The sequence below is a fragment of the Megascapheus bottae genome, chromosome 13 (genome assembly GCF_031878675.1).
Source record: "Megascapheus bottae isolate mThoBot1 chromosome 13, mThoBot2.hap1, whole genome shotgun sequence".
Taxonomy (NCBI): domain Eukaryota; kingdom Metazoa; phylum Chordata; class Mammalia; order Rodentia; family Geomyidae; genus Megascapheus; species Megascapheus bottae.
In genome coordinates, this window is record NC_143521.1 from 2564126 (window position 1) to 2636214 (window position 72089).

Genomic DNA, 72089 nt, shown 5'->3' on the forward strand with positions numbered 1-72089 from the left:
CTTTATGAGGAATCCAGAAATTGATCAAGTTAAATAAGTTTAATAAAACTTAGTAACAGTTGCTTAGGGACTTTAAAATTACAATAAACTCTGAGAGACGCTATTGTAAGAGGCTTGTGAGATTTGTTTTATTTACTGCTAGATCTCCAGTACCTAGTACTTTACTAAATACTCAAATGGTGATTTTGAAATCAAAATTAAAATCATCTCTCATATTGAATTTACCTGTAACTTTTAAACAGATTGATTTGTGATTTTTCTAAGGATGATTTATCTCAGAAAAATATTACTGACTGAAATTTTAGTTGGTGATACTTCCTGAGACTTCAGTTTTAGAATAATTGAATTATAAAACTTTAGTATGTAGGTGCTAAGAAAGACTGTATTTATGATGTCAGTGATGAGCAATTTATCTAGCAGGCTCCAATGAATATACAGTGCATTACAAAAAGGATAAACATTGCAGCCAAATACATAAAATACAGTACTATTTCTATTATAAGGCAGCATCAATAGGAATGAGCATCACAGGTTCAGTAATAACTTTTTAATTTAAAGAAGATGTATTGTAGAAGTGGCACTGTGGCTCAAAGTGGTAGAGTGCTAGCCTTGAGCAAAAGAGCTCAGAGACAGCACCCAGATCCTGAATTCAAGCCCCACAAACAAGAAAAAAAATGTATTTACTTACTGTAGCATTTAAAAATCCCCAATTTAAAAATCATAAAAATAACTTTATTCATATAGTCATAAAATAACTTTATCCATATATCACAATCAAATTTAGGGTATAAAACTTTTCTGTTTCAAACTGTCAGAAAGAGAAAATGAAATCAGATATCACATTGGATTTTCTTCAATGAATATATTTGGGACCTTTTTATTTCTTGCAATATAGCTGACATCAAAAGCATAGTTTCTTTTCAGATACTAGTCTTAGATATCAGTGACTTGTCTACAAGTTAATTCTGATACTAATTGGGTTAGCTTCTAATTCCACTAAAGAGTTAGTCCCAGAAGACTATGTGGAAAACAATCCAAGAGTTTAAACTTTGTGATAGAGGGCTTTATATGAAGGGCCCATTACAAAGGAATGATTAATCAGGAGCTATTGGTGAGGAACTCCATCTTCAAAAACTGTCCTCTCATTGGAAGTCAGGGATAAAACTGCAAGCCCAACCCTCCAAGCAAGCCTTAGTCTTGCTGAGAGTCTAAAAATAAATATAGGAGTCAGAGAGATAGAGGTATATAAAAGTATTAATCAATCCCTATCAAAATATGGCCTTGTCAAGGCCACAGTGGCTCAGGCTCTTAATGTTAGCCACTCCAAAGGCTGAGTTCTGAGAACTGAGATTTGAAGCTATCAGGAAAATCCATGAGACTCTTATTTCGAATTAAGTATTAAAGTTTCAAGTGGAGCTGTGGCTCAAGTGGTAGAGTGCTAGGGTTGAGGAAAAAGCTCAGGCCCTAAGTTCAAGCCCCAGGAGCAGCATGCATGCGTGTGCATGCACACATACACACACACACACACACACACACACACACACACACACACTAACACTATTCTGGGAAGGGCTCTGAAGAAATTGTAACTGGTGTCATCACAAGCTAGGAGAAAAAAAAAACATGTTTTCTTAGTGGGTGGTCAGTTCTGAAAATACTATTGTTCCTTAGGTCCCCATATACATCAGTGATGAATAATGGGGAGTGATAAATTTCCCCCAACCAGATTCCAAGTGACTCCAAAGCAAGGAGAGATATTGGTATAGAAAAAAAAAAAAGCAACTAGAAAACAGAGGCAGAAATGCCAAGCTTTTCTCCTGTTCGCAGTCAATTCATGGATCCAGCAAAAACAGCTTTTAAGCACCTCTTTCATCAGTGAAAACTGAGAGAATGGAAGAATGGTAATTATTAGTTTCTGTTGGTGGACTTACTCTCTGAGCTGTTAAGAAAATATTAAAATCTGTAGCAATATCTGCTTTCCAGGTTTGTTTCATTCCGGTAATCTCTATATGACAATGCAATGTTTCAAGGTAAAATTCTGCAAAGGCTTACAGTGTATTTATCTACCCATGGCTTCTTTTCATTCTTGCTATAGTAATTACAAAGAATGTGCCTGACTATTGTATAAGTTATATTGTTTCCTCATAAATGGTAGGAGAAAACTCTCAAAACTGTCTGTATTAAAGAAATGCCAACTAGAAGTGTTGGTTTTGATTATTCAATTTTTATCTGAGGTCTTTTTTGGCAACCAGATTCTCTGTCCCTCCCCTCCATATCTTTATCTTGATCTAATTATCACTCCATAGCCATAGCCACAGAAGTACAAGAAAAAGTTTTATTTTTCAGATTTGTATATAATATGTTTTGACAAGAAGGTAAAATAGAACATCATACTTTTGGAATTCACAAGCAGCTCTTGTGATTAATGTATATCAAGTCTCTTGTCCTCATTTCTGACATCGAATTCTAAACTCCTTGGAATCTATGGAATGGTTGAGTGTCTTTTAAGCAATAAACTCATTGGTATTCAGTAGGTGGATGAAGATGAACTGAAGTCCTATCTTCCCATATCATGTTTGTGCATGTGATAAATCTATCTTCCATGTATATTTGAATATGGACAAGTGACAAGATCTGATATGTGGACCTCATACAGTTTTCATGTAGAATCTAAAACTCTAGTTTTATAATCTGAATTGAACCCCTTAAAAAGAAGAAGTAAAGTTCTGCCTCTTTGCAGATGACAAGATCCTACATTTAAAGAACCTTATAGGTCCTAGAGTGTGGCCTAGTGGTAGAGTGTTTATCTAGCATGCATAGAGCACTGGGTTCTATTCCTCAGTACCACGTATACAGCAAAATTTAGAAGTAGTGCTGTGCCTCAAGTGGTAGAGCCCTAGCCTTGAAAAAACTCAAGGACAGTGTCCAAGCCCTGAGTTCAAACCCCAGGACAGGGGAAAAAAAGAACTCTATAGATTTCTCTCCCAAGTAACTTGAGCTGATTCAAAACTTTGGCAAAGGAGCAGGTACAAATTTGACCCACAAAATAATAATGAAAAGAGTGAGGCTGAAATCAGGAAAGGTATTCTTTTAGCCTCAATAAAATAAAAATAAGGATTCTGGGAAGATGGCAGAGGTTCAGGGTGAATCTTTCTGAGCTCTCACCAATTTACTAGTTTGACCATTGTTGCAGAAAGTTTATAGCTAAAGAATGATTCTAAGCAAGCTGTAGTAGCACAGAGATCTCAGACAGAGAGAAAAGTCAGACAGCCTGGAGAAGAAGCCACTTTTGAGCCCACACCAGTGGCAGCAGCAGCAACAGTGGCTGCTGCTCCCCAGAGTAGCTGCACCATGAAAAAGGCACCAAAGCTTGAGCACTCAGTGCCTCATTTACCTGCAGAACATACCAGGTGACTATGAGTGGAAATCTTTATCTTGCCAGCCACAGACTAAGACAACCAAGGGGAAGTGTGAGTACCTCACTAAAGACATTCTCACTCCTGCTCATTGGAAAGGTGACACCTCCCCCACCAGCTAACAGCAATGCCATCTTGGCTACTGGCAAAGATACTGCCAGAGCAGCTAGCAGATAACTGAAGCCTGAGAAGTTGTGTTGGCAGGGCCATTTCTCAAAAGGGCAAAGGGATCTGCCAGTGTCAGCTTAGCTAGTCAATAGGCTCCCTGTCCTGGAGGTAACAATTCCTCCCTAGGCGGAGTAGCATTCCTCTCTGGTAAACAAAGCCAGAGGCGGTTCCACCCTGAGGCTACTCTCTGCTAAACTGGCAAAACAATAGCAGCTCTAGGCTGGTTCAGAGTGAGTTCTGAAGCTTGCCAGGGACTCCATATAGAATACAACTCCATTCACATTCAAGCTAATGAAAACAGCCAACTTTCTCCTGCAGGACACAAAAAGCTCGTCATCCTGCCAGTAAATTAACCTGGGTGGGCAGACACAAAGACATCAAGATATAAGGCGGAACTTTTTCTGCCCAGTCAAGCAAACTGATTGGGAAAATCAACTAAGCCAAAACACAGGAGGTAACAGACTTCATAAAGAGACTGGATCTCGAATTCAATGGAGGCACAAGTTTTCCCCAAAAAACACTGAAGAATATTTTTTTCTAATCATAATTTTTTAAAATTTTACAACTTTTTTGGCCATTTTTCCTCCATCCTTTTGTTTTCTTCTGCCATTGTGGTCATTCCTAGCAACATAGTGACAGCAACTAGTAGTAATTCTCCTTCATTGTGTACAGTCTTGTAAGAAGTTATATTTTTATAGACTAAGTCACCTGCTTTGTAATCTTTTGGTCTTAATCTTAGTATTTCTTGTTTAAGAAGTCATAGTTGTGAGGTGTCTTTTTTTAATCATTGATCCCTTTTATATATTTTTTCTATTTTCTACTATATATTCCTTTTATTATTCCATTTATTTTTTTAAGTTTAATTTTTTATTTTATATTCATTTATTTTTCCTTTCTATAACTTAAGGTTGCACTTATCTTCACTCTATTCCTTTCCTTCATTACTATATTACTCTCACCTTCCCACATTACTCTTCTCTCAGTTTTCCTCTTGTCTTTCATAATATCTTTCTATCTCTAGTCCTTTGTTCTTTTTCTTTACATATATTTTATTATTGTTTTTATTTTCAGTTTAATTTTTTAAATTTTTTATTCATTTATTTCCCCTTTCTATCACTTTATGTCACAGTTATCTTCACTCTATTCCTTTCCTTCATTACTATATTATTCTTAAATTCATACATTACTCTTCTCTTATTTCCTGCTCTCCTTCATAATATCTATCTTTGGTCCTTTGTTCCTTCTTCAATTTCACAGTGCATGGATCTACAGTTGGTTGTTGTTGACCCCAACTGCATATGCATTTGTTCAATTATGCTGCAGGTCCAAAATGGTTTAAATCTCATAGAGATTGGATCGTGGAGATTTTGGGGGGGGGGCCATGAACCTGTGTTTGGTGGTGGTCTAGAAAGTAAAAATACAAGTCTAAAATTGAGAACCTCTATAGTCTATGCAGCTATAGAGCACTACGTTGATAATTACCTTAAAATTGTAATCTTGTGTGGTATTAGTCTTGCTCATGTTTTCAAACGGGAAGAACAAGAAACTCAAGAAAAGGCAAATAAAGGAATTACATCTCTCACTCAAATTAAAAAGGCAAAAAAGCAATCAATGGCAAACCTAAAGGAGAGTCTTCTAAATTCTCTACAAATGTTAATAATATACACGACCAATGAAAAGTTTGAAAACATTTAAAAAGGACATTCATGGCGGGAGTTTGGCCTAGTAGTAGAGTGCTTGCCTAGCATGCATGAATACCTGGGTTCGATTAATCGGTACCACATACATACAAAACCAGAAGTGGTGCCAAGGCTCAAGTGGTAGAGTGTTAGCCTTGAGAAAGTCCAAGCACAGTGCTCAGGCTCTGAGCCCAAGCCCAAGATTGGCAAAAAAAAAGGACATTCATGCCCAAGAAAGCCAATCAAATAATAACAGGGGAGTTCATAGAATCCACAGACCAAAAGCTGAATTAATTCCAACAAAAGTCCAATGAAAGCAAAGCTTCTGAGATAAAGGATTTCAAACAGAGTACTCAAATAGAAATCAAGGGGGTAAAGAAATCCATACAAGATTTAAAACAGGAGATGCAAGGCATCAAAAATGACCAACCTGAAGGGAGGGAGATGAAGAAAAGTAGAAAGTATTGATAGCAGGCTGGATAATGCACAAGAGAGAATCTCTGGAGTTGAAGATAACCTAGAATTTATAAAGAAAGACCAGAAAATGAGTCAAACCACATCTAAGAAATATGACAGATCTCTTCAGGAGCTCCAAGAAACAATTGGGAAGTCTAATTTAAGGAGAATCGGTATTGAGGAGGGCCTGGACATCCCACCGCCTCATTATAATCTGTACAGGATCATTAAAGACCAAGGAAAGGATCTGAAAAGGGGCCAGGGAGAAGAGAACAATCACCTACAGAGGAAAGCCAATCAGAATGACCACAGATTTCTCAGCAGAAACCATGCAAGCAAGAAGAGCTTAAAAGGATATATGTCATGCCTTAAAGACAAAATAACAACCAACCAAGAATACTGTACCCAGATAAGCTCTCATTCATAGCTGAAGGAACAATAAAAACCATCCATAGCAAGTAGAAGTTGAAACAGTATGTAGTGACCAAACATGCTTTACATAAAAATCTCAAAGATGTTATGCAAACTGAAAATCAAAACAAACATGTTATTGACAGAAATGGCACATGAAAAGCATACCAGCTAATTACAACAAGAATTGACAAGTCACAGGCCCTAATGAAATTTTTTTAAATGGCAGGGACTAGTAAATATTTTTCAATGTTAACCCTCAATATGAATGGACTTGACTCTTCAATTAATGGCATAGACTGTCTAGTTCAATCAAAAAGCAAGAGCCATCATTCTGCTGTCTTCAAGAGACATATCTTGCCCCCCCAAAAAAAACAAGCATATTTTGAGAGTGAGAAGCTGGAATGAAGTCTACCAAGTTAAGGACCCATTAAACAGGCTGGTGTTGCCATCTTCATATCAGATAAAATAGACTTCAAACTAAAATTAGTGAGAAGAGACAAAGAAGGTTATTACATACTAATAAAGGATCTCGCCTACAGGGGGATATAACCACTGTAAATATCTACACACCTTTATCCTCAGGCTTGTTAATGTGCTATTACCAAGTTATTTTATGAATGTGGCTTTATAATATAATTTGAAAATTGATACTGATATTCTCCCAGCACTGTACTCCTGCTAATGACTGTATTTGCTATTAGGGGTTTTCTATTATTCCAATGGTTTGGATTGTTTTTTCTATACCATTGAAGAAAGTTTCTGGGATATTGATGGGTACTGCATTAAATTTGTAGATAGGTCTGGGGAATATGTCCCTTTTCATCATGTTATCCTTCCAATCCAGGCACATGAGAGGTTTTTCCACTTCCTTAAATCAGCTTTAATTTCCTTTTTCAGTTTTTTAAAGTTATTATCAAACAAGTCCATCACATTTTTAGTTTAGTTAATTCCTAAGTGTTTTTGTTATTTTATTATTAAATTTTATTTACTTATTTATTTTATTGTTGTGGTCATGTATAGAGAGGTTACAGATAATTTCACCAAAAAGTAGGTGTACTACTTCTCACACATCCATACCTTTCTCATGTTTTTGTCCCCATTTCCCTCCCCCTACCCCCTCCCACTCATCATGTTTTCCCCCCTTCCCTTTCCTATATAAAATAAACAGGTAACAAAGTCAGATACAGTAACCACATGAGATTAACCAAAGGGCAACACTTGAGAAGAAAAAATAGCATAGTAAAAATTAACAATCACACAAGATAAAGCTCTTATTTCCATATCCTAGATATCCTTTCATTTAGACTCATCCTATATGACCTTATGTACCTAGGTTTTAAGCTATTGTAGTTCTCTTCTAGGAGAGTCCAAGATGTGTACTAATGAGGGAAACCATTGACTATGTTCTTTGGGTCTGGCTTACTTCACTTAATAGGAATTTTTCCCAAGTCTTTCCATTTCCTTACAAATAGGACAATGTCATTCTTTCTGATGGCAGCATAGAATTCCATTGTTTATAATTAATACATCTTCTTGATCCAATCATCTTCTGAGGGCATCTGGGTTGGTTCCATATCTTTCCCATGGCAAATACTGCTGCAATGTATGTTGTTGTGCAAGTGGATTTAGTATGTCCTTGTTTCTGGACAAGTGGGTAAATGTCAAGTAGAATTGCTGGGTCATAGGCAAACTCTATGTTTAGTCTTTTGAGGAACTGCCATACTGCTTTCCATAGTGGTTGAACTAGTTGACACTCCCACCAACAGTGTAGTAGTGATCCCTCCTGGCCACATCCCTGCCAGCATCTGTTGTTAGATTTCTTGATCATGGCTATTCTAACTGGAGTGAGATGGAATCTTAGAGTTGTTTTGATTTGCATTTCTGTTATGACCAGAGATGTTGAGCATTTCTTCATGTGTCTATAGGTCATTCTTATTTCTTCTTCAGAGAAGACTTTGGTCCATCTTTTAATAGGATGGTTGTTTCTTTGAAGATTTGTTTTGGAGAGATTTAATTTTTTTAGCTGTTGATATATTTTAGATATGAGGCCTTTGTTACATGGCTAGTGATCTTCTCCCACTCTGTGGACTTTCTATTTAACTTGCTAGCTATGTCCTCTGCCATACAGAAGCTCTGCAGTTTAATGCAGTCACATTTATCCAAACTTTCTTCAGTTTGTTGTGTTTATGGGTCTTTATGAAGAAATTTTTGAACTGTGCCAAGGAGACCTAGTGTATCTCCTATTCCTTCTTGTAAAGTTTTTAGTGTATCTGCTTTTACCTTAAGGTCTTTGATCCATTTGGAATTAATCCTCGTGCAGGGTGACATAGAAGGATTCAACGTTAGTTTTCCACAGGTACTTAACCAGTTCTGCCAGCACCACAAGTGGATGAGGCTGTCTTTCTTCCATTCTATTTTTTTGGCTCCCTTATCAAAGATTAGGGGGCCATAATTCTGTGGGTTGATTTCTGGGTCTTCAGTTCTATTCCATTGGTCTTCATGCCTGTTCTTGTGCCAGTATCAAGCTGCTTTGGTTTCTATAGGTCTGTAATAGAGTCTAAAGTTTTGTATTGACATTCTTCCAGCACTGTTCTTTCTCCTAAGGATTTTTTGTTCTATACAGGGTCTTTTATTATTCCATATGAAATTTTGGATTGCTGTCCCGGGACGTCAACTTGGGCCAAGAACCTACAGGGGGGAATGAAAGGGACAGGAGACACAAAGAAGAAAGCAAGACAAGTATTCTGATCAAGCTGTAAATTTTATTTTTCACACAGGGGTTTATATGCCTCATTCAGGAAAGGCAGGAGGGGAGGTAGGGTAGATAAATAACTTCAGGAACTGCTTGGGTAAGGTCTGCGTAGTAGGATGTTTGCACCAGATAAAACCATCTGTGTAAGCACAGAAATTGCTGCTTCTATCAGATTGTGCTTCCTGGGGTGATGGAACCATGCAGGCACATTGCTGAGCCGATAGTTCAGGGAGGTGGGGAGAGCGCTCCCGACAGATTGCTTCTTCTATTTCCTTAAAGAATGACATTGGGACGTTGATCAGTATTGCATTGATTTGTAAATAGCCCTTGGGAGGATTGCCATTTTCACGATGTTCATTCTTCCACTCAGGAGCATGGGAGATTTTGCCCATTTCCTCAGTTCTGATTTAGTTTCTTTTTTCAGGTTTTTAAAGTTTTCATCATAAATTCCTTTACATTCTTAGTTAAGGTAATTTCTAGGTACTTTATTTCCTTTGAGGCTGCAATTTCATAATTTTAGAAGATTGTCTCTAGTACCTTTACTGATTATATAGCCCTGGCTAGCCTCAAGATCTTCTTATCTAACACTATCGTAAGTTGGTATTACAGACATGCATTGCCATTCCCATCTACATCTTACATTTTCTTGCATGATCTCTCAGCCTTCGCACATGACACAAACCTGTAGAATCAGACACTTTCCCTAAGTGTAATGAAGCAGGCCTTACTGCCAACAATTTGAGCCTCTAATTGTATGCATCACCTGTCATTAGAAGGAGACTGCAAGGCTGGCATTTAGAAATTAGATAAGATGTGTGAAAAGAGAGAAAAGAAAGAGAGAGGAAGAGAAAGAAAAAACTGAAGTCGAACCAAATCAGGGAAAGAATATCAACATATTTTCTTGTGAGTATTGCCGTTGCATTGATTTTCCTTGTCCTTTGTTTGAGCAGTGATACACAGAATGCAATATTGTGAAAATGAACTTTGCAACTTGGGGGAGGGCAGAATTGGAGGGAGGGAAAGTGGGAAAAAATTTGAGAGGGGGTAACAATATTCGACAAGAAATGTACTCACTACCTTGCACATGTAACTTAACCCCTTAGTACATCACCCTGAAAATAATATAAAATTTTAAAAAATAAATGGAAAGAAAAGAAGGGCTGGGAGTTTGGCCTAGTGGTAGAATGCTTGCTTAGCATGAACGAAGATGGGGGTTCAATTCCTCTGTACCACATACAAAGAAAAAAGCTGGAAATGGTGCTGTGGCTCAAGTGGTAGAACTCTAGCCTTGAGAAAGTGAAAGGACAGTGCTCAGGCCCTGAGCACAAGCCCAGGACTGGCAACAAAAAAAAAGAAAAGAAAAGAAGAGAGAGTGGCAAAAGATGGCAGCAGTTCAGTTTGAGTCTTTCTGAGCTCTCGCCAAGATACAAGTTTTGGCAGCGAAGGGGACAGTACATACCTCAAATCGATCCTAAGTAAGGTTTAGTGACACAGAGATCTCAGTCACAGAGGAAAAAGGCAGAAATCTGGCACAAAGAAGACAGCCGGGACCTGTGCCAGCCGCTTGGAGTGACCGCAGAGACAAAGCTGCTCTTCTGAATCTGATCAGCAGCTCTTCTCAGTGCCGCAGACCAGCCAGCTGCACACAGAGCCACACAGAGCCTGTGCAAGCCCAGAGCCGACACCCGGCCATGGAGGGACCTGCCAGATTCACGGAACTGGAGAATCCAGCAATCCGAGGAGAAGTTTCCACTTCTGCTGGAAGAACGGCATTGGGAGGGAGCCACACCCCCACAAGCTGAGAGCAGTGCCATCTTGACTGTTGGCAAAGACCCAGCCAAAGCAATTGGAGCCTAAGAGGTGTTGCTGACAGCGCCATCAATCTATAGGTCAAAGGATTTCCCAGAGATCCCTTAGCTGGAAATCCTGCCCCAGCGCTGCTGAAGTCCGTCCCCTGCACCAGGCCACAAGCCTGGTAAACAAAACCCACCCGCGAATTTTCAGCTTCGTTTTCCCAAACAAGCAATTGGATCCGAAAAACCTCAAAGCCAAATCACAAGAGAAAAAGACTTTCTGAAGTGTTCGGATCCCGAATTTAGTGGAGACACAAGTTTCCTATCCTGCCCAACCCCCCTCAAAAAAAAAAACCCTGAAGAATACCCTTTTTTGTTGTTGTTTTTCTTTTTCTTTGTATTTTTTTTCTTTTTCTTCTACCCCTTTTTTATTTGCATTTTTAGGTGTTCTTATTTTCTCTTTACCATTTTACGAACACCTTTATTTTTTTAAATGCTATGATTCTTTTCTTTTCTTTTCTTTTTTCTTTCCTTTCCCACATCCCTCTCTCACTGTTGTTGTTCCTGGAAACATAGTGAGTGCTCTGGGTACAGTCAGAATACAAACTATATCTATATTGATACACTCACCTGCTTTTTAATCTCTTGTTCTCAACCCTAGTATTTCTTAGGTAAGAGCTCACAATAGTGAGGAATCTCCCCCCACCTTTTTCTTTTTCTTTTCTTTTTTTTGGTTTTGTTTTTTGTTGTTGTTGTTTTTCCTTTTTTGTTTTTGTTTTTTGTTCTCTGTTTTACGTTCTGTATTTTGTTGTTGTTGTTGTTGTTGTTGTCTTACTTTGCTTCTTTTTTTCTCTTTCTTTTTAAAATTTTTCATCATTGAAATCTCCTATATCTACCCCCCTCTTTTCTCGATATATTCTTCTTATTACCCTTCTTACTTTCATAAGTTTTATCTAATCCTTTCCAAACACTGTACTCAAATATGCTACCTGCTTATCAACTTAGGTCAGTTATCCTTACGCTATACCTTTTCTTCATTACTATAATAATCTTACGCTCCTACATTATTCTTTTCAGACCTCCCCTGTTGTCTTTCATACTATTTTTCTATCTCTGGTCCTCTGTTCATCCTTCAACTCTTATAATGAATGGATCTACATTTGATGGTTGTTGAGCAACGCTGTGTATCTAGGTGTTCAGTTATACTATAGGTCCAGAGGGACTTAAATACAATAGAGATTGGCTTGAGAGGCTTATTGTTATAGTCATAAATCGGTTATCAGTGGTTGTATTAGACTGCTCTGTAAGTGCACAAAAAGAAAGAAAGAGTGATAATACCAATCAAAAATTGTGAACATATTGTGTCTGCCAGCTAAAGAGGTCTAGGTTGGTTATTTCTGAAAACTTATAATCTTGTTTAGTATTAATCTTGCTCCTATTTTCAACTGGGCAGAACAAGAAACTCAAGAAAAATGTCAAATCAAGGAATAACATCCCCGGACCAATATAAACAGACAATGGACCAGTCAGTGGCAAATCTAGAGGAGAGTCTTCCAAGTGCTATATAAATGCAATTGATAAACATCACTAATGATAAGTGTGAAAATATAAAGGAAGAGATAAGGGAGGAAGCCATAGCTAAACAAGAGGAAACCATAAACAAGGTGATATGTGAAAAAGAGGAAGCCATAAAGGAGGCTGTAATAAAGGTTTTTCAAAGAAAAATGGATAAATTCATAGAATCCACAAAAAGGTAACCGAACTCAAACAAATGTCCAAAGAGAATAAAGCTGCTGAGCTAACCACTCAAATGGAAATCAAGGAGCTAAAAAAATCCATACATGATCTAAAACAAGAGATGCAAGGCATCAAAAATGAGCAATTAGAAGCAAGGGAGATGAAGAATAAAGTAGATAGCTTTGATAGCAGGTTAGACAATGCAGAAGAGAGAATTTCCGGGGTTGAAGATAATTTAGTTGTTATAGAGAGAGAACAGAAAATGAGTCAATCCAAATCTAGGAAATATGAGAAAACGCTACAGGAGGTCCAAGATACAAATAGGAAGGCTAATTTAAGGCTAATTGGTATTGAGGAGGGTCTGGAGAAAGAGGTCAATGGTATTGGAAATATACTTCAGGGAATCATCTCAGAGAACTTCCCAAATATCCAGAAGGCAGGCCCATCCAGATACAAGAAGCTTTTAGAACCCCAAACAGACCTGACCAGATCTGCCACATTATAAACCAAACTGGATCATTAGAGATCAAAGAAAGGATCCTAAAGGCAGCCAGGAAGAAGGGATCAATCACCTACAAAGGCAAACCAATCAGAATAACACCAGATTTCTCAGCAGAGACCATGCAAGCAAGAAGAGCTTGGAAGGATATATGTCATGCCCTGAAGTCAAATAACTACCAACCAAGAATACTGTACCCAGCTAAGCTCTCATTCATAACTGAGGGAACAATAAAAACATTCCATTCCAGGGAAAGGCTGCAATATTGTGTAGCAACCAAACCAACATTAGAGAAAATTCTCAAAGATGTTCTACACATAAAAAACCAACACAAATGTAATACAGAGAAAGAAATGCCACCTAAACATCATACCATCAGAGTACCACAAGAACTGTCAAGACACAGGCCCTAATGAAAGCACTTAAAAATGGTAGGAACTAATAAATATTTCTCAATCCTAACTCTCAATATCAGTGGACTTAACTCTTCAAGTAAACGGCATAGACTGTGTAGTTGGATCAAAAAGCAAGATCCATCCTTCTGCTGTCTTCAAGAGACACATCTTGCCCCAAAACACAATCATCTTTTGAAAGTGAGAGGTTGGAACAAACTTTATCAAGGTAATGGCCCCCATAAACAGGCTGGAGTTCCCATCCTGATATCAGATAAAATAGACTTCATACTAAAATTAGTGAGAAAAGACAAAGAAGGCTACTACATACTAATAAATGGATCTCTTCTCCAGGAGAACATAACCATCCTAAATATCTACACACCTAATCTGGGAGCTCGGAACTTCATCAAGCAAACTTTACATTCTTTGAAACCATACATAGATCAAAACACTGTGATTGTTGGTGACTTTAATACACCACTCTCACCTATGGATGATCAACAAGGCAAAAACTCAACAAAGAAACCTTAGAATTGAACAACTATATAGACCAACTAGATCTAACAGATATCTGCAGATAATTTCACCCAGCAACAACACAATATACATTTTTTTCAGCAACACATGGAACATTTTCCAAAATAGATCACATTTTAGGCCATAAAACAAACCTGGGCGGATTCAGAAACACTGAAATTATTCCCTGCACTCTCTCAGACTACAGGGGCATCAAATTGGAACTGCACACCAGGCTCCACCAACGAAAACCCTGTAACTCATGTAGATTGAACAGCACACTGTTGAATCAACAATGGGTCATCGAGGAGATCAGAACAGAAATCCAACAGTTTATGAAATTCAACAAAAAGGAGCACAGAAAACCCCGCTCCTTTGGGACACAGCAGAGGCAATATTCAGAGGAAAATTTATAGCATACTGAAATAAACAAAATCACAGATGAAAATGTTAATATCATGACAGAAATTACCAAAATCTAGAGGATCATGAGGGAATACTTTTCAAACCTTTATGCCCAAAATTTGAAAATCTAGAAAAAATGGACGAATTTTTAACCAATATTAACATACCGACACTGAACCAAGAAGACCTAAACCAACTAAACAGACCTATTTCAAGCACTGAAATAGAAATGGCAATAAGAGAACTTCCACATAAGAAAAGCCCAGGTCCAAATGGATTCAATATTTATATGTATAATTCATCTTTACTTTTGGAAGAACTAGACAATGACCACTAGTGAAGCTTACAGAATATAGATTAAGTCTCTGAAGGAAAAGATTACACCTATATTTCCTTCATTAGGCTTTTTGACTTTGTATGAAATCTTACAGAAATGTTTGAATTATAGTCTATCACCATTTTTTTATATTTCTTGTCATGTTTAAAGTTTTCCAGAAAAATCGGTTAGTTACTATAGTTATTAGCTATTCTCAACATTACAAAAAAAAAAGAAAATATTGAGTGTTTCTGCATTTTGGTGAGCTTTTTATCTTGAAATGGTAACATACTCAAGTTACCAATTTTAGACCACAAGGAAAGTACTTTTTTAAACATCACTGCTTTATCTTCAATATTGTTTAAAAGTTTCACTAGCCCTTTGACTATCTCAGTATGCCTAAAATTAAATAATTATAGTTAGAAAAGTCATTCTGAACCTAAATAGATCATTTTATAGCACTATTTCTTCACTCAGAACATATTTTCATTTTAAATATATCTAAATTTTCTCACGAAGTCACAATTCACAGAGTAAGTAGAAAACAATGTTTAAATATCAAACTTCAGTAAAAATAAACATGACACAGTAGGTTGCTTTTAAATATAAATCCCTTTCAGTACATGGTATATAATTTCCAACTCATTATTAAAGGGAAAAAAATTATTTTTATGTGAAGGCATGACTAAAATAAATCAACCAACTTAAAGATTACCATTTTATGCTACAAAGCAAACTCCATTAATAGAACACATTTGTTACAGATTTAGATGCAGATATAGCTAAACAATTGGGAAACAGATATCTCATAGCCAGAGGATAATAAGAGAAAAAAAAACCCAAGTATGGCCTAGGTTCTAATCTTTATTACACTGACTACAGCAACATGCTCTGTTGGGTTACATTTCTTCCATTGAGGTTATATTCCTAATGTTATAATTGTGGAAGAGAATAAGAAAACTCTACATTTTAAAATTCCATCCTGTTATATGTGGACTGGTACAGGAACTTGAACTGAGGACTGCACACTGTGGCTTGACTCTTTTGCTAAAGACTGGCAATCTACCATTTAATCCATGCCAAGTTTCAGCTTTTTACTAGCTCGTTAGATATGAGTCCCTCAGATTTGTCTACCTGGGTTGGTTTTGAATCTTGATCTGAGGATCTCAGTCTCCTAAGTTGCTAGGATTACAGGAATGAGCCACCAGTGCTCAGCATAAACCTATCCTTCATCTTTCCTACTCTATGAGATGACAACAGCCATTTTTAAAAAATACTTACTTGCCAATTTATTCTTGACATATATGAAACTTCTGACTACAAATATGAATGTGGTATGCATTTACTTATTTTTATGATCTGCCCCATACTCCTGACTTACAAGTTCACTCAAAGATCACTGCTTTTAAATTTTAATCATCAGCTATACTGTCTGCCTCCAGACAAGCCCTCAGAGGACTATAGCCCTTATTCACACTATAGGTTCCCTCCTCTGGGGGTACATGCTCCAAGATATTTGTTGAATGCCTGAAAATACGTATAATGTCAATGTCTATGGCTTGGTGCTTTTGGTTGCAACACCATCAGTCAGAACATATCTTGTTCTTCTATTTTTGCCTTTTAACCACATATGTAATGACTTTTCTATTTTAGCTATGCACTTGGGGTGGGGGGGGTGATGTTATTTTTGTATTATAATGTAAAGAGCGGTTAAAGTTATATTCGCCAGATAGTAGGTATATTACTTCTCACACATTAATATCCCTTCTCATATTTTTGTCCTTAACCCCCTCCCAATCATCTGTCTTCCCTCTTCCCTTTCCTATTTCAAATAATCACATAAATGTATAGACAATATACCAGAAAACAAAGTCAGATACTGTAACAATATGAGATTAACCAAAGGGCAACCAAAGAGAAGAGAACTAACATATTCATTAAGAACAACAATCACACAAGATAAAGCTCTTGTTTCCATGTCCGAGAGATCCTTTCATTCAGTCTCATCCTATATGACCTTAGGTACCTAGGTTTTGAGCTATTGTAATCCTCTGCTAGTAGAGTCCTAGGTGTGAACTAGTTATTGCAAATGAGGGAAAGCATTGAGCCTATGTCCTTTGGGTCTGACTTATTTCACTTAATATGATTTCTTCCAAGTCTTAAAAATATGGAATGCTTCACGAATTTGCCTGTCATCCTTAGGCAGGGGCCTTGCTAATCTCCTCTGTGTCATTCCAATTTTAGTATATGTGCTGCCGAGGCAAACACTATTTTTTTTAACTGTTGACCTCATGCATGCTGAGCAAATGCTCTATCACTGGGCTACATGCACTGTGGACATAACTTTTACAATTTTGAAATGTGACTCCAAAATTTGTTTCTTCACAGTTTTGTAAATTGGAAGATTCATTGTTACATACATTTGAGAAAGGTCAGCAAATAAATATTTTTCAGCCTTGCTAAGCAGAGAGTAAAACATGAAATGAGTCACTCACACCTGTAATCCTAGCTACTCAGGAGGCCAAAATCTGAAGATGCCAATTCAAAGCCAGTTAGGTCAGAAAAGTCCAGAAGAGATAGCCTGGGCACTGTCTCTGAGATTTCTTTCTTTCTTTCTTTCTTTCTTTCTTTCTTTCTTTCTTTCTCTCTTTCTCTTTTTTCTCTTTCTCTCTTTCTTTCTGTCATGGTGCTTGAACTCTGGGTCTGAGGATTTGACCTAAGTGATTCAGCTGAAGGCTAGCACTCTACCACATGAGCCACAGTGCCACTTCCAGTCTTCTGGTGAAGATAAGAGTCTCACAGGCTTTTTGTGGCAGGGCTGGCTTTTGAACTGCAATCCTCAGATCTCAACTTTCTGAGTAGCTAGGATCACTGGTGTGAGCTGCCAGTGCCAACTCCTTTTGCTCAAGGCTAGCATTCTACCACTTGATCCACAGTGCCACTTCTGGCTTTTTCTGTTTATGTGATACTGATGAATCAACTCAGGGCTTGATGCATGCTAGGCAAGCACTTTACCACAAAGCCACACTCCCAGTCCATTCCATGAGATTCTTAATCTCCAAGTAACTACCAAATTGCCAAAGTTAGAGGTGTGGTTCAAGTGCTAGAATTTCATCCTTGATTGAATAAGCCAAATGAGAGTGTGAAGCCCTGAATTTATGCCCCAGTATCAACACCAAATAAATAAAATAAAATATATTAAAATAAAATAAAATGTAGAGAATGTTTACTGGCTGAAAAGAAGCACTATGTGGCTTCCTTTGATATGTGGGAATTTTCAGCTTCATTACTGATGCTATAACTAAGCAAAAATAAGGCCTCTTGAACAATACCAGGGTAAGGATTTCATCATGAAATGGGCTAAAGGACTCAGACAAGAAGTGTCTGAAACTGGAGTCACTAGTTACAGGAAACCATAGATGTCAGTAAAGATATTCATCCTTCCTTTGAGATGTTTTACACATTTTACATAAGCTTAAGGCAGCCAAGCCTCTGTGGAAAGAAATATTCTGAAAAACAATGTCAAACACATGCAAGACAATAAGCTAATTTAAGATGGAAAGGGGTCTACACCTCTACACCTCTAGGTCCTGTTCTCTACCTTGAGCTCCCCACTTAGATAAAATTTTTCATAATCTAGCTGATACAGGAGTTCGGCTAAGTTTCCAGGTCAAAAGGAGTCTTAATAAACCAACTCAATAAGTCCTATTATATCTGAAAAATTTTTTAAACTAAAAATACTCCTGAGACTCTTGCCTGTAGGCACAAAGGACAAAAAAGCAATTTAATCCCCTTACAAGTATCTAGAAATGTAAAGCATATATGAAATAATAGTGGTTAGATTTTAGGCAAGTCATTACAAGACAATAATCCCTGAGAAAAAAGAAGCAGATGAGCTGAGGCTCAAAATCGCTGAGTTTCTAAGTGTTGGAGCAAAATGACAGATAAGGATCTGCAGAGGCTCCTAGAAGCCTTCCTGAAGTGAGACAGAAATGGGAACACAGGAATTAAAGCAGAAGCTGGAGCCTTCATCACATGCATGTGATCTAAGGACCAGATGCTGCTAAAGTAAGTCCAGGAATGGTAATAGTCAGGGGAGGATTCTTGTCACAACAGCCAGAAGTCAGAAATGCCTATGAACAAGGCATGGGGAAGCCTACTCAGAAATGGCTCACAGGCAGATTCCCCTAGTAGTGAATTCAAGTCAGATCTAGACTAAAGACTACTCAGGTATTTCCAAGAATAAACAAAGTAATGAGGAGAGACAGATAAATAGACAGATCAATAAACAGAGAGAGACAGAGACAGGGATATAGACAGAGAGAAGAAAGAAAGAAAGAAAGAAAGAAAGAAAGAAAGAAAGAAAGAAAGAAAGAAAGAAAGAAAGAAAGAAAGAAAGAAAGGAAAGGAAGAAAGATGGGAAAGTAAGGAAAGAAAGAAGGGAAAGGAAGAAAGATGGGAAAGTAAGGAAAGAAAGAAGGGAGGAGGGAAAGAGGGTGGGAAATCGAAATATAAAAAATTCTAAAACAAAGTCATCTTGTCAATTTCATTCGTTACATTGAAGATGTTAATCAGTGCATTTAAGAAAGAAGAAAAGAATTTTAATTTATGCAAAATAGAGAATACCAAAATTATCCCAATGACATGTTGAAATATTTAAAAATGTTTAAGAACTCACGTGACTGGACAGGTGATTCAGTCCTACAATCCTAACTACTTAGAAATCACTTGGGATTACAGTTCAAGACCAACCAGGGCATGAAATAAGTAAGAAATATTCCCTTTTCGATTACAATAGTTAAAGCCAAGATTCAAAAGGCCATATAGGATGAGGCTAAAAAAAAGGACCTCCAGGATATGGAAACAAGAGCTTTATAATGTGTGATTGTTGTACTTAATATACTAGATTATTTCTCATCTCTTTTGTTGTCCCTTTATTGTTCTCATATTGTTACAATATCTTACCTTATTATCTGATAGGAAAGAGAAGGGGGAAAACAAGATAAGGGGAGGGGTGGGGAAAGGGAAATGTGGACAAAAACATGAGAAGGGCTATCAATGTATGTGAAGTAATGCACCTTCTCTCTGGCAAATATAACTGTAACCCTTCTATTAATTACAATAAAAAAACGAAAAGAAAGAAATATTCCCTTTTCAACAAATAAACCAATTCGACAATCTTAGCTTCACAGGCGGCTTAGATATGAAGATCTTTGTCTGAGGTTGGCCTTGCCCAGTAACTGAAAAATAAGAGTTAAGGATGTGGTTTAAATGCTTAAGCACAAAGGCCATGAGTCAAAATTTAGTAACATACATGCATGCTTATAAACACACACATACACACATGAGCACACGCAAACACACATAGATACACACACACACACACATACATATACAGCTACCAGAAATCAACTTTAGCTAAGCTTACGAAGTCAACATACCAAAAGCAAAAGCATAATATAGGATGAGGCTAAATGGAAGGTTCTCCAGGATATGGAAACAAGGGCTTTACCTTGTGTGATTGCTGTTCTTAATGTATTATTTAATTTCTCTTATCTTTTGTTGCCCTTTGGTTACTCTCATATTGTTACTGTAACTGACTTTGTTACCTGGTAAAGTGTATATATGCTTATTTGTTTATTTGGAATAGGAAATGAAAGTGGGGAAAACAAGATGATTGGGAGGGGGTTGGGGGAAGGAAATGGGGATAAAGACATGAGAAGGGATATCAATGTGTGAGATGTAATGCACCCACTATCTGGCAAATGTAACTGCAACCCGTCCATGCATAACAATAAAAAACTAAACCAATTACATTTCTATAAACCATTAATCAGAAATAAGAATTTAGAAATGATACAATTTGCAAAGCATCAAAAACAGGTTAAAAGAACCTGGTGCCTATTTACCATAGCAAAGATATGGAACCAACCCAGATGCCCCTCAGTTGATTAGTGGATCAACAAGTTGTAGTATTTATACACAATGGAATTCTATGCTGCTGTCAGAAAGAATGACATTGCCCCATTTGTAAGGAAATGGAAAGACTTAGAAAAAACATATTAAATGAAGTAAGCCAGACTCAAAGGAACATAGGCTCAGTGGTTTCCCTCATTTGTCATAACAAGTAGAAACCTTGGGCTCTCCTAGCAGAGATTTACAATAGAGCAAAACCTAGATACATAAGGCCAACTGTATGGCCTTATGTATGATGCTAAATGAAAGGACCTCCACAATATAGAAACAAAAGCCATATAAAGAGTGATTTTTGTTCTTAATGTACTGTGTTATCGCTCATCTCTTTTGCTGTCCCTTGGTTATCTCATATTGTTCCAGTATTTTACCTTATTATCTGATATGTTGTATATATGTTTATTTCATTATTTGAAATTGGATAGGGAAGGGGGAAAAACAGGATGAGGGGGAAGGGTTGGGGGATCAAGACATGAGAAAGTTCATCAATGTTTGTGAAGTAATGCACCTTATATCTGGTGACTATAATGTAACCCTTTTATTAATTACAATAAAAAGTATATTAAACTTGAAATATACTCATTACCTGCCTTGTATAACTGTAACCCGTTTGTATATTACCTGTAAAATAAAGTTTTAAAAAATCGTGAAAAAACAAAACTTGGTGCCAATGGCTCATGACTGTAATTGTAGCCACTCAGGAGGCTGAGATTTGGGGATAGCAGTTCAAACCCAGCCCGGTGCAGGAAAGTGTGAAACTCTTATTTCTAATTAACTACCAATAAGCTAACAGTGAAACTGCACACTGAAACACTGTGGAAGTTATTTGATTTCATTTCTTAAATTTTTATTCTTTAGTGTCACTGGGTATCAAATCCATGACTTCATGCTTGTTAAAGAGGTGCTCTACCTCTTAAGCCATGCCTCCAACTCCTTTTTGTGCTGGTCCTGAACTGGAACTCAGAGCCTAGGCACTGTTCCTGACCATTATATCTCAAGACTAATGCTCTACCATTTGAGCCACAACTCCATTTCCAGCTTTTTGGAAGTTAATTGGAGATAAGAGTCTTGAAGACTTTCCTGTCCAGTCTGGCTTTGGGCCATGATCCTCAGACCACAGCATCCTGAGTAGCTAAAATTACAGATGTGAGACACTTGTGTCTACTTGTTTTTCCTTACTCATTAGTCAGACACTATATTACTGAGTCGTGTCTTCAGCCTTTTTGCGTTCTTTATTTCTTGAATAGGACCTTACATTTATGACTGGTTGGCCTCAATCATGATTCTCTGCTTTTTAGACTTCCCAAATAACTAGAATAAAGGCATGTACCACCACACCTAGCTTTTAACTTTTAATATGTAGTCTCACAAAGTTTTGCTCAGGCTGGCCTCCAATTAGAATCTTTATGATCTCTGTATCCAGAGAATCTGGGATTACAGGAACAAACCACCACACCATACAGTAAATTCTTATAATTCCATAAGAAGATAACAAGTACTTTTTTTTTAGGTGGGGGGTGGTAAGGCTTGAAATCTGGTCCTAGGCCCTGTACATGAGCTCTTTTTGCTCAAGGCTAGTGCTCTAATACTTTGAGCCACAGCTCCACTTCTGAGTTTTAAATAGTTAATTAGGGAAAAGAATCTCATAAAGACTTTTCTTCCCTGGTTGGCTTCCCATCATGGTCCTCAGAACTCAGCCTCCTCTGTAGATAGGATTACAGGCATGAACCACTGGCACCCAGCTAACATGTACTTTATAGAAATAGGATGCAAGATGATAGGAAGAGTTGCAAGTCACTCACCTCATCACAAAAGGGGCCACAACAAAGTAAGCAATTATACTTCCTCTGGATGAAATTGGAGATTAGCAGAGAACTGGAAAGGCCCTGTGTTGTTTGCAAAAAACCCAGGACAGACCACGAACAAGACAGCAAATCACCCTGCCTGTCCCACAGCCTCATTGCCTATATATAGCTGAATATAGCTGAATATAGTTATTATAGAAAAAATAGTATGGCGGTTTCTCAAAAAGTAAAAGCGAACATCCATTTGGTGCAACAGACCTTTGTCAGGTATTATTTTATCCAAAGAAATGAAATCAGCATATGAAAGAGAAGCTCATGCACTCCTGTTCATCACAGTATAGTCATGACAGCCAAGCTATTGAATCAACTTAAGTGTCTGTTAGAAGATGAACAGATTTAAAAATGTGGTATGTATACACACTGTGATATTATTCAGCCATAGGAAAGAATGAAATCTTGCCATTTATACCAAAAAGTTGATGGAACTGAAGGAATTATATTAAGTTAAATAATCCAGACAGAGAAAGACAAAAACCGCAGATTCTCATCTGCATGTAGAGACTGGAAAAGTTGATTTCCTAACAGTAAAAAGTGGGAAGTGGGAAGTGGGCAGAGAAACAGAGTGAGTCTGGATAGCAGATATCCAAATATAGTTAGACTATAGGAATAAGTTTTATGATTGTATTGTATGAAGAATGGGAACACAGTAGTCTGTAAGCTCCAGATTTATAAAGTGACAAATGCTTAAAGAGATATAAGTTCCAAATACCTTGATTTGCCCATTGCCCATTGTATACATGTATCAAATTATTAGATGATACCCATAGTATTTATAATCATATGTGTAAACTAAAATACATTTTAAGTCATGAACTCTAGTTCATGACTTACATCTGCAATCCTAGCTACTCAGCAGGCTGAGATTGGGGATCATGATTCAAAGTCAGCCAGGACAGGACAGTCTATGAGACTCTTATTACCAATTAAATACCAAAAAAGTCAGAAGTGGAGCTGTGGCTCAAATGGTACATTGGCCAGCCTTGTGTGAAAAAGCAGAGAATAAAATATAAGACCCTGAGGTGAAGGCCAAGTACTTAGCACAAAGGAAAGGGAGAAATTATAAGAGAAAAATACACAAAGAAAAATTACACACACACACACACACACACACACACACACACACACACACACACACACAAAGACCTAACATGCCATCAACTTCTGGAAGTTAATTTGATACTAAAAAAAAAAAGAGTCAAATAGGGAAGGGAGGAAAATAAGATGAGGGGCTGGGGAGGGTGGAGGGAAATGGGGACCAAGACACTAGAAAGGGTATCAATGTATGTGAAGTAATGCACCATCTAGCTGGTGAATATAATGTAACCCTTCTATTAATTACAATAAAAATATATGAAAATAAAGAGTCTCATAGACATTTCTACCCAGTTAGCTTTCAACTGAAATCCTCAGATCTCATCATCCTAAGTAGCTAAGGTAATAGGTATGAGCTACATTGCTCAATAAAAAACTGATCATTCACTGTGTCATCAAAACATGATCAATTAAAAGCAGAGATCACACTAATACTCCTCAAGCTCTTTAATGAAATTGAAAACAAAGGCTCTTTGCCTCTACAAAGTCATTATAACTCTCATTCCAAAACCAGACAAAGATTCATCAAAGAAAGAGAACTTTAGACCCATTACTTTGATGGATATTGATGTAAAATTTCTCCACAAAATATTGGCCAACACATCTACAAATTCAATGCAATACCAATCAATATTCTAATATCATTCTTTAAAGAAATAGAAGAGGCAATCCAAAATTTCATATGGAATAATAAAAGACCCCGTATAGAAAAAACAATTCTTAGCAGATAGAACAGCGCAGGAGGAATTTCAATACCAAACTTTAGACTCTATTACAGAGCTATAATTATCAAAACAGCTTGGTATTGGCACAAGAACAGGCCTGAAGACCAATGGAATAGAACTGAGGACCCAGATATTAACCCACAGACCTACGGCCTCCTAATCTTTGACAAGGGAGCCAAAAAAATAGACTGGAAGAAAGACAGCCTCTTCAACAAGTGGTGCAGAACTGGTTAAGCACTTGCAGAAAATTAAATTTAGATGCTTTTTTGTCACTCAGCACCAGAATTAACTCCAAATGGATCAAAAACCTTGAGGTAAAAGCAGATACACTGAAAACTTTACAAGAAGGATTAGGAGATACACTAGGTCTCCTCGGCACAGGTTAAAAATTTCTTAATAAGGACCTAGAAAGACAACAAATCAGAGAAAGTCTGGATAATTGGGACTGCATTAAACTTCAGCGCTTCTGTATGGCAAAGAAAATAGCTAGCACATTAACTAGAAAGCCTACGGAGTAGGAGATCTTCACTAACCGTACAACAGAAAAAGGCCTCATATCTAAAATATATCAACAGCTCAAAAAATTGAATCACTCCAAAACTAATCTCCAAAGAAGCAAACATCCCTTTAAAAGATGGGCCAAAGACTTAAAAAGAGTCTTCTCTGACATGTGAAGAAAAGCTCAACATCTCTGGCCATAAAAAAAAAAAAAAGCAAATTGAAGCAACTCTAAGATTCCACCTTGCTCCAGTTAGAATGGCCAGGATCAAGAAATCTAATAACAACAGATGCTGGAGGGGATGTGGCCAGGAGGGATCACTACTACACTATTGGTGGGAGTGCAAACTTCTTCAACCACTATGGAAAGCAGTGTGGCAGTTACTCAAAAGACAAAACATAGAACTCCCCTATGACCCAGCAATTCCACTACTTGGCATTTACCCAACCATCCAGAAACAAGGACATACTAAATCCACTAGCACAACGATGTTCATTGCAGCACTATTTACCATAGCAAAGATATGGAACCAGCCCAGATGTCCCTCAGTTGATGAGTGGATCAAGAAGATGTGGTATTTGTACACAATGGAATTCTATGCTGCTGTCAGAAAGAACGACATTGCCCCATTTGTAAGGAAAAGGAAAGACTTAGAAAAAAATCATATTAAGTAAAGTAAGCCAGACTCAATGGTTTCCCTTATTTGTCATAATCAGTAGAAACCTTGGGCTCTCTTAGCAGAGATTCACAATAGAGCAAAACATAGATACATAAGGACATATAGTATGATGCTAAATGAAAGGACCTCCAGGATATAGAAACAAAAGCCATACAATGAGTGATTTTTGTTCTTAATGTACTGTTATCTCTCATCTCTTTTGCTGTCCTTTGGTTATCTCATATTGTTACAGTATTTTACCTTGTTATCTGATACGTTGTATATATGTTTATTTGGTTATTTGAAATCAGATAGGGAAGGGGGGAAAACAGGATGAGGGGGAGGGGTTGGGGAGGGAAATGGGGACCAAGACATGAGAAAGGTTATCAATGTTTGTGAAGTAATGCACCTTCTGTCTAGTGACGATAATGTAACCCTTCTATTAATGACAATAAAAATATGTGAAAAAAGCATGTTCAAGGTTGCACTTCAGTTAGATAAAAAGGCTTTGGGGATCACACATGTTATTCTACCTACTCAGTAGTTTGAGATCCTGCCCACGGATCTCAAGCAGGAAAGTTTCCAATTAACTACAAGAAAACTGGAAGTGGTACTGTGGTTCAAAGTGATAGAGTACTGGTCTTGAGAAAAAAAATTCAGAGATAGCACCCAGTCCCACAACTAAAAAGAAGAAAGAGGATGGGGAGGAGGAGGAAAAAGAAGAAGAAGAGGAGGATGAAGAAGATGAGTAAAAGGGGCTGGGAATGTGGCTTAGTGGTAGAGTGCTTTCCTAGAATCCATGAAGCTGTGGGTTCGAATCTTCAGTATCACATAAACAGAAAAAGTCAGAAATGGTGCTATGGCTCAACTGGTGGAATGATAGCCTTAAGCAAAAGAAGTTCAGGAACAGTGCCCAGGCACTGAGTTCAAGCCCCAGGACTGGCCACAACAAAAACAAAAAAAGAAGGGGGAGGAGGAGGAAAAGGAGAAAGAGAAGGAGGAGAAGTTCAGTGTAGTGATATAGACTTGCCATTAGCCAACATGTTGCTGCTTGTTTTTCCATTATAGATACAGTGTGATGAGTAGGCAGATTAGACAGAGGAAGGCTAGGAGTAGACATCACCCAGCACAAGCAATGCTTTCCACTCTGAAAGACAAATATCCTTATTTGTTCCCTCAAGTTCATTTCTGACCCATCAAAAAGAATATTAAATAGTCAATCCTACTGATGTCTATGTTCTAACCATTGCTATTTAGCTGAAACCATGTGGAGAATAACGAATAAGTCCTTGGCTTGGTAGGCCCAACTACCAAAATCCAGAAAAGTTTTATAATCTTGTCTGCTCTAAGGCCTCAATACTCAGCTCCATAATAAGGAATACAATGCTTGTCTTTCCTGTATTCCACTTTCTGCATTATGCTAATGAGGACAGGGTTCAAATAAATTAAACTTTCCTAGAAAAGTGTTGCACATGTGTAATCAGTACAAAATACAAAATTATAGATTCAAGGACAGCCTGGTTTACACAGTGAGTTCAAGACTGGTCTGGGCTGGATAACAAGGATAAAAAGAGCAAGAGAGAGGTGGGGGGGAGAGAGTAGAGAGAAAGGTAGAGAAGAGAAAGTTAAGAAGAGCAAGGGAGGGGGGGAAGGAGGGTCAAAAGGTAATATTACCTGCCCACAGGGCACCTCTATCCCCTTGTTGGCTTAACTGCATACCTAAAGGTATAAATTACCAAAACTACAACAAATTTTTGAAGGAATTTGTATTTACTAGCTACAGCCTTAATATTTTTCTACCCTTCATAGTGTGAAGTATAGAACCATGTTTATTTATATTTTCTGTCATCCAGCAGCCAACACAATCACACTCTAGCCACACAAGACTCAGCTGAGTTCAGTATACTCTAAAACTGTGAATTGTTTTCTGTTTTATTTTCATTTGCCATATAAATAGCTTCATTTGAATGTGAACAACTCAGTTTTTTGCTCACTGAAGAAAGCATAACCTATCCACTCCTGAATACTGGGTTCCAAATGCTTTACTTGCATTATCTCCTTTAGTAGACAAGAAATCTTGTGGAAGGAGCCACAATTATCACTGATTATATTACTCACATACCAGAAGTGAAAATTAAGCAGAGTCAAGTAAAATAATCCTTTTAGAATTAGACATGCTAACAACTCTGCAGCATGTGTTGTCACCCTGATAATATGACTGTAAAATCTGTCTAATCACTACATAATAACCTTTCTAAAGAAACAAGTGTGACTAACATTTTCAAACCTCTCATACACCCTAAGTGCTCTTAATATGGGTCAGTTGTTTAGATACCAAAGCACAAAGGTATAAAGGAATGTTCCAGAATTATTTTGTCAAATTAAACTTGAATCCATGAAAGAATGAGCATCCTCACCCTGACTAACTCCAGCTTTTCTAGAGAAAGCTCTGACTTGGGAGCAGAACCAGGGTAGTACTTCCTACAGCTTCCATTCTGAAAATATCTGACCTGTCTGAAAACTTTTGCTGTGACCATGGCAACCCCTGTCTTCCAGCTGTGTCACACCTGCAATCTATCATGACAAGAACATTTCCTGCTAGCTAAGGAACTGTTCATTTCTAGAAATAGTGATTTCAGCAGGATAGATAGTCCCCAAGCTATTACCTAGGATTTCAGATGGACAAATTTTAGCTACCTCATGACTATTCTTCAGGAATGAAATAACAGAGGAAGATGAGGAGACTGAAATACCTAAAAAAATAAACACAATTGGGATTTAATATGATTTCTGCAGGACTCTTGCAAACAAAGCTAAAGCTGAGGTTTTGTTTTTCTTTCTTTTCTTTTGTGTCTTAGATTAGCCAATCTACTAGATCAGGAAATTTATATTGAATCAATGGCAAAGCACCTTGTCATTAAATTTTTTTAAAACTTACACCTTCCAGAGCAGTTATTTTCTAGTTTGATGAGTATGAAAATCACCCAAATTGTTATTTAGAAAGCAGATTGCAGGCTCCCTCCTTTGTGAAGAGCAATGTTCATTATGTATAAATTGAAGCATATATAGACCCACTGGAATTTGGAATGATTCTCTGTAACAATTCAAACTATAATCACTTTCAAATTTTTAATTATTCAATGTTATTAATCTCCCTCAGTGTTGACCTAGTTCCCTGCTATTGCATAAACTGTAGGGTGCATATACATTAAAAGGAAATTGCTCAAAAGCCAGGAATATAATTACACTGATTCTGTTTCCCACTTCAAACAGATGCTTTCCACCAAACTTCATACTTTCCCATAGGGCATTTATAAGTATGGAGAGTTGAAAATGGGCCACACAGCTGCAAATACTCCATCCAGTAAACTTAATCTAGTCTTCATGATGCTGGAAAAGTGGGAGGTTGGAATCCTGAAACAAGGGAGAATAATTTGGAATTTGAGAAAATTTTCCAGAGAGAAGAGAGAGGAAGGAGAAAACTAGATGGATAGTTAATTGACCATGGTGGTTAGGGAAAGAAAATGGTGACTGAAGCAGAGGTCAACATGGTAGGGGGATTGAGAGGACTGAGGCCTACAGAAATGTCTGTCTTCTTTCCAACAGGCCATGAATTCTCTAAAACTTGGTACATGTGCCTTACAAAAGACAACAGTGAGAGTGGACGCCTCCCACTTCTGTGCTTGTGCTCTGAAGTGTGTGATCCAGTCAGAAGAGTGTTAGTGGTCGCAGAGCCACTGTTCAACCAATCAGACCAATGATATACCCCTCCAAAAAGCAGACAAATGGGGTCTAGGGTGTTTGGCAGGCCCAAACAAAGACAATGAAGATAACCAACTCTAAGTTTTCCCTCTCTTCTGAGTGCTTCATTTTCCTATTATTTAACTCCTGAATAAACTTGCTTCAAACACTTTCTTTCAATTCATTAATTAGTCAAGAAGACACACTAGGCCATTCGTGGTACCTTCTAGCACTCCCACACCAGCTGGGGGAGCTGAGCCATGAAGAGAGCAAGGACTCCGGTGTCTGGTTTGCCGAAACTTGAGTAGGTTGCCCCACCTCATTTGGGGTTTGGTTTGCTCACAAGGGGATGTAATGGGATGCAGCGTGCAATGGAGTAAAATAAGCTGGCACAACTGGCATTACACACTTGCCTTGAGTAACAACTGTTACCAAAAGAAAAAGGCAGCAAATTTCCAGCTCTGATCTTTGACGTGAGAAATATCATTCACGTTTCTAACCTCTTCAGCTACATCCATGGAATGTATCTCATTATTCAGCATAACACTCCTGCCATACTAGTTAGTAAGACTCCCCACATGCTCAGGCCTGTAATCCTAGTTACTCAGGAGGCTGAGATTTGAGTATCATGGTTCAAGACCAGCCCAGGCACTAAAGTGCCAATTAACCACCAGAAAACTGTGATTCAAGAGGTAGGGTGGTAGCTAGCCTTGAGCTGAAGAGCTCAGGGACAGCACCCAGGCCCAGAGTTCAAGTCCCACAACTGACAATAAATAAATAAATAAATAAATAAATAAATAAATAAATAAATAAATAAATAAATAAATAAATGACTCAGGCTGGGAGTTTGGCCTAGTGGTAGAGTGCTTGCCTAGCATGCACAAAGACCTGGGTTTAATTCCTCACTACCACATACATAGAAAAACGCTGCTGTGGAGATTTACAATAGAACAAAACCTAGATACTTAAGGCCATATAGTATGACGCTAAATGAAAGGACCTCCAGAATACAGAAATAAAATCCATATAGTGAGTGATTGTTGTCCTTAATGTACTATGTTATCTCTCTTCTCTTTGGCTGTCCCTTGGTTATCTCATATTTTTACAGTATTTCACTGATATATTGTATATATGCTTGATTGGTTATTTGAAATCAGATAAGGAAGGGGGGGAAAATGACATGGGGGGGCGGGAATGGGGACCATGACATGAGAAAGGGTATGTGAAGTAATGCACCTTCTATCTGGCAAATATATATAACCCTTCTATTAATTACAACAAAAATATATAAAAATAGAAATAGAAAAAAAAAAAGAAAAAAGCTGCTGTGGTCAAGTGGTAGAGCACTAGCCTTAAAAAAAAAGTCCAAGGACAGTGCCCAGGCCATGAGTTCAAGCTGCATGACTGACAAATAAATAAATAAATAAATAAATAAATAAATAAATAAATAATTTAAAAGACTCGGAAGTGGTGCTGTGGTTCAAGGGGTAGGGCGGTAGCCTTGAGCTGAAGAGCTTAGGGACAGCACCAAGAAAGAAGAAAGAAAGAAAGAAAGAAAGAAAGAAAGAAAGAAAGAAAGAAAGAAAGAGAAAGAGAGAGAGAGAGAGAAAGGGAGAGAGAGAGAGAAAGGGAGACAGAGAGAAAGGGAGACAGAGAGAAAGGGAGACAGAGAAAGAAGGAAGGAAGGAAGGAAGGAAGGAAGGAAGGAAGGAAGGAAGGAAGGAAGGAAGGAAGGAAGGAAGGAAGGGGAAGGGAAAGAAGGGAAGGAAGGGAAGGGAGGGAAAGAAGGGAAGGAAAGGAAGAGAAGGAAGGGAAGGAAGGGAAGGAAGAGAAGGAAAGGAAGGAAGAGAAGGAAAGGAAAGAAAGGAAGGAAAAGAAGGAAGGACGGAAGGAAGGAAGGAAGGAAGGAAGGAAGGAAGGAAGGAAGGAAGTCCCCAGAACTTTGAGAGCAAGTTAATTGTCCATTTCCTCTACCAGTGATATCCAACAAAATTCCTGTTAGCAATTTCTCTTCAGTGACTTTCTCATTTTGTCCAAACATTAAAAATACCCAGCTGTCTATATAGACAGACCTAATATACTCTCTTTCTCATTTGCATAGCCTTTTCTAAATATTGCATAGAGCTTTCTTCTTTCTATGAGAATATCAATAACAAATTAATAGTTACACAATTCAAATTATATAACAAAGAAATTATCATACAATTTCAAAATTCCATAATCACAGCACAGGATCCTCTAATCTATTTCTGTTACATGCTGTGACAGTTTCAATTGAAGGACAGCTAAAAGGTTATGGAGAAGTGTCTCCTGAGGAAGGTGCAGCAGGCATCCATGGTACCCAGTTGTAAGAAGTGGCCAGAGTCCCTCTGCCCTGCTCACAAGTGCTTTACCCAGTAGGTTGCTTTCTAGAGTTCTGATCCAAGGACAACCTGATCAGCTAAGTGGACAGTTAGGGTACTAGGACACAAGATACCTAGTCAGGAGTGGAACCTCTAAGCTTCACCAAGACCCAATAGGCCCAGAGTCTTGAGAAAAGTCCAGCTGGAGTTAAACCAAACAGGACAAGGAAAAAGGTACCCACTCTCAAACTTCTCTTTGTCACTCCATTTTCCAACTCGGCAATCAGTGGCTGTCTTAATGAAACAAATGTAAATAAAGTCACTAAGAATCATATGTACAGAAGTGAACATCAGTAACCATCCAATTAAAAGGACTTCAGATTGTGAAAGTATGGGGAAAGAGACAAGAGTTGATGCAAGGTATGATGAAAAAGGCTGAGAAGGACAATCATGAGTTGAAAAAATAGCTTTGGCAGCATAAAAAGTTCCAGGTTAGTATGTGACACATACTTAGAACTTCTGTCAAAAATAAATAATCCAGAAGCAGTAGTTTATATTTATAATCTCAGCTATTTGGGATGAAGAGATCAAAAACATTACAGTTCAAAGTCAGCTAGGCAAAAAGTTAGTGTTACTTTCACTTCAGTGAAACAGCTGGTACTTGTAACACTCATTCATACTACAAGGGAAGTATGTTTAGGAGGCTGATAGGCTGAAAACCACCTTGGAAAATAGGTAAATCATTATTTAGTGCAATTCAGTGGTAGAAGGTAGAATGCTTGCCAAGCAACTATGGAGCCTTGAGTTAAAACCTCAGAGCCACCTAATATGCACGCATGCATGCATGCTTGGGTACACACACACATACATGCATGCATGCTTGGGTACACACATACATACATACATACATACATACATACATACATACATACATACATACATGGGATGAGGTCACTAGACTCATAGAAGTAGAGGAGGGTGTCTATTAGAATAGAAAGTAGAATAAATAGGAGATAATGTTTGAGTCACAAGCTGATACATTACAATGTTTTCAAAGGAGATTGTATGGTACAAATCAGAGAAAGATTACACTGTGCATAATTTATCAGGAAGACTTTTCATCTTATGCACCCCAGTCCCTTTTATATGAAAACATAATTTTTAAAAATCTCCAAAAGAATAAAAATGACCTCCAGCATGATACAACACAGGACCTTTGCAGATGGTCAGTCATAAATATTTATAACTTTGCCATTGGCAATTTACTTCTACTTCTTTTTCACCTTTGGTCTGAACATAGTCATTCGCAGGGTTTGGGGAGTTTTTTTTCTAAATCTTTAATTCTGATCACAATATTCTTGTACTAAGATATTTCTCTCTCCTACTGGATTATAATAAGCTCTTTGAGAGCAACAAAACACTATGTCCACATATTTAAGCACATTTAATAGACTGCCTTATGGGCATTATGTGAATAATTTATTTCCTGAAATTTATGCACAGTAATCATCTAGAAGCCAAATGGTCTCTGCCACTACATGGTAACAAAGGTTTTGGCATTCCTCCCATGATCAAATTCAACTTCACTAATTTGTTGAGAAGTCCAGGAACAGTTGTACCATTCTATGGAAGACTTGAGTTATGCAGAAGAAAAAAAGGAATCAAATGTGCAAAGATTAATTTTATGTATTGACTTGGACACAAAGTCACCAGATATGTGGTTCAACAGTATTCTGAGAGTGTCTGTGAAGAGATTCCTTGGTGTTATTAACATTTGAGTAGACTGAATGAGTGAAGCACAACTTTTCTCCCCGATATAGATAGCCTCATTCAATCTACTAAAAACTTGAATAAAATATCCAAGTGAAAAAGAATTCCTACTTTCCCTCTGCCTGACATTCTTGAATATTCCAAATTCTTCAGGCACTGATTCTCATGGGGCTCTGATGAGACCTACATTGTCTCAGTAAATGTCTGAAGGGATCCTAAAAAGAAGAGCATGTTGGCTCATGATTCTGGAGATACCCGTTGAATCAGGTGGCCCCACTGGTTTGGGCCTCTAGTAAGGGGCTCAGATGGCAATGGAAGGTAGATGTGTCAAAGCAATCTACTCACATTCTAAGAAGCAAAGGACAGAATGAGCTGCTATCCCACAATTCCCCCTTGAGACACATTCACATTACCTCCTACAACATGTTCCACATCACCACCATGGATCTTTGGGAAACACTATCCACACTCAACTTATAATATTTACCATCAGCTCTTCCTGGAGCCCATTTTGCCAACTGCTTAGACTTCTCAGCTTCAAAAATGGACTGAGAAGATTTGTTATAACAAATCTCTCCTCCAATTCCCACCTCTGATTTTAATCACTTGCTCCGTATTTTTCTTTCTCTTGATCAGTTGTTCTCCCACTCTTTTCTGCCATACATAGTCTTTCCTATGTGAAATAAAATTGCACAAATTTCAATGGGATTTGATTCCTTCATACCACATGTATAGAAAAAGCCAGACGAAATCCCAAGGACAGTGCTCAAGCCCTTTCAAGTCCTGGGACTGGCAAAAAAAAATGTAATAGAAAATGCACTTCTAGGCACTGTGTCTATGGTATGGAGCTATGATATGGTAACTCAAAAGACAACCAAAACTATAACTCCAATTTGAGGTAAAAATGACAGTCACCTTTCAAGCAACAGGCATCTGTTCCTGAGAAGGAAATCTACTATACCACTACTTTTTCCCTTGGAGCACATCTTTCTGTTTCCTTATGTGCCTTCAGCATCTTATCAATGAAACATAGAGCTACAAATATTTCCACACATTATCACTGAAAGGAGAAATCACCTTATCATACACGAAGAATTTTCTATACTTATTGTGAGCTGTAAAACATTGGTGAAGGAAGACTTATTTACAACAAAGGTCTTAAGTGCTGATTTGCAATTCCTACTGAGTTATCTGACATAAAAAGAAAAATAATTTGTGTGTGTGTGTGTGCGTGCGTGCGTGTGTGTGTGTGTGTGTGTGTGTGTGTGTGTGTGTGAGAGAGAGAGAGAGAGGGGAGGAGAAAGAGAGAGTGAGAGAGCACAAGTGCTGGGTACCAGTGGCTCACATGTATAATCCCAACAGGAGACTAATATCTGAGGATCAAGGTTCAAAGCCAGTCCAAGAAGGAAAGTCTGTGAGATTTTCATCTCCAATTAACCACCAAAAGCCTGGCAATGGAGTTATGACTCAAGTGGTAGCATGCCAGCCTTGAGCAGAAAAAACTAAGGAACCGTGCACAAGGACAAAGTTTAAACCCCAGGGCTGGCAAAGAGAAAGAGAAAGAGACATTAAGAAAAAGAGCTCACACAGTAATTTTATTGACACCTACAGTATAGATTCACAAATATGATATGCTTACACAGCCCACCTAAAAATTGCTTCCAGATAGTTCAGAATAATACTATCTTGATTGCTACTATTCCTTCATGGAAAAAAAAAACAGGAAAAATGTTATATCTCTTCTTTCTCACCTGTTTAGAGCTGTATGAAGAAAATTCTTTATGCAACAAACCCTGCCTCTATTAGTTTTATCTCATAGAAACATGTTTGGAACCCCTAGCTTGGAAAAAAATATTGCCCTCTGGGCTAAATAATTCTTTCTAGGAAAAAAATTGAAGCAGAACAATTTATTTCAGTTTACTTTGCAAATATGCAGCTTAGAAGAAATGAAAAGTAACTCCACAGGACATCTTTTCAAATACCAAAAGAAAACAGTGGATACTGTGCACACTAGTCTCTTAAGCAGTCCTTTAGAACAAAATATATTTTGGTCATATTACACAATTGCCTGCACAGAGCTGGAGGGAAAAAAAAAAGTCCTAAGATTCTGAGAGGTAATATAATGACAGCCAAAAACACAAATGCAAATGCTGTCTCAATTTAGGATTCAAGGTGTTGAGCCTTGGAAAACTATTTTAAATGAATCAAAATAGTGTCTAGTGACAGAAAAGACATCAAAACAGAGTAGGTAGTCCCAAGTATGGTTTTCTTCAAAAAAAAATGTAAGTTGATAACTTGCTATTTCTAAGTAACTTTTATGTATTATCTAAAACAAAAAGTTAATAGTCACTGAGTATTTTCTTTTGTCAACAGCTCAACGAAAGGGCACCATTTAGTGGTGGAGAAAGTTCTAAGTGTTTTCTTTCCTTGGTTCAAAGATGATGATCCACAAACAAAAAGCTAATGATTTACCAAAGGAATTCCACAAGAATGAGGCAGAATCAGGATTCAAAACAGATATCCAGAATACTGTGTGAAGTTCACAAATTTTTTTTGTTCAAGGAGGTGATATTTTAATCCATCCATGCAAGGAAATAATCTCTTCCAAGATCTCAGAAAGGTGATATATATAGTCTATCTATCCCATATGTACATACAATAATTAATGCAATGTCACACTCATTTTTACTGTATTTCTACAAAATCCCCATCAACAAGATAAACTAATTTTGGAGTTTATATCAGGAAAATTAAGGAAGTAGAGAATATTTTCTGCATGAAATAAGAAGCCAAGTCTGTCTAATGGATATATTTTTGTATCATTTTAACCCACATGTGTAGAAGAAAAATATGTAGGAAAAGGAAATGCACAGATAAATATAGAACATTAGTGTTTTAATCATATTTAACATTTGATTTAACCTGGCATCTAGATGGAACAAATTCCACTTTGAAATTTAGTGTCTGTTTTCTGTTTGCATCATAAAACACAGTAAAGTATGCTAAACTTTCATATTCGATCTAGATTGCCTGGGTCCTAATTCTGATTGAGTAACTGGAGAGAATATCTAACCTCATAATTTCCCTGTCAGTAAATTGTGAATGGTAAGACAACTTTCCTGCCTGATTATTCTATTAATTTTGAAGTGCCTTGCATTTATGAGACACAGTCTGAGTATAACCTAGTATACTTCTACAGCCAAGCCAAAACTACCTTTTAAATAGCCCATGATAATATGATTTTTACTCTGAAGATACTTTTACCAGTAAAAATTTGGAAAAACGTAACTTAGTTTTTTCTTTTAGTTTCTGGAGATACATGCAGCATTTCTAAAACAAGAACTATCACTATTAGTTTTCTCTCACAGATATTTGCCCTGAAATGCCTATGGACTAACTTGCCTGATAAAGAGTCATTTCTCTGAAGAGACAGAGAGAAAATCAGACAGACTAGACTGCAAAATTCAGAAAGAGTAGAGGAGGAGACTAAGACCTGTTAAGAGTTAACTAATACTTTCTTATAAAAAGATGGAAAGATTCTAACAAGTTAAATGCCCTAAGTAGAACCTATCACCACCCCAAAAAGAAGGTTTGATACTTTACTTCAATTTTAATTGTTTATTTTTTAAATAAAATCCAGTATCACACATTCACATATAAACATATTAAAATCTTTTTTTTTTCTCATCTGGGAGCTTGAACTCAGACCTGGGCACTGTCCCTGAGCTTCTTTTGCACAATGATAGCACTCTACCACTTGAGTTATCACATCACTTCCAGCTTTTTCTGCGTTATTAGAGGTAAGAGTCTCAAGGACCTTCCTGCCTGGGTTGGCTTCAAACTGTAACCTCAGATCTCTGCCTCCTGTAGCTATGATTACAGGCCTGAACAACCAGTGTCCAATTCATATCCAAATCTTAAAGTAACTTTCCTGTCTGTCAACAGAAACTTACTCACTAGTGTGTTGAACAGCAGTTTTGGGTCCTACTTTTAAGACTGTTTTTTTACGACTACTTTTTAAGACCATTTTTTTGCCAATCCTGGGGCTTGAACTCAGAGCCTGGACACTGTCCTTGAGTTTTCTCAAGGCTAGATCTCTACCACTTAAGCCATAGAACCAACTCTGGCTTTTTGTGAATGTATGTGGTTCCAAGGAATCAAACCAGAGCTTCATGCATGCTAGGCAATCACTCTACTACTAGGCCAACACTCCTAGCCCTAAGACTAATTTTAATACTCATCCATTGAGAAAAAGGTTACTATTTAAGCCCTTCACTTCTACTTTCCTCTCCTTCCCCTTCTTCTCTTCCTCCTCTTCCTTTGTTGTCCAAATTCTAAAATGATTTATGTACAGTTTCTAATCAAATTCATAATTGATCATTTCCATTTAGTAATTACTTTTGAAAGCTTATTATTAGACATTTCCTCGGGCTAAATTACAAGGTCTGCTCTGGATAAATCGAATGCAACTCCATTCTGGGTTCCATAGTATGGTCATTCTTAACAAGTCTTAGTCATCCTCCTCTTTTACTCTTTCTGAATTTTGCATTCTAGTCTGTCTGATTTTCTCTGTTTCTTCAAAGAAATGACTCTTTATCTGGTCATTAAACCTTGCTATGATACTAATTGACAATAAAGTCAACTACCAGAGCTTCAAGGTTGTTTCTTTGTTTGAAAGCCTATCATCATCTAAATGCCCAAATATCCAAACTTTACAATTTCCACTGTTTAAAAAAAATCCCTTCACTCTATTGCCCTTTATAGTTATCATTCTACTACTATCCAAGTCTTGAAAATGAGAAAATGATCACCATCTTCTTCAAGGCCATAATTATACTAGAGAAAATGAGATCAGCAAAGATTTACTGAAAAAATTTATAGCACAAAGTAATTATTCCTGGACAAAGAACATACTTTTGAACACATACTGGAAAAGAAAGGTGGTGTCTTGGATGATAATTATATCTTAAAGGGTCCTTGGGAAAATATTCCTGGGTTATAAATCTGGCAAAGATTTTTTAATATTAATTTTTTAAAAAGGCAAAAAGTAATTTCTAGTTTTCTAAAGTAAAGGCTCTAAAGAAAGCAAAGCAAAGGATCAAAAATCATGTCCTATTGGAGTAACCTGCTGCTTGCTATCTGCACTTCATCACATACACCCTCAGTGACACAAACAGTCAGAAGCCAGAGGGCGCCCAGCCCCACCCACTTGGAGGAAGTGGGGCGTGTCTCAGGACACCCTTGGCTGTCAGTCATCCCTATTTGATGACGTGGCTGCCACCACTCGATCTGTATTTAGTGAGCACAATTTGTGGAATAAAAGTAGATCTGCACCGAGAGTCTGGTCTCCGGAGTCTGTATTACTCATGGGCTCTGTCGCCATCTTAACCCCTCATGGACATCCGAGAAGGACAACAACAATGTCCTTTTCCATTTGCTATAATAGATTACTCTTTTTAAAAATGTACTGTACAGGGCCGGGAGTTTGGCCTAGTGGTTGAGTGCTTGCCTAGTATGCATGAAGACCCGGGTTCAAGTCCTCCGTACCACATACATAGAAAAAAGCCAAAAGTGGTGCTGAGGCTCAAGTGGTAGAATGCTAGCCTTGAGAAAGTCCAAGGACAGTGCTCAGGCCCTGATCTCAAGGCCAGGACTGGCAAAAAAAAATGTACTGTACAAAGGGGTTACAGCTATATAAATCAGAGTGCATTTCTTTTGGTTAGCTATCGAATTTGGTTGACCAGAATTGTATTGAGAAGTTTTGCACAATGTTCATCAAAGAAATGTGTCAATCGTTCTTCCTTTGATGAGCTCCTGTATGGTTTGGGGATGAGGGTTATTTATTCTAGCTTTATAGAATGAGTTTTTATAGAGAAATGTGTCTATAGTTTTCTTTCTTTGATGAGCTCCTATGTGGTTTGGGGATTAGGTTTATCCTGGCTTTATAAAATGATCTTTTGCTTTTAATTTCATTGAAGAATTTGAGGAATAGTGGAATAGAGTGAGTTCTCCTTTGAAAGTCTTACAGAATTTAGCTGTGATTCCATATAGTCCAAGGGTTTTCTTGGATGTGAGGTCTTTTATTGTCATTTCTATTTCACTACTTGTTAGAGGCCAATTTATTTGGTTTAAATATTCTTAGTATGGGAATTTAAATATTCTCTATGAATTCTTGCATTTCTTCCAGATTCTCCAATTTGTTAGCATAAAGATTCGCAAAATGTTCCCTTATAAGGTTCTGAATCTTGTTTGTTTATGTCATGATGTTCCTACGGTCATCTCTGATTTTATTTATGTAGGCATTTTGTCTTCTTCTTTCAGTCAGACTTGCTAAAGATTTGTCAAATTTGTTTCTTTTTTTGGCTTTTTTCATATATTTTTATTGTAATTAATAGAAGGGTTACATTATGTTCGCCAGACAGAAGGTGTATTACTTCACATACATTGATACCCTTTCTCATGTCTTGGTCCCCATTTCCCTCCCCCCCACCCCATCCTGCATCTTGTTTTCCACCCTTCCCTATCCAATTTCAAATAACCAAATACGCATATATCCAATATATCAGATAACAAAGTGAAATACTGTAACAATATGAGGTAACCAAGGGACAGCAAAAGAGATGAGAGATAACATAGTAGATTAAGGATAACAGTCACTCATTATATGGCTTTTATTTACTTATCTTGGAGTTCATTACATTTAGTGTCATACTATTTGGCCTAATGTCTCTAGATTTTGTTCAATTGTAAATCTCTGCTAGGAGAGCTCAAGGTTTCTACTGATAACGACAAATGAGGGAGACTATTGGGCCTATGTTCCTTTGAGACTGGCTTACTTCACTTAATATGATTTTTTTCTAAATCTTTCCATTTCCTTATAAATGGGGCGAGGTCGTTCCAAATTTGTTTCTTTATTTTAAAGAACCCTGCAACTTTTCTGTGTTCAATCTTTCTGTTTTTTAAAGTCTCTTAGCCATTTATCTCTGATTGAATTAAAAGTATTTCTTTCCAAGAAAAATGTAAAAAGTTCTGCCACTGGGTGGAAGACTCTGTGTATATCTGTTAAGCCCAGGTGGGCTATGGTGTCATTTAAGTAGATGGTGTCTTTGCTTAATTTTTCTTGAGTTGACCTGTCATTTGTTGAGAGTGGTGTACAAACTCTCTTAGAATTACAGAACAAGATAGAGTCAAACACAATCATAGTGGGAAATCTCAGTACACCACTCTCAACAAATGACAGGTCAACTCAATAAAAATTTAGCAAAGACAACATCTACTTAAATCACACCACAGCCCAGCTGAGCTTAACAGATATACACAGAGTCTTCCACGCAAAGGCGAAACTTTTCACATTTTTCTCAGCAGCACATGGAACACATTCCAAAATAGATCATATAATACTTCATACAGAAAACTTAAGGAGATACAAGAGAACTGATGTAGTCCCATGCATTCTATCAGACCACAGTGGAGTCAGACTAATTTTGAACAATGCAGTCAAAAGTCAAAAAACATTCAATCACTTATAAACTAAACAACACACTTCTGAATAACTCCTGGATAACAGATCAGATCAGAAATGAAATTAAAAACTTCCTTGAATGTAATGAAAATCTAGAAATATCACAAAGTAACTTATGGGACACAGGAAAGGCAGTTCTAAGGGGCAACTTTATCGCACTAGGAGCACATATTAAAAAGACAGAAGAAGAGGATGTAAATAACCTAAAAAAAACCTGAAACACTTAGAAGAGCAAGAAAAAGTTAATTCTAAAACAACTAGAAAGACAGAAATAACAAAAATAAAATCAGAAATATCAGAGATTCAAATAAGATCTACTATACACAAAATTGTTAAATCAAAAATTTGGTTCTAGGCCTGAAGACCAATGGAATAGAACTAAGGACCCAGAATAAGGACCAAGAATCACAACAAATCAGAGAAAGGCTGGATAAGTGGGACTGCATTAAACTGCAGAGCTTTTGTATGGCAAAGGATATAGCTAGTAAATTAATTAGGAAGCCTACAGAGTGGGAGAAGATCTTCACCAACCAAACAACGGACAAAGGCCTCATATCTAAAATATATCAACAACTCAAAAATTGAATCACTCCAAAACTAATCTCCAAAGAAACAACCATCCCATTAAAAAATGGGCCAAAGACTTAAAGAGAGTCTTCTCTGAAGAAGAAACAAAAATGGCCTATAGACACATGAAGAAATGCTCAACATCTCTGGTCATAAAAGAAATGCAAATCAAAACAACTCTAAGATTCCACCTCACTCCAGTTAGAATGGCCAGGATAAGGAAAACGAATAATAACAGATGCTGGAGGGGATGTGGCCAGGAGGGATCACTACTACACTGTTGGTGGGAATGCAAACTCATTCAACCACTATGGAAAGCAGTGTGGCAGTGCCTCAAAAGGCTAAACATAGAACTCCCCTATGACCCAGAAATTCCACTACTTGGCATTGACCCAACCATCCAGAAATAAGGGCATACTAAATCCACTAGCACAACAATGTTCATTGCAGCACTATTCACCATAGCAAAGATATGGAGCCAACCTAGATGTCCCTCAGTTGATGAGTGGATCAACAAGTTGTGGTATTTGTACACAATGGAATTCTATGCTGCTGTCAGAAAGAATGGCATCGCCCCATTTGTTAGGAAATGGAAAGACTTAGAAAAAAATCATATTAAGTGAAGTAAGCCAGACTCAAAGGAACTTAGGCTCAATGGTTTCCCTCATTCGTCATAATCAGTAGAAACCTTGGGCTCTACTAGCAGAGATCTGCAATACAGCAAAATCTTGATACATAAGGCCATATAGTATGAAGCTAATTAAAAGGACCTCCAGGATATTGGAACAAAAGCCATATAACGAATGATTGTTGTCCTTAATGTACTATGTTGTCTCTCATCTCCGATGCTGTCCCTTGGTTATCTCATATTGTTATAGTAGCTCACTTTGTTATCTGATATATTGAATTTATTTGTATTTGGTTATTTGAAATTTGATAGGGAAGGGGGGAAAACCAAGACGGGTGGGGGTATGGTGGGAGGAGGGAAATGGGTACCAAGACATGTGAAATGGTATCAATGTATGTGAATCAATGCACCTTCTATCTGGCAAATATCATGTAACCCTTTTACTAATTACAATTTTAAAAAATGCAAAAAAAGAAATTTTGTTCTTTGAAAGAGTCAACAAAATAGACACCCCTAGCAAGATTAATCAAAAAAAGGAAAGGGGAGACTCAAATAAACAAGATTAGAGACCAACGGGAACAATCACAACTGATTCCCAAGAAATCCAGTCCATAAAGAATAGGTACTACCAGGGCCTATATTCAAAGAAACAAGAAAATCTATTAGAAATGGATGATTTCTTAAATAAATATAGGCTACCCACACTGAACAACAATGAGGTAAACAAATTGAACAGACCAATTTCTTACAACGAAATTGTGGAAGCAATTAGGGAAATGCCAACCAAAAAAAGCCCAGATCCAGAGGGATTCACTGCGGAATTCTACAAGACATTTAAAGATGAAATAACACCTATACTCTTGAAACTCTTCTGAGAAATAGAAACAGAAGGAGCAATACCAAACTCATTTTATGAAGCTAATATTGCTCTCATCCCCAAACCAGGGAAAGACGAACCAAAAAAAGAAAACTACAGACCTATTTCTCTAATCAATACAGACACAAAACTCCTCAATAACATACTAGCCAACAGAATCCAGAAACAATTTAAAAAAATCATACACTATGATCAAGTAGGCTTCATCCCACAAATGCAAGGGTGGTTTAACATTCGCAAATCAATCAATGTAATACATCATATCAATAGAGTTAAGGATAAGAATCATATGATAATTTCTCTGGACGTGGAGAAGGCATTTGACAAAATACAACATCCATTCATGTTGAAAGCACTAGAAAAAATAGGAATAAGAGGTACATTCCTCAAAATAGTGAAAGCCATATATGAAAAACCTACAGCCAGTATTATATTAAATGGTAAAAGACTGGAACCATTCACCTTAAAATCAGAAACTAGACAGGGATGCCCACTCTCTGCACTTCTCTTAAATATAGTGCTGGAACCCTTAGTCAGAGCAATAAGGCAAGAAAAGGACATCAAAGGGATCCACATAGGGAAAGAAGAAATTAAACTATCCCTATTCGCAGACTACATGATCCTCTACTTGAGTGACCCAACAAACTCCACTCCCAAACTTCTAGACTTAATAAACCACTTTAGCAAAGTGGCAGGATACAAAATTAACCTTCAGAAGTCAGTATCCTTCTTGTACACCAACAATACACAAACAGAAGGCCAAATCAAGAAAATGATCCCATTCACAATAGCCCCCAAAAGAGTAAAATACTTAGGAATATACTTAACCAAAGATGTAAAGGAATTATTCAATTAAAACTACAAAAGCCTAATGAAAGAAATTGAAGAGGATACTAGGAAATGGAAAGACATCCCATGCTCATGGCGAGGGAGAACCAACATAGTGAAAATGGCTATACTGCCAAAATTGATATACAAATTCAATGCAATCCCCATCAAAATCTCAAAGACATTCTTTACAGAAATAGAAGATATAATCCAAAGATTCATATGGAACAAGAAAAGACCTAGAATAGCCAAAACAATTCTAGGCAAAAAGAGCAATGCTGGTGGTATTACAATACCACACTTCAAACTCTGCTATAGAGCCATAATAACAAAAACCACTTGGTATTGGCACAAAAACAGACCCGAAGATCAGTGGAACAGAATAGAAGACCCAGAAATAGAACCACATACCTATAGGCAACTTGTATTTGAAAGGAGCCAAAGATAACAATGGAACTAACACAGTCTATTCAATTATTGGTGCTGGCAAAACTGGGCAGCCATATGCAGAAAACTAAAAATTGACCCTAGCCTTTCCGTGCACAAGCATTAACTCAAAGTGGATCAAAGACCTCATCGTCAGACTGTAAACAGTGAAACTGCTACATGATAAAGTAGGAGAGACACTGGAACTCATAGGCACAGACAAAAGATTCCTGAACAGAATCCCAGCGTCACAACAGATTGGAGAGAGACTCGATAAATGGGACTACCTAAAAATAAAAAGTTTCTGTACAGATAAAAACATAGTCGCAAAAGTAGAGAGACAGCCAACCAACTGGGAAAAGATATTCACCAACAATACATCTGACAAATGCTTAATATCCAGTATCTACAGGGAACTCAAGAAACTAATCCCTCCCCAAACCCAATAAACCATTCACTAAATGGGCAAGGGAACTAAAGAGAGACCTATCAGAAGAAGAGATTAAAATGGCAGAAAAACATATGAGAAAATGTTCTTCATCTATGGTCATAAAGGAATTGCAAATAAAAACAACCCTAAGATACTACCTTACCCCAACAAGAACGGCCAAGATTTTGAACTCAGACAATGACAATTGCTGGCGGGGTTGTGGAGAAAAAGGAACCCTACTACACTGCTGTTGGGAATGTAGACTAGTTCAGCCACTCTGGAAAGCAGTGTGGAGGTTTCTTAAAAACTGAAAATAGACCTTCCCTATGATCCGTCCATACCACTTCTGGGCATCTATCCTAAACATCATGACCCAAGATATTATAAGGACATCTGCTCTGCTATGTTTATCTCTGCACTATTCATAATAGCCAGGCAATGGAAACAACCCAGATGCCCTACTGCAGATGAATGGATACAGAAAATGTGGTATATATACATAGCCAACAGACAAGATAAAATAATGGCATTTGCAGGGAAGTGGATGAATCTAGAGCAAATCATGTTGAGTCAGACAAGTCAAGACCTAAGGAACAAAAGGCGCATGGTATCCTTAATATGTGGCTATTAAATCCAAAGAGTACAAGAGCGAGGACTCAATAACTGCATACCCAAAGCTATGGACACAGTAATGGAAATATAAATATAACTATATAGACATAAAAACCTATGACTCTATAGAAGTAATGTTTTATTTCATAAATTAATGTTTCTATGACATATAAACCCTTAGCCCAATTTTGATTAAGTTCTAAATACTAAGTCCCAGTGATTGTAAATAGAGATTCCCTCCTTGAACACTTGTTTGTTAAACTTGTCATTTAAAATATGATGTAAAAATCAACATTAATAATTTATTTAATAAAAAAATTTGAAAATGTTAAAAAAAAATCCCAAGCCAGTCACCTATGGCTCATGCCAATAATCTCATCTACTTAAGAGGCTTAGATCTGAGGATTGTGGTTCAAACGCAGGCCAGGCAGGAAAGCCTAGTGAGACTCGTTAATCACCAAGAAGCCATGTGACATTTTGTATGTAAATGATAGACTACTGCATCCTCTACCAAACTAAAGGAGTTCCTCATCGCCAACGCGCAACGCTACGCCTCCGCCGAGGAGTTCCTGCAGCGCCTGTAAGACTTGCTGGACCTGAGCGCAGCCGTGCCACACTTCGCCATCCAGCTGTGGCAGAAGGTACCACGGAAGCCAGTGGTAGAAAAGCCAGCTCGGGTAGCAGTGCGAGAGGCTCGAGCCCTGCTAGAGAAGAACAGATCTTATAAGTTGTTGGAAGATGGTGAAGAGAGCAGTGAGGAAACTGGGAATCAGAGTAAGAGCAGCCTCCAGAAAAAGGGTAAAAAATGGAAACATCTCAGGAAGAAGCACTGTGATGATGAGGAGGAAGAAGAGGAAGATATTTCTAAAGAAAGGAAAAGGAAGACAGGGGAGCATGAAGAACAGACACAGAAAGCAGAATCAGAGGACACGTGGGAGCGGAGAGAACGAGAGCGCCTTCAGGACCTGGAAGAACGCGACGCCTTTGTGGAGCGAGTGCGTCAGCGGGACAAGGCTCGGATTCGCAATGTCCTGGAGCGCTCAGACAAGAAGGCTGATGAAGAGGCTCAGAAGCGCCTCAAGATGGCTGAAGAAGACCGGAAAGCCGTGGTCCCTGAGCTGCGGAAGAAATCCCGCTGAGAGTACCTGGCCAAGCGGATCGAGAGAATCTGGAGGACTTGGAAGCAGAGCTGGCTGATGAGGAGTTCCTCTTTGGAGATGGGGAGCTCTGCCACCATGGATGCCAGGAGCTCAAATACAAGCGGTGAGTACGGGATCTGGCCCGCAAATACCAGGCAGCCGGTGAGCAAGAGAAACTGGAGGCCACCAACCGCCACCACATGCCCAAGGAGACCAGGGGACAGCCAGCTCGAGCTGTGGACCTAGTGGAAGAGGAATCGAGTGCTTCTGGAGAAGAGCAGCGGCGATGGGAGGAGGCCCGGATTGGGGCAGCATCACTGACATTTGGGGCTCGAGATGCTGCCTCCCAGGAGCGGAAGTATCAGCTAGTGCTGGAGGAGGAGGAGACCATCGAGTTTGCCTGTGCCACTCAGCTTCAGGGTGATGAGGAGCCTTCAGCTCACCCTCCATCAGGAAAGGCCCAGCAGAAGGAGGCCATCCAGGCTGTCCGTTGCAGCCTCCCTGTGTTCCCATTCCGAGAGGAGCTCTTGGCTGCCATTGCTAATCACCAAGTCCTCATCAATGAAGGGGAGACCGGCTCAGGGAAGACTACCCAGATCCCACAGTACCTGTTTGAGAAGGGCTACACAAAGAATGGTATGAAAATCGCCTGCACCCAGCCCCGGTGAGTGGCAGCCATGAGTGTGGCCGCCAGAGTGGCCCAGGAGATGGGTGTAAAACTTGGGAATGAGGTTGGTTACAGCATCTACTTTGAGGACTGCACGTCGAGGCGAACAGTCTTCCACTACATGACAGACAGGATGCTTCTCCGAGAATTCCTCTCTGAACCCGACCTCGCCAGCTACAGCGTGGTGATGGTGGATGAAGTTCATGAACGGACCCTGCACACAGACATTCTCTTTGGGCTGATCAAGGATGTGGCTCGCTTCCAGCCTGAGCTCAAGGTCCTGGTAGCTTCTGCCACACTGGACACTGCTCGGTTTTCTGCCTTCTTTGATGATGCCCCTATGAGGCTCCAGTGGCTGACTACTGGGAAGCCTGTTTTGTCTGTGCTGCAGATCCGTGTGACACAGTCCCCTGGAGACATCCTGGTGTTCCTGACTGGACAGGAGGAATTTGAGGCTGCTTGCAAGATGCTCCAGGTTCGCTGCTGCCGACTGGGCTCCAAAATCCAGGAGCTCCTGGTGCTGCCCATGTATGCCAACCTGCCCTCTAACATGCAGGCCCGAATCTTCCAGCCCACACCTCCTGGGGCCCGAAAGGTGGTTGCAAAGACTTCACTCACCATCGAGGGCATCATTTATGTAGTGGATTCCGGGTTCTGTAAGCAGAAGAGCTACAATCCCCGCACAGGCATGGAGTCGCTCACTGTCACACCCTACAGCAAGGCCTCAGCCAATCAACGTGCTGGGCGAGCAGGTCGAGTGGCTGCAGGGAAGTGCTTCCGCCTGTACCCAGCCTGGGCCTATCACCATGAGCTGGAAGAGACCACAGTGCCTGAGATCCAGAGGACCAACCTGGGCAATGTTGTGCTGCTGCTTAAGAGCTTAGGGATCCATGACCTGGTGCACTTTGACTTCCTAGACCCTCCACCATATGAGACCCTGTTGCGGGCTTTGGAACAACTGTACGCTCTAGGAGCCCTCAATCACCTTAGAGAGCTCATCACGACTGGTCGAAAGATGGCAGAGCTGCCTGTGGACCCCATGGTATCTAAAATGATCTTGGCCTCTGAGAAGTATAGCTGTTCAGAGGAGATCCTGACAGTGGCTGCCAGGCTTTCTGTCAACAACTCCATCTTCTACCGGCCTAAAGACAAGGTTGTCCATGCTGACAATGCCCGTGTCAACTTCTTCCTCCCTGGTGGAGACCACCTGGTTCTGCTAAATGTGTATACACAGTGGGCTGAGAGTGGCTACTCCTCCCAGTGGTGCTATGAGAACTTTGTACAGGTCAGATCCATGTGCTGAGCCCGGGATGTGCGGGAACAGCTGGAAGGGCTCTTGGAGCGTATGGAAGTTGGGCTGAGCTCCTGCCAGGGGGACTACATCCGGGTCCGCAAGGCCATCACTTCTGGTTACTTTTACCACATAGCATGGCTGACACCTACTGGCTACCGAACAGTGAAGAAAAGGCACGAAGTGGTCATTCCTCCCAACTCCTCCCTCTTTAAAGAGCAGCTGCCCCGCTGGTTGCTATACCATGGAGTTGTCTTGACCAGCAAGGCGTTCATGAGACAGGTGTTGGAGATTGAGAGCAGTTGGCTTCTGGAAGTAGCTCCCCACTTCTACAAGGCCAAGGAGGTCGAAGATTCCCACACAAAGAAAATGCCCCCCCAAAATAGGCAAGACACACCAAGAACTGGGCTAGAGAAAAGGACAAATGGGAAGGAACACAAACAGACCTTGATACCAGCACCTTTTCTTTCTGTACATTGTTTAATACCTGTTAAATAAAATTATTTTTGAATAAAAAGTATTTGTTTCCTCTACTGATTTGGGATTTGCCTCATTGCTCATTTTCAAGGGGTCTGGATGTGTAATTAAAATGTTCTGGTTTCTCCAGTTTGTTGATGTTATGCATTAATAGGAACAAATTTTACTCTGTGTACTGTTTTTATTGTGTCCCAGAGGACCTGGGTATTTTGTGTGTTCATATTTGATAAATTCCATAATCATTTGAATTTCTGTTCTGATCTCTTCAATGGCTCCCTGTTGATTCAAGTGTGTTGTTCAGTTTCCATGAGTTACAGAACTTGCCATGGTGGCTTGTGATGATGAAGTCTAAATTTATTCCATTGTGTTCTAATAAATTGCAGGGAAAATTTTCAATATTTCTTAATTAGCACAGATTTGCGTTGTGAGCTAAAATGTCATCTATTTGGGGAGATGTTACATGTGCTGCTGAGAAGACCATATATTCTGATGCAGCTGGGTGAAATGCTCTGTAGACACTCTAGTTGATCCATGCAATTGTTTAGTTCGGAGTTGAGGTTTTGCTGGGTTGATCTATCCAAAGGTGACCATAGTGTGCTTGAGTCACCAATAATAAATATGTTTGTATTTATATGTGATTTTTTAGAAAAGTAGTGATTGATGGATTTCAGTGGTCCAGCATTTGGTATATAGACATTTAGGATTGTTATATCCTCCTGTAGGAGAGATCCATTAATTAATGTGTAATATCCTTTTTTATCTATTCTCACTAATTATAATTTGAAGTCAATTTTATCTTATATTAGGATTGAAACTCTGGTTGGCATATGGGGATCATTTGCTTGATAGATTTTATTCCAGACTTTCACTTTCAGTATATGTTTGTTTTTCTGGGCAAGGTGTGTCTCTTGAAGACAATAGATAGATGAATATTGCTTCTTGATCCAACTAGTAAATCCATGTTTTAATTGGAGAGTTAATTCTATTAATATTGAGTGTTAGGACTGAGAGTTGTTTGGTAGATCCCACCATTTTATCCACCTTCTTAAGAGTTCTACCTCATTAATTATTGATATGATTATCTGATTCTCTGTTTAGTGGCCATTTCTCTGCCTATATTGTGTTCTTATTGGTTTTCTATGAATAGGACATCTTTAAGTATCTTTTGCAATACTCATTTGGTGGAGATATATTGTTTCGATTTTTCTTTGTTGTGAAAGGTTTTTATTTGTCCCTCCATTATGAATGAGAGTTTAGCTGGGTACACTATTCTTGGCAGATAGTTATCCTTAGGGAAGGGCATAGTTTAGACTGTCCTTTCTTTCATGATCTCTGCTGAGAAATCTGTAGTTATTCTGATTTCTATTCCTTTAAAGTTTATTGATTTTGTCTCCCTGACAGATTTAAGGATCCATTCCTTGGTTCTTATTGATCTTGAGTGGATTAAATGTGGCAGTGGGATGTTCTGTTCTGGTATATTCTGGTCTGTTTGGGGTTCTAAAGGCTTCTTGTATATGAATAGGTCTACCTTTTTAGATGGTCAGGAAGTCCTCTGCTAGGATTCTGCTAAATATATTCCCTATCCCTTTAACTTCCTTCTCTTGACCTTCCTCAATCATAGTGCCTTCTTACTAGGTCTTCTAATTGAGTCTTAAAACTCCTGTAAGGACCTTAAAAACCTTTTTCTTTGATTTGTTGTGAATAATTTTTTGTTCTTTCTCTATAAAAATCTAGACTATATTTGATTCCAGAGATTCTGTCTACTGTTTTATCTCAAATGTTGCCAAAGCTTTGTACTTAATTTTTCCTGCCTTCTAATAGGTGATTTTTGATGGCATCAAACTCTATTGAAGTTTTGCTTTACACCTCATATGGACTTCCTTACTCCCTTAGCTGAGTTCCTATCATTTTCATTTTTGATGGCTTCAAACTCTCTATTGAAGCTCTGCTTTAGACCTTGAATGGACTTCTTTACTCCCCTAAGCTGAGTTACTATTGTTTTCATTTGATTTCCTTTCCTTCTCTTGGAATTCATTCCATTTTCTCTTTGTAGATTTCGTGAATTCCTCTAATAATGTGTGGTTAGTTTCATCATGTTCACACATGTGCAGACTTTCTATCTTTTCATTAAACATAGCTATCAACAGTGTTTTTGATGCATTTTGAGAAGTTGGTACTTCATAGTCTGCTCTTTGCATGGTTATTTTGTGTGAGTTGAGGTTCCTTGATGCAATTTTTCTTGTGTTTCTCTCATTTGTTCTGCCCATTTTAATCAAAAGCACTCATATATGAACCACAACAGGATACAATATAAAATCTAAAACCAACCCAGAGGAGCTTGGAGTTTGGCCTAATGGTACAGAGTGCTTGCCTAGCATGCACAAAGACTCAGGTTCAATTCCTTGGTACTACATAAGCCAGAAGTGGTGCTCAAGTTGTAGAGCTCTAGTATTGAGAAAGCCCAAGGACAGTGTTCAGACCCTTAGGACTGGTGTCAAAAAACAAAACAAAAACCAACCCAGAGCCCTACAATTGCATAGATTTTCAATCCAAGCTTTTAAATCATAGATAGATATTCCCCTGTCTAAATATTTCTTTACATTTATTTGGAGAGCTGTACAGAGGTATAAAAATGGCAATTATATATTATTGTAGCCAGTGAATAAATCTTATTAGGAGCAGGATAAATCAAACCAGATATAAAAGCTAGCAAGATTAGACAACTAGACTGAGTAAAAAGGAAATGCTTACAGTCGATCTAACACACAAACAATAAGGAACAAAGCTATTTTTAAAAGAAAGGAAAAAAAGAAGGAAGGAAGGAAGGAAGAAGCAAGTAACAGAAATAATGAGAAACAAATAAAAATTTAAGAAATATAAAGAAACCACAGGAAAGGAAAAATAAAAGAATAAAGAAAAGAAATAAAAAAACTAAAAACTGAAAATAAAAATTAAAAATATAAAATGAACAATAAAAAGTATTCCCAGAGCCAATGTTCCTTTGGGCCTGGCTTACTTCACTCAATATGATTTTTTCCAAGTATTTCCATTTCCTTACAAATGGGGCGATGTCGTTCTTTCTGATGACAGCATAGAATTCCATTCTGTATAAATACCACATCTTGTTGATCCAATCAATAGGCTCAATGGTTTCTCTCATTTGTCATAAATAGTATAAATCTCTCCCTTAGCAGAGGTTTACAATAGGGCAAAGGCTATAAGGCTATATAGGATGAGGCTATAACACTTAATCCATATCTTCAACTTAGTTTTTTGGAGATAGAAGCATCACCAGGAACATTAAGTACCCAACCAAAGACCCCCATCACTCCCACAGAAGAGGAAGGAATCCCTTCCTCTTACTTGAGAAAAATGCCATCTGTTAAAGTGGCAAAGAAACTGCCAGAATACCTGGCCTGAGACACTTGCTGGAGAAATGGCATTATTTCTTGAAAAGGGTAAGGCATCTGACGCCCTCACACTATCCCTCTCTGGCAAAACCAAAAAAAATGAACAATGGAGAGGAAGGCAGTTCTGCCCCACATCAGAGAGCAAGAACAAAGGTGACATTCCAACCAAATTCTAGCATGGATTTTGGCCAGGCAAACACCTTGGAATTGCAAAACTGAAAATTTCTAGAATCTTACTTAAAAAGCCCACCAAAACTCAGACAGGCCAGGTGCTAGTTGATCATGCCTATAATCCTAGCTACTCAGGAGTCTGAAATCTGAGGATTGCAGTTAAAAGCAGGCCCAGGCAGAAAAGCCATGAGACTTTTTATTTCCAACTGACCATCTGAAAACTGGAAGTGGCAATGGGCCTCAAAGTGCTAGCATTAAGCAGTAGAGCTCAAGGAGAGTGCTCAGGCTCTGAGTTCAAGCTCCACAACAGACCACCTCCCCAAACAAAAAACAGAAAACAAGAGATGAATGTGTTTCCAGGTTTGCAGAGTAACAGCTCAGGTACCCTTCTATATCAGAGAACTCTGAAGGTTATAGCTAAGCTATTGTCCTGCCTACACAAAAGGTCTCTGCAGAATCTAGGCTGCAGTTAAAGCCATATTCTACCTGTTTTAGTTCACACAGCCACACTCTCTCACCTTGTTGCCTAATTCAGATTGGGAGGAAATCTGCAGAGACTAAAATTTTGTAAGTCAGAACATTTTTCTGCCCACTCAAACAAACTGATTATAGAGAATTCATCCTTTCTCTTTGATTCATAGACAAGTACAGACAGGCTTTAAACCCTAGCTATTTTCCAATTGTTCTGAGAGTAGGAATCTAAGTAACAGCCACATGTCCACATAAAAAGGCTTTAGAATCCAACTATGCCCAAACTCCATGTACTTAAACAGTGTGGATGTCAACCTACAAACATCAGAGATGCCTCTTATCTGTGAAATAAGAACTCCTCATCCACCTTCCCTGTCATCCAGATCCTGGTTACAAGAAGAGCTGAAGATCACAGAAAATTACCCAGAGACTCCTCTAAGACACTGTATAAAAGATATCAGGAGACATAAGGTTGCCCAAACAAATTGGAGAACTCATTTTTTTCTCTTTTTTCAGATCTCTTTTTTCTTATTTTGTTAGTTTTTGTTTGTTTTTATTTTTATTTTTTGTTGTTGTTTTGTTTAATCTTAGATTGCTAAGCCTGTTTCTTAGTGGTTCAAATACTTATTTCTGGGTAAACTTTTTTTTAGTAGTCTAGTCAGAGCCTTTATTAGGAAAACAAGCAGAATTCAAGGATCTCATGTTGTCACGGTCAAATCATAAAACAGTTTTATTGTATAGAAGGATTGCCAATAAATTTTAAGGCATGGAGATGGATGATATGATAATCTAGTCCCCAAATAAATATATTTTCCTCAATGGTGCTGGTTATCCTAATAGAGCATGAGACCAGATAGTCTTTATGTCTGTGTGTTTGTGCACAGTATTCTCAATTATCATATCATTTTGTGAGGTATTAGCTATCTCAGGGTGTGAAGTAGCCTTGGAAAGTTATGTTCACTTATCTCTTGTCTGTGTTTGTTTAATTTGTAACAAAACCTTAGAGAGATGCAAACAGTATGTATTCTTTTGCAACCTGTTCAGTATCAGTTTTGGGTACATTTAAGAAGGAATATGATTCCAACAGTTGTTGGCAATGCTGGGGATTTGTAAACTCATGCAGATTGGCTCTGAAAATTAAGTTGATATAAAAATGTTTAAAAAAAAGTGATCTCCGGGCTGGGAGTTTGGCCTAGTGGTTAAAGTGCTTGCCTAGCATACACGAAGACCCGGGTTCGATTCCTTGGTACCACATACATAGAAAAAAGCTGGAAATGGTGCTGAGGCTCAAGTGGTAGAGCTCTATCCTTGAGAAAGTCCAAGGACAGTGCTCAGGCCCTGAGCTCAAGCCCAGGACTGGCAAAAAAAAAAAAAAGTGATCTTCACATTCTTAGACATGGTAAGAGATAGATAATACATGAAAAATACTTAATAGGGAAGGGTCTAGTACTCAGTACTACTTTGACAGAAAAGTCTCCTCAAGAATAAAAAGAGTTTTGATGCTTATTCCATGAAGAAAGAGTAATAATCAGTAATAATAATCAGTTTAGTGTACTGGACCTCCTCCTTCATACAGGAAGCATCTGGGGGGACCTGAATCTACATAGACAGGGATCAGTTCTTTTTCTACGACCTGATTTAAAAACAATAATATTTAATAAACTATCCGCATTTCCTGAGTTTAGCACATTTCAGAATAAACATTAATAAAAATTACTCTGAAAATGCAACTAATTTTAATACAGTAAGCAATAAACAATTTAAATTATGAATTTGTTGGTTAAACTCAGGATCTGTATTCACTAGAGAGATGTTGCACCATCTGAGCCATGCTCCCAGCCCCTTTTGTTATTGGTTAGTTTCAAAACAGGGTTTCTTCCCAGGCCAACCAGGACTGTGATCTTTTTCCTTGTATTTCCATATGACACTGGAGAAGACAGGTGTTCCATAACATACCCTACCATTATGCCTTTCCAATACCTGGCTAATAGGCATGTGATATTGCAGCTTAAAATGGTTGACATGGAGTCTTCGAAATATTTATACCTGGGCTGACCTCCATCCATAACCCCCAGGTAACTGCCTCCCAAGTGGGTAGAATTATAGGCTTGAGCCACGACACACAGATGAAATTAACATTTTAAATGATAAAATTACCATCTGTAAAATAATAATTCTATCGAAGTAAATTAAACAAAATATTATACTTACTTTTTTCCATATATTTTTATTGTAATTAATAGATGGATTACATTATATTCACCAGATAGAAGGTGCATTGCTTCACAAACATTGATTCCTTTTCACATGTCTTGGTCCCCATTTCCCACCTCCCACCCCCGACCCTCATCTTATTTTCCCCCCTTCCCTATCTGATTTCAAATATCCAACTACACATATATACAATACATCAGATAACAAGGTGAAATATTGTAACAACATGAGATAACCAAGGGACAGCAAAAGAGATGAGAGATAACATGGTACATTAAGGACAACAATCACTCATTATATGGCTTTTGTTTCTATATCCTGGAGGTCCTTTCACTTAGCGTTGTACTATATGGCCTTATGTATCTAGGTTTTTTTCTATTGTAAATCTCTGCTAGGAGAGCCCAAGGTTTCTACTGATTATGACAAATGAGGGAAACCATTGAGCCTATGTTTCTTTGAGTCTGGCTTACTTCACTTAATATGATTTTTTTCCTAAGGCTTTCCATTTCCTTACAAATGGGGCAATGTCATTCTTTCTCACAGCAGCATAGAATTCCATTGTGTATAAATACCACATCTTGTTGATTCACTCATCAACTGCGGGGCATCTGTATTGGTCCATATATTTGCTATGGTAAATAGTGCTACAATGAACATCATTGTGCTAGTGGATTTAGTATGTCCTTGTCTCTGGATGATTGGGTAAATGCCAAGTAATGGAATTGCTGGGTCATAGAGGAGATATGTTTAGTCTTTTGAGGAACCTCCATACTGCTTTCCATAGTGGTTCAATGAGTTTACACCCCCATCAACAGTGTAGTAGTGATCCCTCCTGGCCACATCCCCTCCAGCATCTGTTGGTCTTAGATTTCTTGATTATGGCTAATTTAACTGGAGTAAGATGGAATCTCAAGAGTTGTTTTGATTTGTGTTTCTTTTATGGCCAGACATGTGGAGCATTTCTTCAGATAAGACTCTCTTTAAGTCTTTGGCTCATCTTTTAATTGGATGGTTGTTTCTTTGGAGATTAGTTTTGGAGTGATTCAATTTTTTGAGCTGGTGATATACTTTAGTTATGTGGCCTTTGTTATACTTACTTTTAATAAAGAAAAATAGAACTATTTTGGAAATTTACTTGAGGAGAATGAAGATTGGGAGAGAAAAAACTGGTAGAAACTGAAGGACAGGGTGATAGTGTTCAAAAAAAACCATACTCATCACCCCTGACTTATGTAACTATCACTCCTATGTACATCACCTTTCAACAAAAAAAGTAACTGTAAAATTTTATTGAAAGACACTATGTAAAACCTAAATAGGAAACTGTATAGAGTTTAACATGTTAATGAAGTAAATTTTACCTAAATTGGTGTGTATATGTAGTATACAATAGTTCAAAAGATTTGAGTATGTTAATTCTAATGTTTACCCCAGAGATGGGGATGTAGCTCCATAGTGGTGCAATTGCTTTGATTATGCAAAGTTCTGGTTTTAAGTTAACTTGCCTACCAGCTGATGAAACTTAGGAGGTCTCAGAGATTCAAAGAGCAAATTGAGTCCTCTACCCAGAATTCAGAAATAATTAAAGTACATAATTAAAATACAGAAGTAAGTTTTATTAGACTGAAAGTACACAGTTAAGGAGTGTTATCTTCTCAAGAGAGAGTTGAATTTCCTGGGATTCTGCATAGCTTGTGAAGAAATTTTAATGGAGGGAATTAATCATGAGTTGTGCAATTTTCCCAGATTAAAGTTATTCTATGGAGAGGGGAAGATACTTCTAAGATCCAGTCAAGAAAAGTGCAAAATGTCTTTTTCTCCCAGGTACGGCAGGCAGCAATGTGTACTGAAGCTTACCATAAACGGCAAGAAGCTAAATGCTTGGGAAACTAGAGGCAATGTGGAGTAGTGTCAACTAAGTTGGAATATAACAAAGCAAGCCCACAGGCTGCCAAGTGATAGAGGTTGGCACCATGCTCAGAAGCATCTTTCATGAAATATAGTGAGCATGTCATAATCCAAATGAGATTCATTTTCTTTTTTAATTTTTAATTTTATTTATTTTAATGTAATTAATAGAAGGGTTATATGATATCCACCAGATAGAAGGTGTATTACTTCAAAAACATTGATATCCCTTCCTGTGTTTTTGTGCCAAAAGAGCTGTTATTTTGTGTGCTCCTTTTGGTTAAATTTCATAAACTGAATTTCTGTTCTGATCTCCTCGATGACCCCTTGGTGATTCAACAATGTGTTGTTCAATCTCCAAGAGTTACAGGTTTTTCACTGGTGGATATTGATAGACAGTTCCACTTTGATGCCCTTCTTGTCTGAGAGAATGCAGTGAATAATTTCAGTGTTTCTGAATCTGCACAGGTTTGTTTTATGCCCTAAAATGTGGTCTATTTTAGAAAATGTTCCATGTGGTGCTGAAAAAAATATATATTCTGGTGTTGATGGGTGGAATAATCTGCAGATGTCTGTTAAATCAGGTTGATCTATACAATTGTATAATCTGAGGTTTCTCTGTTGAATTTTTGCCTGGTTGATCTGTCCATAGGTGACAGTGGTGTGTTAAAGTCACCAATAATCACTGTGTTTGGATCTATGTGTGATTTTACTGAAAGTAAAGTTTGCTTGATGAAGTTCTGTACTCCAGCATAAGTGTGTAGATATTTAGGATGGTTATATCCTCCTGGAGGAGTGAACCCTTTAATAGTAGGTAATAACCTTCTTTGTCTCCTCTCACTAATTTTAATTTGAAGTCTATTTTATCTGATATGAGGATGGCATCTCCACTTGTTTATGGGCAGCATTAGCATGATAGATTTTCTTACATCCTCTCACTTCCAAAATATGTTTGTTTTGGGGGGCAAGATGTGTCTCTTGAAGACAGCAGATAATGGATCTAGACAATTGTTTCACTGGAGAGGTAAGTGTATTGACATTGAAGGTTAGAATTGAAAAAATATTTACTAGTTCCTGCCATTTTTTTTTATTTCGTTAGGGCCTGTGGCTTGTCAGGTCTTGCAGTAATTAGCTGGTATGATTTTTAGGTGCCATTTCTTTGTCAGTACCACGTTTGTGTTAGTTTTCAATGTGTAGAACATCTTTGAGAATTGTCTGTAATGGTGGTTTGGTCGCTACGTAATGTTGCAACTTTTCCTTGGAATAAAAGGTGTTTATTGTTCCCTCAGTTATGAATGAGAGCTTAGCTGGGTACAGTATTCTTGGTTGGTTGTTATTTGTCTTAAGGGCCTGACATATATTTTTCCAATCTCTTCTTGCTTGCATGGTCTCTGCTGAGAAATCTGTGGTAATTCTGATTGGTTTTCCTTTATAGATGACTGTTCTCTTCTCCCTGGCCCCTTTTAGGATCCTTTCCTTGGTCTCTATTGATCCTGTATGGATTATAATGTGGAGGCGAGATGTCCTTTTCTGGTCAGGTCTGTTTGGGGTTCTAAAAGCTTCTTGTATCTAGATGGAACTGTCCTTCTGGTTATTTGGGAAGTTCTCTGAGATGATTCCATGAAGTATATTTCCAATTCCATTGACCTCTTTCTCCAGGCCCTCCTCAGTACTGATTATCCTTAAATTAGACTTCCTAAATGTATCTTGGAGCTCCTGAAGAGATCTCTCCTATTTCCTAGATTTTGTTTGACTCATTTTCTGGTCTTTCTCTATAATATCTAGATTATCTTTGACCCTAGAGATTCTCTCTTCTGCATTGTCTAACCTACTATCAATACTTTCTACTTTGTTCTTCATCTCCCTTCCTTCCAATTGGTGATTTTTGATGCCTTGCTTCTCTTGATTTAGATCTTGTATGGACTTCTTTAACTCCTTGATTTTGATTTGATTGGTCTTTTTGAAGTCCTTTAGCTCAGCAGCTTTACTCTCATTGGACATTTTTTGGAGTTGAGTCAGGTTTTTGTTTGTGGATTCAATGGATTCATCCATTAATCTTTGCTTGGCTTTCTCATGTTCATGTATATCCTTCTTTATGTATTCTTCACATGCACATATATTCTTCTTTAAGACTTCCTCTCATTCACATATATCTTTCTGTATGTTTTCAAACTTTTCATTAATTATGTTTAACAACTGTATTTGTATAGCATTTAGAGAATGCTCCTCTACGTTTGCCATTGACTGTTCTATTGCCTGTTTATACTGGGTGGGAGATGCTATTCCTTGATTTGCCATTTTTCTTGAGTTTCTTGTTCTTCCTACTTGAAAATGGGAGCAAGACTAATACCACACAATATTATAATCTTAAGATATAACCACCAAGTGCTCTTTAGCTGGCCAGACAATAGAAGTTCATAATTTTAGACTGTTTTAGACTGGCATTATCTCTCTGTCTCTCTCTGTCTCTGTCTCTGTCTCTCTGTCTCTCTGTCTCTCTGTCTCTCTGTCTCTCTCTCTGTCTCTCTCTCTGTCTCTCTCTCTGTCTCTCTCTCTTTCTCTCTCTATCTCTCTCTCTCTCTCTCTCTCTCTCTCTCTCTCTCTCTCTCTCTCTCTCGCACTTTCAGACAAATCTAACACCACCACCAAACATAATTTTGTTTTGTTTAGGTTTGGGCTTTTTTTTGCCAGTCCTGGGCCTTGATCTCAGGGCCTGGGCACTGTCCTTGGGCTTTCTCAAGGCTAGAGCTCTACCATTTCAGCCACAATACCATTTGTGGCTTTTTTCTATGTAAGTATTATCAAGGAATTGAACCTGGGTCTTCGTGCATGCTAGGCAAACACTCTACCACTAGGCCAAACTCCTGGCCCTGAACACAGTTTTATGACCAAAAAACCCACAATCCAATCTCTATGACATTTAAGTCATTCTGAACCTACAGTATAATTGAACACATACATATAAAGTCTTGGTCAACAACAATCAACTATAGATCCATGCATTACAAAAATTGGAAAAGGAACAAAGAACCAGAGATAGAAAAATAGTGTGAAAGACAAAAGGGGAGATAAGAAAAGAGCAATATAAGAGTATAAAAATAATATAGTAATGAAGGAAAGGGATTTAGTGAGGATAACTGACCTAAAGTGATTGGAAGGGAAAATAATATAAAAATTGAGAAAAAATAAGCTAAAACTTATAAAAAAATTAAAAGAGGAATAAAAAGAATATATAAAATTCAGCAGAGAACCTGGGGTGGAGCCATCTCAGGAGAGCAGCCTCACCCAGGAGGAACTACTTCTGCTAGGGGAGGGAGGCGGACAGCCTGCTAAGCTGACTCTGGGAAAAACTTTTGCTTTTTTGAAAGATGGCAAAACCAGCACCACTTCTCAGGCTCCAGTTGGTATGGCAGGGTCTTTCTGCAGCAGTCAAGATGGCATTGCTGTTGGCTGGTGCGGGAGGGGCTACCTCTGCAAGAAGTGAAAATGTCTTTAATGAGGTACTCACAATTCTCTCTGTTGTCTGAGTCCATGAAGCTGGCAGGTCCGCACCTCGGATAGGTCACGACTCGGTCTCAGACTCTGTCTGGCTCTGTCTGTAGCCAGCAGGTCTGCACTGCCAAGAAGCACTGTCTGCTCAGGTTCTGGAGGGAGGCTTTGTCTCTCTGCCTGCTCATTTGGGGAGCAGCTGGCACCATGGCTGTCAATGGTATAGGCTCCAAACTTTCTTCTTGAGGTGGCTGCCTGCCTCTCTCCTCTCTGACTGAGATCTTTGTGGTGCTAAATCCTACTTAGAATTGATCTTCAGGTATAAACTTTCCACTACACACTAGAACTGGTATCTTGGTGAGAGCTCAAAAAGACTCACCCTGTACTGGTGCCATTTTTCACCGGTCTTGAGATTCATTTTCAATATGTAGAAAAGCAAGTACTAAAGAAGCACTAATCTCATTTTTAAGAAAGTTGTAGAGGAAATGAGGATTTAAGTATTACTATAGAGTCTTTGGAACCAGTTTACTGGATCCTACAACATAAAATTTCAAATCTAAATTAGCAGCCAAAATTATTACAATTTTCAGTTAATAGTTCCAGTGTATCTCCATGCATAAGTTTGTCTCTGAGTGAAAAGGGACCTTGTAACCCCTTTATCAGTCATACACACTCAGACCCCCAGATGCCCACAGATTTGACAAATAATTCATATCACTTCTATGGAAACCCATTGATTCATTTCAGCATCCATCTGAAAGCACTGGACATGAAATATTCAAAACTGGAGTGATGTACCCTACAAAAGTTTTAATTTAACTGATATCACAGCAGAAATCCTAGCAAGATTTTAAAGGTACATTCCCACAAATATGTTCTGTATTTTAATGTGCCATTATTTTAATCTCTTCAGATAGAAGAAATTTATTGTACCTTAAATGTGAGAGAAAGACATTTTCGTTTAACTTAAATTTACTTAAATGGATACTGAATATACGTGCTATTAATGGTATCTCATATAATGTTTCAATACATGTGTGTCGCTGCCCGCCGCAATGACACGTCACTTCGGAGGCAGACTGGGAATGATCACAGACTCAAATCACTGCAAGCAGAGGTCTTTTATTTCTCTCTCCTCTCTTCTCTGCCTCTCTCCTTTCTCCTTCTCTCTTCTCCCTCCTCTGTCTTTTCTCCCTTCTCCCTTCTTCTCCTCTCTTCCCTGGAAATCCCACACTGTTTATAAAGCAGGCAATCACAGTAAAGGTCATCTGCAAAGCAGCAAACCTGGAAGAAATCTAGCGATCCACTCTATCCACAAGCATGGAAGAAACAAATCAACAAATGCAAAGAAACTTCCTGGTCAGCAAGTACTGACTCACTAGAGAGCTGCCAGGTGTCATCTTATAATCTTACTTCCTCAGGAGGCTGAAAGCAATTGTCTTCAACACATGTGTACACTGTGTAATGTGCAAAACAATTTACACATATCTATGTATGTGTGAATGTGTGTGTGTTTGTGTGTGCACATGTGTTGTGTGTGAGTGTGAGTGAACTGATATGGTGCTAGAACTCAGGGTAAGAATATTGTCCCTTAGCTTTTTTTTCTCAAGGCTGATGTTCTACCACTTGAGCCACACCTCCATTTCTGGTATTGGTGGTTAATTGGAGGTAAGAGTTTCAGGGACTTTCTGCTCAGGACAGCTTTAACTTCAATCTTAAGAATGCAGACTACTGAAAGCTATTATTATAAGCATGAACCACTGGCACCCATTAGGTTTAACATGTCTATTTCCTCTAAAACTTATCAGTTCTTTTCAGGAGAAAGACTGCTTTTCCTATGCAGCTATATGTTTACTATATGTTCATATTTTACTTATGTTGTTCTTATATGTTGATATATTTACATGTTCATATAGTTATATATTCTTACACTCCATATGCTTTTTATTTGTTCATATACTGCATAGTATGATATTGTTGGTGATACATTACTGCTACTAATAATGGACAGAATCTTTAGAAGCTGTTGCAAATAGAAGGCAATATTACCACAGTCCATGCAAAGCATCCAGAATCAGAAAAGCAAACAGGAGACAGTTATAAAAATTTAAACTTTCCCTGCAAACATAGAAAGCAGTTGTAGAACCACAGTAAACATTTACCAGAAAGAGTACCAGTACAGTATGGAGAAAACCCCAAGGGTATGACCAGAGCAACAGTTAATCTGTAATTTGAGTTCCATTTGCAGTCCCTGCAGTTACTTATAGCAAAGGCCATTAGTGTTTTACATAAGTGAAAGTATTTACCCTTTAACAAACAGCATCAAAATGTTCTTAGTCTCCCGTACTGTGTTTCAACCAAGGTTTTAACTTCAATAATTAAGTCTTTGGAATAAAATCTTGATAGAAACGGTATTCCAATCAGGGCTAGATTACCATCAATGTTTCATCTTCATAGAGTGAAAATATATCAGATGGCCAGTACCTTTCTGGTTGGACAATTGTTAATAGTACACCCAGGTCATTCCTTTTTCCCTCAGACTAAATATCACATACAGATGAAGATGAATCAAGTTTCTGGAGATTTATCAAAGGTGAATTTTCAAAGCTACTTCTGATCTTTGCTGTTCATTTGAAAATTCCCTCAACAGTTGGCCTGACTTCACCTTATGACTCCCTGCACATCCAGATCAGAATTTCTTAAATTCCCTTAGCTGAAAGATTCACAATTAAAGACATTTTTGTCCCTCAGGTAGTGTTTGGCAATGTATGGAAACAATCCTAATTATCCTACCTGGAGATATCCTGGTTTCTAATATATAGAGGCCAAAACATATTTCAACACAATAAGGAATGACCCATCTGGAAAAGTTTATGTTTTGGGGATTGAGAAGCCCCACCATGTTTAAAAATAATCTCCTCTTCCAAGTTCTGTGTCCCTACCTTGTTTTGTCATTTGTTAAACAAATCACTTCCCCATTTTTCTTTTTTTTCATATATTTTTATTGTAATTAATAGAAGGGTTACGTTATATTCACCAGATAGAAGGTACATTACAAACATTGATACCCTTTCTCAAGTCTTGGTCTCCATTTCTTTCCCCCCACCCCCACCCCTCATCTTGTTTTCCCCCTTCCCTATCTGATTTCAAATAGCTAAATACGCATATATACAATATATCAGATAACAAGGTGAAACAGTGTAACACTATGAGATAACCAAGAGACAGCAAAAGAGATTAGAGCTAACATAGTACATTAAAGACAACAATCACTCATTATATGGCTAGCTGCATTTAGTGTTCAACACAGTGCCTGGTGTGCTCTCCAGTTCCAAAGAATGCCAGCAGGTCTCAGAACAAAAAGAACATAAATCCTTGGAATATCAATACCTAACATTCATCCAAAACTTACCCTATCTAAATACCTGGACTGCTTATCAGGGTTTTACCTAATTAATCTTCTGGTAACTCTATGTGGGAGGCACTGTTACTCTACAGATGAGAAATATTAATCATTAATGAAGTAATCTGTTCAAAACAGCACAGCTAATAAATAATAAATTAAAAACCTTTCCCAGGCACTAGTGTCTCTTACCTATCATGCTAATTACACAGGAGCCTGAGATCTGAGTATTCAGATTCAAAGTCAGCCCAGGTAGGAAACTCCATAAGACCCTTAATCTCCAGTTAGCCACCAGTAAACTGAAAGTAGCAGTGGTTCAAATGCTAGAGCATTGCCTTTGAAGAAAAGAAGTTCGTACACAGCGCCCAGGCCCAGGATAGAACACACACACACACACACACACGCGCGCGCGCGAAAAATTCAAGCACACCTGTATCTGACTTTGATACCTGATGTATTGGGAAAATAACATGATGAAAGAAAGGACAAAAGGTGAACCAATGAAACAGCGATATTCACAAGACAATATGTTGGAAATAAACTTTACAACTTGGGAGGGGATGGGGAAGCAAAGTGGGAGAAAAATATGGGAGAGAGTATCAATGTCCAAAAAGCAATGTACTCACTACCTAACAAATGTAACTGTAACCCCTCTGTATATATCACTCTTACAATAAAATAAAATTTAAAAAAATTAAACACATGGAGCCAGGAGTTTGGCCTAGTGGTAAAAGTGCTTGCCTAGCATGCACAAAGACCTGAGTTCAATTCCTCAGTACCACATACATAGAAAAAAGCCAGAAGTGGTGCTGAGGCTCAAGTGGTAGAGCTCTATCCTCAAGAAAGTCCAAAGACAGGGCTCAGGCCCTGAGCTCAAGCCCAGGACTGTCAAAAAAAAAAAAAGTCAAGCACATACACTTTGGCCCCAATGACCTTTTTTTTTTTTTATTTTTGGCCAGTCCAGGGCTTGAGCTCAGGGCCTGAGCACTGTCCTTGGACTTTCTCAAGGCTAGAGCTCTACCACTTGAGCCTCAGCACCACTTCCGGCTTTTTTTTCTATGTATGTGGTACCGAGGAATCGAACCCAGGTCTTCATGCATGCTAGGCAAGCATTTTAACCCCTAGGCCAAACTCCCGGCCCCTCCAATGACCTTTTTTATAGCCAGAGAATGAAACTATACTAATGCTTAAGAAAAATACATTCTCAATAGAAGTAAACATGCTTTAGAAAGGAAGTTAGTTTCCTAGTATATTAACCAGGTACTAAATATGTGTTTTACATATCAAAAAATTCACCTGATCTCAGAGTATTGTGAATGGGTAGGTAGAAATATTTAGAGATAGAAACTAGAGGAAGATCTTTAATACATTTGAGTGTGTGCTCTTGAAGGGAATCATTGGACGGCAGACCCCTCCCACTATCTTTTGTATTCTGGTCATTAGGTAAGTGGTTTTGCTCCACAAAGGTTCCCGCTATGATGCTCTACCTAGCAAGGCCCAAAACAAAGGGACAACCAATCACAGGAAAAACAAAAAAACTCAAAACCTAAGTACTGAAATAAGCTTTTATCGGGTTTTTTTGGTGGTTTTTTTTTTTGGGGGGGGGTGGTCCTGGGGCTTGAACTCAGGACCTGGGCAATGCCTTTGAGCTTTCTCAAGGCTAATGCTCTACCACTTGAGCCACTTCAGGCTTTTTCTGTGTGTGTGACACCAAGGAATCAAACCCAGGGCTTCATATATGCTCTGCAAGCAATCTGTCACTAGGCCACACTCCCAGCCCCTAAATTTTTTATCTTTATAAAGTGACTATTTCAGGTAGTTTTAGTGACAGAAATCTAATCTCTCAGATGAAATCCATTAGAAAGAAAGTCTAGAACTTGTTTCTGATAAGCCTCATCCATCACCTATCTTCTATTTCCAGAAATTATGTTAAATTCTTAGTACACAAAGACAAAAAAAAACCAGACAAACCCCATTTTCAAAAAGTTTGTGATGGATGAAGAGGAAAAAGAGAAAACATTCAATAATTTCAACACTGTGAAGCCAGTCCTAGACTAGGCCTTTAAGGAAGGCCTGGGGTAACTGAATAAGAATAGAAAATTGCAGCCTGGAGTGGTAGCATTATGATTAATTGCAATGCAGCAGCATACTACATGCATAAGGAAAAACAAAAATAAGCCTGTGGATGTGTAAACTGTTCATGGAATGCTAGCAATTGATCTGCCTGGAGAATAGTTAAGCATAAAGCATCAATGAGGTAACAATTTAGAAAAGAACAAAAATCAGATTGCCATGCCCTTTTGGAAGCTGACTATAATCCTTTTAGCAGTGGGATATCACCAAAAGATTTTAAGCCTACTGTGATGTGAATAGATTTGCCCACTTAAAGATAATTCTTTATCTATAAATTTGAAAAGATAAAGATAAATCTAACAAGATAATCCCACTTGGAAAGCAGCATGGAATACATATTTGAAGGGGATAAGATTACTAGGAAGAAAACTGACTAGAAGTTCACTGAAGCAATCCAGACCAAAAATAAATAAATAAATAATCCCTTGAATAAAGACAATGCTGTAGAGGTGAAAATTTTCTCATCTACAAGAAGATGTTGAATAAAAACAGCTTGGAACTGGCAAAAGAGCAGACCCGAGGACCAATGAAATAGAACCAATGACCCAGAAATTAAGCTATGGCCACCTAATTTTCGATAAGGGAGGCAAAAAAATTGGATAGAAGGAAAACAACCTCTTCAACAAACAGTGCTGGTAGAATTGGTTAAACACCTGTAGAAAATGTAAGTTGGACCCTTATATGGCATGCTGCATCAGAATTAGTTACAAATAGAGCAAAGACCCTGAGGTAAAGTAGATACTCTGAAAATTTTACAGGAAGAAATGGAAGATACACTAGCTCAGTTTGAAACTTCCTTAATAAAGGCCCAGAAACACAAAAAATCAAAGAAAGGTTGGAAAATGGGACTGCATTAAACTGCAAAGCTTCTGTATGGCAAAGGACATAGCTAGCAAGTTAAATAGAAAGCTTACAGAGTGGGAGAATATCTTCACTAGACATACAATAGACAAGGACCCTATATCTGAAATATACCTACAGCTCAAAGAGTTAAATCTCTCAAAAAAAATCCTCAAACAAACAACTATCCCATTAAAAGGTGGGCTAAACACTTGAAAAGAGACTTATCTGAAGAGGAAATAAGAATGGCCAATAGACACATGAAGAAATGTTCAAAATCTCTGGACATAAAAGAAACGGAAATCAAAACAACTTTGAGATTTTACCTCACCCAAATAAGAATGGCCATTATCAAGAAATGTAATTATAACAGATGTTGACAGAAATGTGGTCAGAAAGGTTCATTGCAGCATTATTTATCTTAGCTAAGATGGTATTTACCATCTTGGTATGGTTGGCCATACCAACCCAGAGGCCCTTCAGTAGATGAATGAATCATGAAGATGTGGTATATTTACACCATGAAGTCTATGCTGCCATTAGAAAAATGATAACCACCCATTCATAAGGCAATAGAAAGACTTAGAAAAAACATTGAGTAAGCCGAACTCAAAGAAACACAGACTCCATGGTTTCCTTCATTTGTAATAATTAGTATGTGTCTAGCATTCTCCTAGCAGAGGATCACAATAGCTCAAAAGCTATGTACATATATGCTATATATGATGAGACTAAGCAAAATGAACTCCAGGATATGGAAACAAGAGGTTTATCTGTTGGATTTTGTTCTTAATATACTTTGTGAAGTTATTTCTTTTCTCTTTTTTCCCCTTACGGTTTATCTCATATTGTTACTGCATCTGACTTTGTTACCTGGTATAGTGTATATATGTTTGTTTATTTGAAATAAGGAAGGGAAAGGGAAAAATAAGATGATTGGGAGGGAGTGGGGGAGGGAAAAGATGTCAATGTTCAAGACAAATGTGACTGTAACCTCTATATATATTGCCCAGACAAAAAAAATACAGTTTAAAGGAAAAGAATATGTAGATCGCCATGGTAAAATCTCTTTGTACAATTAACATACACTTAGAAAAAGAAAATATGAATGATATGACTATTGAGTTTCTTTTTCAGAGGGAGTGAAGACAGCCACTGGAGAATATAAATATGGTCTATGAAGTTTATATGTATGTCTGAAAATGGAACAATGAAGCCTGTTGAAATTATTTAAGTAGAAGAAGTGAGAAAGCATCTAGATTTGATTGGGATAAATTGTATATATGTTTGCAAATGTCACAATGAAATCCTCCTTGAATATATAATACAGGTTAATAAATTTCTTTAAAAGCAAGAGAAGTGAGGGAGGAAGGTCTTGCAAAGTTTCTATGGATGGTACAGACAAGAAAGCACTGCTAGCACCTAGGGCTGCCCTGAGAACCTAAGCAGCCAGAGCAAGGCACTTAAAAGGTGTAGAACTCCCTGAGGCTAGCCAGACCTTGGCCCCCCTACTTTACTCCCTAGGGCTTATTTCCTTGTGAAGTATGGTATTGCTTTAGGCACTGAACTCAAAGACTTAGCAATCCCAAGAAAGACAAAAAAGGGATGATTCTGACCACTTCTACCTGAGATAAAGCAAAATAACAATACCCACACACCTCCCCAGCCTAATGAAGCACCTGCTGACTCATTGTGCCACACCTCCCTGAGGTCCTTCCTTCAAAAGCAAAAGGAAGAGAACTACATGCAAGTGATAGTCATCACATTCAAGCTCTTCAAAAATCTGTTACAATGACTTTACATAAATCAACTGCAAAAACCCTCCACAATTCTGTACTGAAGTTCCAACTCAATTCATAAAGAACAATTAAAGCTTTTAAGCCAGCTGCAGCTTCAAGGAAAATTTTTCTATACCTATTTAGAGACTGATCTTTGAGTTGATTTTAAGACCATAACTTGCCCCATTTTGTGTTCTAGGTCATTCCAAACCTACATTAACTACTAGAATCTTACCTTCCTATATCTATCTGAAAAGACTCAAAATTTCACCCTTTTTAAATTCTAGAGCTTACAGTTATTCCACAAGCATGTGAAAGGATGACACGGGGGGGAGGGAGTATATTTAAAATCACTGCAAAGCCAGGTGTAGTGTCTCACGCCTGTAATCCTAGCTACTCAGGAGGCTGAGATCTGAGGATTATGGTTCAAAACTAGCCCTGGAACTAAATCCTGTGTGATTCTTCTCTCCAAATAACCACTAGAGAACTGGAAGTGGCTTTGTGGTTCAAGGGGTAGGAGAGTAGCCTTGAGCTGAAGAGCATAAAGCCAAGCACCCAGCCCCATAACTGACCCCCCCCCCCCACACACACACACACTTCACCGCAAAAAAAAAAATCACTGCAGTCCGGGAGTTTGGACTAGTGGTAAAGTGCTTGCCTAGCATGCACGAAGACCTGTGTTTTATTCCTCAGTACCACATACATAGAAAAAAAAAGCTGGAAATTGTGCTGAGGCTCAAGTGGTAGAGCTCTAGCCTTGAGAAAGTCCAAGGACAGTGCTCAGGTCCTGAGCTCAAGCCCAGGACTGGGAAAAAAAATCCCTGCAAAGATCAACCTTCACATTTGTCACAAATTATATGAACTGCTTCTCCATTTTGATGTAAATTATTACTAGTTTTTTTCTAATGGGAAAGACATTGCAGATAATTATAAAAACTCATTTCAATTCTAATAGCACCACCTGCAGCGTCATTGTATGAAATATTGCAACTCAAAAAACCGTGAAGCACAGCATTTAGCTTCCAGGGATCAGGTTCATCCTTACTATGTTTTGCTGGTCCTACCTTCATAAGCTATACTTAAAGTCTTCTGTAAAAAATACTTTCAAGGAACTTTCTAGGGCTATCAAGATTTCAACTGTATTCAAAACCTGATCAAAAATGCAAAAATGGATGTTAAGGTAGTGAAAATATTTTTACTGCTTATTTACTCGTTTCATGGTCTTTTCCAAAGGTTAACATGATTTACATACCATTATGAAATAAAAATCAAGGCTCTCATGGGGACAAGGATCATAGGTTCTCACATTCCTAGTCCATAATCTATTTATTACCCATCTCCCCTTGTCAGCAATTTATAAAACATATCTGTGCCTCACCTGCTCATCTTATTACAAAGGAAAACCCTACCAAGTCTTGAATTGTGTCTTGATGTCTACAGAGATAAATTATTTATTGATCTGAATGTTTTATGGAAATCTTACATTAATATCTCCTTAAACTGTAAAGAAAAAATTTTCTAAAATTCTATTTATGATTAGTTGCAAATTACCAGAACTCAGACTTCTTTGCAACCAGGCCCCTTTAAAAGGCCTCCATCTGTTTTCCAAACTACAACTTTTGCCTAAAACATGCCAACCAATCAGTTTTCATTTCTATAATAACTGAAATTGATGTTCTTTTGTGTCCAACATGATAAAACTTGAGCAATAAAGTCTATACCAGGATGAAGAATTTTTCCTTTGTTTCCAATTATACTAGCTCAAATAAATTATTATTTTTTGCTGATGTTATAGAAGATATTTGTTGATTGTTTTACACTAAAAATGGTTGACTATACCTTTAACAGTTAATACTTTCAGTTCAGAAGCTACAGTTCAGTATGACCTCATTGGTATGGCATTTGGGCAATTATCGTTGAGATAATGAGCCTTTTCATCCAGAACAAAACAACAACCTCTCACTTGGATTGTGAAAGATCAGAACCAATCTGCTACACACCAGGGTGCCTGCCATCTCCTTTGTAACATACCTTGTTTTCAAACTAACCTTTCACATTCTGAATTAATTAAGGTGTTTTCAGATTAAAAATTAATGAATTCACTTTAGCATCATTGGGGTGGGGGAAATAATAGGCCCAAAATATCTTCCAAACCATGTTTTGCACCCTAATGCCACAGCTTAATGGAATTGCACCACAAAGTTGAAAACTTAAGCCTCAGAGAAAGGTTCAGTGACATCACGCAGTGAATGATATTTAGTTGATATTTTGACATATTCCAAGGTAATTAAAAAAATAATATATGAATCACCCAGTTTCTCATGAGGTTGTAGTGATATGGTTCCAAACTTTACTACTTTACTACCAATGCCTATTCTTCATTCATTTCTATCTTACTATTTCTCTTTATTTCACTCCTCCCACCTTTGGAATTATACAAACAATAATAAGCCTGGAGGAGCAATGAAGATACTATTCTTGCCCAAGAATAAAAAAAATGTAAAATAAACTCTCATATCAACTTTCCAACCCATTGAGGATTAGGCGATTATAACCACAATAAATGAGAGAAAGGGACAGGTCAATAAAGACAAATAGGGATGTCTTTTATAGGAATGGGCGGAGATTTTCATAAAATTTAGTTGCCACCCAAATCCTTTCATACTTCTTCTTCAGTACTTCTCAGGTCAACAGTAACTGGTCTCAGCTAGTACCTGAAAGAGACCCCTAACTACAAGCTTTCCATCCTTAAGGATAAAGAAGATTAAACTAGGGTGCAAATTCAGCTAGGCATATAATGCAGTACAAGATTAAGAAAGGGTTGCAATAGAAAAGATTGCTCATCCATAGCCAAGTAGGCTTATATGTGAGACTCATATATAAAAACATACATTGTGAAGGAGAATTACCAATGCATTTAATGTAAGTTTTGTCTGATATGAGAGCTTCACTAACAAAATAAAAATCCTAAGAATCAGAGAAGTGCACTAGAGTTTAGAACTCAACCTCAAGCTTGATAGGCAGGTATTCTATCACTTGAGTCACCCTATCAGTTATATACCCTTTAAATCTGCTAATGCTTTAATATAATCAGAGATAAATTCCTTAAATAACAAAGTACCTAGGTTGGTTTTTCAGGATAACACTGATCTACTAAAGAGAGACTGAAGTGGCCTTTCAAGAAAAGGAAGACAAACACAGAAGAAGCCTGATCCACCACTACTATGACCCATTAATGATATTTTGATATCACAAGCTAAAAACCCCTTCAGAACAGAACAGTCACCTTTTGACAAGAAGTGTTTCATTTTTGTATAAACCTAGTGGTGATACTATTGCTCTTAAGCACAAGTGCTAGTGAGCCCTTGTTGGTATCCCAGACTATCACTTAGCAAAGGAAGTACAATCTAATGGCAACAAACCAAGAGGGGTTGGGCAGGTGCTATTGGTTCTGATTCTTCCTTCAGTCTCTGTGTCTGAGGATAAGGATGTTTATTTGCTCTCTATATTAAAATGATTTGTATAGAAAGGTTTTTATGACCTAGTTTGAAGGAAAGTCATAGAATCCTCATCTTGAAACAGAGGAGCTAGTGGGAG

At 38.0% G+C, this 72089-nt stretch overlaps 1 non-coding gene and 1 pseudogene across 1 annotated transcript; one reads left to right on the plus strand and one right to left on the minus strand.

Annotated features, from left to right (window-relative positions):
* Window positions 1-16707: 16707 nt before the first annotated feature.
* Window positions 16708-16814, minus strand: LOC150055415 (U6 spliceosomal RNA). Its single transcript, XR_016537513.1, has one exon. It is a non-coding gene; the product is annotated as a U6 spliceosomal RNA (small nuclear RNA).
* An 11877-nt stretch (window positions 16815-28691) lies between these two features.
* On the plus strand, window positions 28692-48610 carry LOC150055416 (pre-mRNA-splicing factor ATP-dependent RNA helicase DHX16 pseudogene; annotated as a pseudogene).
* The last annotated feature ends 23479 nt before the right edge of the window (window positions 48611-72089 follow it).